Consider the following 72,089-nt stretch of genomic DNA (forward strand, 5'->3'; position numbering starts at 1 on the left):
CATTCCCTCCTGATGGAGGTCTCATATAACAAACACTGTCAGATCTCATTCAATCTTCATGATGGAAGGTCTCATATCAACAACACTGTCAGATCTCATTCATTCCCTCTGATGGTGGTCTGATATAACAAACACTGTCAGATCTCATTCATCCCTCATGATGGAGTCTCATATCAACAAACACTGTCAGATCTCATTCAATCCCTCATGATGAGGTCTATATCAAACAAACACTGTCAGTATCTCATTCCTCATGATGTGGTCTCATACAACAATACTGTCAGATCTCAATCACCCTCATGATGGAGGTCTCATAGCAACAAACACTGTCAGATCTCATGCAATCCCTCATGATGGAGTTCATATAACAAACACTGTCAGATCTCATTCATTCCCTCATGATGGAGGTCCTCATATCAACAAACACTGTCCGATTCTCATTCAATCCCTCATGAGGAGGTCTCATATCAACAAACACTGTCAGATCTCATTCCTCATGATGGAGGTCTCATATAACAAAACACTGTCAGATCTCATTCCTCATGATGGAGGTCTCATATCAACAAACACTGTCAGATCTCATTCATCCCTCATGATGGGTTCTCATATAACAAACCACTGTCAGATCTCATTCAATCCTCATGATGGAGGTCTCATATCAACAAACACTGTCAGATCTCATTCATTCCCTCTGATGGAGGTCCATATAACAAACACTGTCAGATCTCAATTCAATCCTTCATGATGGAAGTCTCATATCAACAAACACTGTCAATCTCATTCAATCCCTCATGATGGAGGTCTCATTTAACAAACACGTCAGATCTCATTCATTCCTCATGATGGAGGTCTCATATAACAAACACTGTCAGATCTCATTCAATCCTCATGATGGAGGTCTCATATCAACAAACACCGTCAGATCTCATGCATTCACTCATGATGGAGGTCTCATATCAACAAACACTGTCAGATCTCATTCAATCCCTCATGATGGAGGTCTCATATAACAAACACTGTCAGATCTCATTCAATCCCTCATGATGGAGGTCTCATATCAACAAACACTGTCAGATCTCATTCAATCCCTCATGATGGAGGTCTGATATCAACAAACACTGTCAGATCTCATTCCTCATGATGGTGGTCTCATATCAACAAATACTGTCAGATATCATTCATTCCTCATGATGGAGGTCTCATAACAACAAACACTGTCAGATCTCATTCCTCATGATGGAGGTCTCATATCAACAAACACTGTCAGATCTCATTCAATCCCTCATGATGGAGGTCTGATATCAACAAACACTGTCAAGTCTCATTCACTCATGATGGTGGCTCATATCAACAACACCATGTCAGATCTCATTCAATCCCTCATGATGGAGGTCTCATATAACAAACACTGTCAGATCGCATTCATTCCTCTGATGAGTGTCTCATATAACAAACACTGTCAGATCTCATCATTCTTCATGATGGAGGTCTCATATAACAAACACTGTCGATCTCCTTCATTCCCTCATGATGGAGTCTGATATCAACAAACAATGTCAGATCTCATTCCTCATGATGGAGGTCTCATATCAACAAACACTGTCAGATCTCATCATCCCTCTGATGAGGTCTCATATCAACAAACACTGTCAGATCTCATGAATTCCTCATGATGGAGGTTGTCATACAACAAACACTGTCAGATCCATTCATTCCTCCGATGGAGGTCTCATATACATAACACTGTCAGATCTCATGCATTCCTCTGATGGAGGTCTCATATAACAAACACTGTCAGATCTCATTCAATCCTTCATGATGGAAGTCTCATATCAACCAAACACTGTCAGAATCTCATTCATTCCCTCCATGATGGTGGTCTGATATAACAACACACTGTCAGATCTCATTCAATCCTCATGATGGAGTGTCTCATACAACAAACACTGTCAGATCTCATTCCTCATGATGGAGGTCTCATATAACAAACACTGTCAGATCTCATTCCCTCATGATGGAGGTCTCATATCAACAAACACTGTCAGATCTCATTCAATCCCTCATGATGGAGGTCTCATATAACAAACCCTGTCAGATCTCATTCATTCCTCATGATGGAGGTCTCATATCAACAAACACTGTCAGATCTCATTCATTCCCTCATGGTGGAGGTCTCATATAACAAACACTGTCAGATCTCATTCAATCCTTCATGATGGAAGTCTCATATCAACAAACACTGTCAGATCTATTCATCCCTCATGATGGAGGTCTCATATACAAACACTGTCAGATCTCATTCAACCTTCATGATGGAAGTCTAACATCAACAAACACTGTCAGATTCATTAATCCCTCATGATGGAGGTCTCATATAACAAACACTGTCAGATCTCTTCATTCCCTCATGATGGAGGTCTCATATAACAAACCTGTCAGATCTCATTCAATCCTCATGATGGAGGTCCATATCAAAAACACTGTCAGATCTCATTCCTCATGATGGAGGTCTCATATCAACAAATACTGTCAGATATCATTCATTCCTCATGATGGAGGTCTCATATAACAACACTGTCAGATCCTCAAGTCAATCCCTCATGATGGAGGTCTCATATCAACAAACACGTCAGATCTCAGCAATCCCTCATGATGGAGGTCTCATATAACAAACACTGTCAGATCTCATTCTCTCATGATGAGGTCTCATATAACAAACACTGTCAGATCTCATTCCTCTGATGGAGGTCATATCAACAAACACTGTCAGATCTCATTCAATCCCTCATGATGGAGGTCTCATATAACAAACCTGTCAGATCTCATTATTCATCATGATGGAGGTCTCATATCAACAAACACTGTCAGATCTCATTCATTCCCTCATGGTGGAGGTCTCATATAACAAACACTGTCAGATCTCATTCAATCCTTCATGATGGAAGTCTCATATCAACAAACACTGTCAGATCTCATTCAATCCCTCATGATGGAGGGTGCTCATTTAACAAACACTGTCAGATCTCATTCATCCCTCATGATGGAAGTCTCATATAACAAACACTGTCAGATCTCATTCAATCCTCATGATGGAGGTCTCATATAACAAACACTGTCAGATCCAGTCATTCCCTCCATGATGGAGGTCTCATATAACAAACACTGTCAGATCTCATTCAATCCCTCATGATGGAGGTCTCATATCAACAAACACTGTCAGATCTCATTCCCTCATGATGGAGGTCTCATATCAACAAATACTGTCAGATATCATTCATTCCTCATGATGGAGGTCTCATATAACAAACACTGTCAGATCTCACTCCATGAGGGTCTCATATCAAACAAACACTGTCAATCTCATGCAATCCCTCATGATGGAGGTCTCATATAACAAACACTGTCAGATCTCATTCATTCCTTCATGATGGAGGCCTCATATAACAAACACTGTCAGATCTCCTTCATTCCCTCATGATGGAGGTCTGATATCAACAAACAATGTCAGATCTCATTCCTCATGATGGAGGTCTCATATCAACAAACACTGTCAGATCTCATTCATTTCCTCATGATGGAGGTCTCATATAACAAACACTGTCAGATCTCATGCATTCCCTCCTGATGGAGGTCTCATATAACAAACACTGTCAGATCTATTCAATCCTTCATGATGGAAGTCTCATATCAACAAACACTGTCAGATCTCATTCATTCCCTCCTGATGGTGGTCTGATATAACAAACACTGTCAGATCTCAATCAATCCCTCATGATGGAGGTCTCATATAACAAACACTGTCAGATCTCATTCATTCCCTCCTGATGGAGGTCTCATATAACATACACTGTCAGATCTCATTCAATCCTTCATGATGGAAGTCTCATATCAACAAACACTGTCAGATCTCCTTCATTCCCTAATGATGGAGGTCTCATATAACAAACCTGTCAGATCTCATTCAATCCCTCATGATGGAGGTCTCATATCAACAAACACTGTCAGATCTCATTCATTCCCTCCTGATGGAGGTCTCATAACAACAAACACTGTCAGATCTCATTCAAATCCATCATGATGGAGGTCTCATATCAACAAACACTATCAGATCTCATTCATTCCCTCCTGATGGAGGTCTCATAACAACAAACACTGTCAGATCTCATTCAATCCCTCATGATGGAGGTCTCATATAACAAACACTGTCAGATCTCATTCATTCCCTCCTGATGGAGGTCTCATAACAACAAACACTGTCAGATCTCATTCAATCCATCATGATGGAGGTCTCATATCAACAAACACTGTCAGATCTCATTCAAACCCTCATGATGGAGGTCTCATATAACAAACACTGTCAGATCTCATTCAATCCTTCATGATGGAAGTCTCATATCAACAAACACTGTCAGATCTCATTCAATCCTCATGACGGAGGTCTCATATAACAAACACTGTCAGATCTCATTCAATCCCTCATGATGGAGGTCTCATATCAACAAACACTGTCAGAATCTCATTCAATCCCTCATGATGGAGGTCTCATTTAACAAACACTGTCAATCTCATTCAATCCCTCATGACGGAGGTCTCATTTAACAAACACTGTCAGATCTCATTCATTCCCTCATGATGGAGGTCTAATATAACAAACACTGTCAGATCTCATTCAATCCCTCATGATGAGGTCTCACATAACAACACTGTCAGATCTCATTCAATCCCTCCTGATGGAGGTCTGATATCAACAACACTGTCAGATCTCATTCATTCATCATGATTGGGTCTGATATCAACAACACTGTCAATCTCATTCCTCATGATGAGGTCTCATATCACAACACTGTCAGATCTCATTCCTCATGATGGAGGTCTCATATCAACAAACACTTCAGATCGCATTCTCTCCGATGAGGTCTATATCAACAACACTGTCAGATCTCATTCAAACCTCATGATGGAGGTCTCATATAACAAACACTGTCGATCTCTTCAATCCATCATGATGGAGGTCTCATATCAACAAACACTGTCAGATCTCATTCAAACCCTCATGATGGAGGTCTCATATAACAAACACTGTCAGATCTCATTCAATCCTTCATGATGGAAGTCTCATATCAACAAACACTGTCAGATCTCATTCAATCCCTCATGACGGAGGTCTCATTTAACAAACACTGTCAGATCTCATTCACCTCATGATGGAGGTCTCATATAACAAACACTGTCAGATCTCATTCATCCTCATGATGGAGGTCTCATATCAACAAACACTGTCAGATCTCATTCAATCCCTCATGATGGAGGTCTTCATTAACAAAACACTGTCAGATCTCATTCAATCCCTCATGACGGAGGTCTCATTTAACAAACACTGTCAGATCTCATTCATTCCCTCATGATGGAGGTCTCATATAACAAACACTGTCAGATCTCATCAATCTCCTCATGATGGAGGGTCTCACATACAAAACACTGTCAGATCTCATTCAAATCCTCCTGAGGAGGTTCTGATATCAAAAAACACTTGTCAGATCTCATTCATCCTCATGATGGAGGTCTGATATCAACAAACACTGTCAGATCTCATTCCTCATGATGGAGGTCTCATATCAACAAACACTGTCAGATCTCATTCAGCTCATGATGGAGGGTCTCATATCAACAAACCATGTCAGATCGCATTCCTCCGATGGAGGTCTCATATCAACAAACACTGTCAGATCTCATTCAATCCCTCATGATGGAGGTACTACATATAACAAACACTGTCAGATCTCATTCCTCATGATGGAGGTACTCATATAACAAACACTGTCAGATCTCATCAATCCCTCATGATGGAGGTCTCATATACAACACTGCCAGATCTCATTCAATCCCTCATGATGGAGGTCTCATATCAACAAACAACTGTCAGGATCTCATTCAATCCCTCATGATGGAGGTCTCATAACAACAAACACTGTCAGATCTCATTCAATCCCTCATGATGGAGGTCTCATATCACACAAACACTGTCAGATCTCATTCATCCATCAGATGGAGGTCTACATATCAAACTAAAAACAACACCTGTCAGAATCTCATTCAAACCCTCATGATGGGGTTCTCATATAAACAAACACTGTCAGACTCATTCAATCCTTCATGATGGAAGTCTCATATCAACAAACACTGTCGAGATCTCATTCAATCCCTCATGACGTGAGGTCTCATTTACAAACACTTGTCAGATCTATTCATTCCCTCGATGTGGAGGTCCTCATATACCAAACACTGTCAGATCTCATTCAATCCCTCATGTATGGAGGCTCACATACAAATCACGTAGATCTCATTCAACCCTCTGATGGAGGTCTGATATCAACAACATGTCAGATCTCATTCATTCCTCATGATGGAGGTCTGATCTCAACAAACACTTCAGATCTCATTCCTCATGATATGATGGAGGTCTCATTATCAACAAACACTGTCAGATCTCATTCCTCATGATGGAGGTCTCATATCAACAAACACTGTCAGATCGCATTCCTCCTGATGGAGGTCTCATATCAACAAACACTGTCAGATCTCATTCAATCCATCATGATGGAGGTCTCATATCAACAAACACTGTCAGATCTCATTCAAACCCTCATGATGGAGGTCTCATATAACAAACACTGTCAGATCTCATTCAATCCATCATGATGGAGGTCTCATATCAACAAACACTGTCAGATCTCATTCAAACCCTCATGATGGAGGTCTCATATAACAAACACTGTCAGATCTCATTCAATCCTTCATGATGGAAGTCTCATATCAACAAACACTGTCAGATCTCATTCCTCATGACGGAGGTCTCATTTAACAAACACTGTCAGATCTCATTCATTCCCTCATGATGGAGGTCTCATATAACAAACACTGTCAGATCTCATTCAATCCCTCATGATGGAGGTCTCATATCAACAAACACTGTCAGATCTCATTCAATCCCTCATGATGGAGGTCTCATTTAACAAACACTGTCAGATCTCATTCAATCCCTCATGACGGAGGTCTCATTTAACAAACACTGTCAGATCTCATTCATTCCCTCATGATGGAGGTCTCATATAACAAACACTGTCAGATCTCATTCAATCCCTCATGATGGAGGTCTCACATAACAAACACTGTCAGATCTCATTCAATCCCTCCTGATGGAGGTCTGATATCAACAAACACTGTCAGATCTCATTCATTCCTCATGATGGAGGTCTGATATCAACAAACACTGTCAGATCTCATTCCTCATGATGGAGGTCTCATATCAACAAACACTGTCAGATCTCATTCCTCATGATGGAGGTCTCATATCAACAAACACTGTCAGATCGCATTCCTCCTGATGGAGGTCTCATATCAACAAACACTGTCAGATCTCATTCAATCCCTCATGATGGAGGTCTCATATAACAAACACTGTCAGATCTCATTCCTCATGATGGAGGTCTCATATAACAAACACTGTCAGATCTCATTCAATCCCTCATGATGGAGGTCTCATATAACAAACACTGTCAGATCTCATTCAATCCCTCATGATGGAGGTCCCATATCAACAAACACTGTCAGATCTCATTCAATCCCTCATGATGGAGGTCTCATATCAACAAACACTGTCAGATCTCATTCAATCCCTCATGATGGAGGTCTCATATAACAAACACTATCAGATCTCATTCAATCCCTCATGATGGAGGTCTCATATCAACAAACACTGTCAGATCTCATTCAATCCCTCATGATGGAGGTCTCATATCAACAAACACTGTCAGATCTCATTCAATCCCTCATGATGGAGGTCTGATATCAACAAACATGTATCCAATAAATAAAGATCCTGATCCGATCCCAACTGCTGTTTCTAGTGTATCAGTCCCGTCAGTCCACGAGCTTGTTTGTGTGTTTAGAAATCGCCCAGCTCTGTTATTATTTGCTCCACAACAAATCATTAATTTAGCCATTACAGAGCTGTCACTCACAGCACATGTGCATATTTACACCCCGCCTTGAGCAGTGTGGCTGGCTAATGCCTTTGGTTTGAAAGTCAAACAGTGAAGTGCTTTAGGAAGATAGATATTAATAGATATTATTATGAGGTAGTGAGGGAAAAAACTGAAAAAGAGCATGACAAACAAAACAAGTTCCCCCACTGTTCTGTGTTATCCTCTGATGAGAATGTGAAGGATTAGGTCTCTGGGGGGAATGACTCCCATCTTTAAAACAGTTTATATCCAATAATAAATGATCTCCATCAATCTGGTCCTCCACAGTCTGATGGCACTGGGGGGACAAACTCGATTTCTGTAATAAATATTTATCTTTCTTTCTCTACCCCCTCATCTGTTGCCACTTGTCCCCTTCTTTTTTCCAGGAAGCAGCAGGCTTTTAAATATATTGGGTCAACTCTTTCTCAGGTCCCTCGTGAGTTGGGAGCTGGAAATCGTATTACCCAACAGGCTCGGTGTCAGACTTGCATTGTTCTTTTTTAACCACTGAAATTCCATTTGGGTGGAAATAACGGCTGATTAAATTTGCACACACATATTACACACACACACACACACACACACACACACACACACACACACACACACACACACACACACACACACACACACACACACACACACACACACACACACACACACACACACACACACACACACACACACACACACACACACACACACAACATTAACAGTTCAGAGGTTGAGTCACTGACTAACGGTGCCTAAAAGGAATGACGGTGTGTTCGTTATGGTACACGGGCACGTTCTTTATTAAAACACTACAAAGCCAGGGGCCTCCCGAGTGGCGCAACGGTCTAGAGGCGTCACTACAGACCCAGGTTCCATCCCGGGCTGTGTTGCAGCCAGCAGCGACCGGGAGACCCATGAGGTGGTGCACAATTGGCCCAGCCTAGGGGATGGTTTGGCCGTCTGGGATGTCCTTGTCCCATTGCTCTCTAGCGACTCCTTGTGTCGGGCCGGGCGCACACACGCTGACTTCGGTCGCCAGCTTTCCTCCGACACATTGGTCCGGCTGGCTTCCGGGTTAAGCGAGCAGTGTGTCAAGAAGCAGTGCGGCTTGGCGGGGTCCTGTTTCGGAGGACGCAAGGCTCTCGACCTTCGCCTCTCCGAGTCCGTATGGGAGTTGCAGCGATGGATGGGACAAGACTGTAACTACCAATTGGATATCACAAAATTGGGGAGAAAAAGGGGCAAAAACTACGACAAAATGTTTTAAATATTAATAAAACATAAAAAAACACCAGAAAGCCACTAGTCAACAGGCATCACAAAGCAAGCTTTTATTTCTTTCCCTTGTCGAGGCATGCTATAACCTCCAATGAAACACTGAGTGGACTAGTTTCTTGAATGTAGTCTTGGTTGATTACAGTAGTTAGTGTCTGTACTGTGTACCTGATGCAGGTGTAGGAGTGCGACAGACTGACTGTGTGAGCTGATACAGTACCATAGTGATCCTGTAGGGATCTTCCAAACTGGAACATAAATCCCCATTGATCGAGTTCAGTCAGGTCCAATTACAATGGTGTTTGTAGAGCAGGCCATCACTCTGTTATCATGCCTGGACTGAAAGTGACAAATCTCATCCTGTCTGGGTTATGTCCCGTGAGGTCACTCCAACTCATGGTTTCTACTCAAATCAACATGTTTTGAGGTAGAATATGAGTCTGTTCCTGCATGTTCTTGCCTGTGTCTTTGTGTGTGTGTCTGTTCGTACGTGTCCAAAAACACGATGCAGTCATATTTCACCAACGATCCCAGACAAATACACACAATGACGTCTTGGAGGTCCTAAGCCATACACAGTGTGGGACATGGCGTGCTGCTGTGATGGGGAACCTAGTGGTAGCCAATAATAGCTGTGTAGCCTTGTCCTGTATTGTAGAAGCTAAGAGCAGCCCGACCCAGCAGGCGGAGATGAAAGGGAAAGGCATCTGCTGTAGCCATCAGCATTAAGGTCTGATTTACACCCTCCTGGCCCGCTGCCTGTCCTCTCCACTCCATAGAGACACCACCAGCACCGCTGCCACAGCACCGGATCACAGGACTTCACAAAATAACATTTGGTTTCCTTAACCTCTCTAATGCATGCAATTACATGGATCCTTAGGGTTACAGATACACAAGCAGGGCAGAGTCCGAGCTACATGCGGAACAGAACAGGGCTTCTGGTCGGGTTGGGTTCAGACTAACACAATGATGAGAGAGCGAGAAAGAGAGATAGATAAGAGAGAGAGAGAGAGAAAAAAAAGGGAGAAAAGAGAGAGAAAGAGAGAGAGAGTCTGGAGAGCATCCTGCTTCTATGGGTCAGTAGGGACACAGTAAACCAAACACACTAGAACATCAAGTGTAAATCTCACACAGACTAGCGATGTCATGTAGAAGGAGTGGTGTGCATGCTCTAGTACCTCTCAGGTAGTAGGAGTCACCGGACTGCAGTGGGAGGGTCAATCCAGGGGTGTGGACGTCCCAGGCCAACTTTAAACCAATCCTCCAGCAGCCCTTCTCTGTAGGACCCTCCTCCGAGCTCACACCTGCTAAACACAAACAACCCCACCACTTAGGTTAGTCAGATCAGAACCAAATATACAATAGGAGACAGGGCATATTGTTACATTATCTCTCAGTACAACTTGTGTCTTCATCACAGTTTCTGTACAAGAGGACAGCCTTTTTAATAAAAGTATTTGATGTTAGGTAGCTAGTGTGTATAGGGGCAGCAGACAGACAGGGTAGTGGGGACTATTCTCCTCCCATAGCCAGTCTCTGAGCCTCTCACCCAGCCTCTCCCTGTCTGTCCTCCATCCGAGGCATGGTGAGAAAACGAGATCTACCCAGCCCCTGTTAGGTCCACACCCTTCAGCATAAATCAATACTAAAGTCTTCCTGGGCCTCTCTCAGCCCCACGGCAAATCAGGCCTTTTCCTTTGCTCAGCAGAGGACAAATAGTAACTTAATTTCCAGCCAGTGCTTTCTGATAGAGCCGTTAATGACACTGCTCCTAAAGGACCCAGGATGGGAATGGTGTTGGAGCTGGAGTAAAGAGCATTTCCAGCCGGAAAACACTCTGCCGCCAAGCCAGATACCTCCGGATGAGAGCAGCTGGGTGACTCTAAATAAAACCATTCTGAAACACCAGAGCCTTGGGAAAAAGAGACAAATACTAGACTTCTCCCAGACCTGACATGAAAACTAAGCGTGTCAAAAGAAAGACAGGTGTCATGCAAATAAACATGCTTAGAAGGTTACTGGTTACTGTACATACCAGACTGTGTGATGCAAAACAGCTCAATTATTGAGTTGAGAAAGAGAGAGAGAGTGGCTTTGTCTGTGGCGCAGCCGAGAACAATGGAGAAACAACATGGGCCGCCTCGTAAAAAAACAACATTCCGCATGGTAACAATTCCATCTCTGTGGTTCTGGGAGTATTCAGAACGATCTGGCCCAAAGTGAACATAACATTTCTTGAGTAATGCACAGCGGGGTTAGCGAGCAGTGCTGCTAAACTTTGTCAGGTTTGCCTGTGAAGTCTGGTGCTGTGGGGTCAGTTTGGCCTACAAAGGAAAGGCACAGCTGCAGATAGAACAGTCTACCTAGACTACAGCCCCGGCCGGTCGGTCCTGTGCTGTTTGAAGCCAGCGTTCCCAGGGGTCAAGGGTCAGAACAAATCATCTCCACAGACTTTTACTCTACAGCAGATGGTTCTGTTTAACCAATCCCTCTGAAATGATGTTGGCCCGATGCAAAGGCGGCTGAGATATGGGTTGTGCAAGGTATTGTCATGTTAAAAGGGGATTGTACACCTTGGTAGTAAAACAGAGTAAATATTTGATTTAAAAATATGATCATGGTCGATCAATCAGAATTTTGTTAGACGATCACTGATTCAATAGCAATGAACTCCATCAAAAAAGATACACTCACATCAGCCCTATAAAATCAGGCCGAGACCCACTATGATAGAACATCTAGGCTAAACACTGCCTCAATACTGCTGTACAGTCTAGAACCAGAAATCAAAGCAGACACTCATTATTCCATATCAGATAATTACACATTGATCATTTCTGGAGGAAATGACTTAGATCAGATCGTTGAGCGATAAGGCTGGGCGAGTTGTTGGAGTTTTGTAGTGTGCCGTTCAGCATGTGTTTAGCCCCTGAATGTGTCCCAGAGAGTGTGTGTTGATGATCTTCCCTCACCCCCTGGCCCTGCTAGCGATAAGGCATCCCAGCCTGTCAGAACAGAACAGAGGCAGTCTGTGATGACATTTGATAATGCCCTGACACTATCAGGCTGATAGATCTGATGGCTGGCTCACTGGAGGCCGTGTCTGAGATAAATGCTGTAAAGCTGTTGGAAGTGAGCTGCTGTAGGGCCACATACACAACGTTAACTGTTAGCTGCATCTGATAGAGATAGTAGCTCAAAATGACATCACAGTGGAGAAGAAAATCGCTACTTCTAAGGGGTTGTGGGTGGAGTGATAAAAATGGGATAACAAGTGAGACTGAAGGGTGTTTTTGAGGAAGTTTGGGTCTAGTTTGACGGGGATCCACCACTACTGACAGTGATATACAACAACTATACAGTATGACCTTTGACCCTCACCTTTGTCGTCGTCATGACAGCTGTAGCTGTAGACGGCCACAGGTGATAGGCTGACCAGGTTCTCATCATGGTGCCAGCCCACAGCCATCTTACCCATCCCATAATACGGCTCTTCTTTCAGCTGGCTCATAGCTGCTGGGTCCATGTAGTTGAGCAGGGTGACGTTGAACTGGGTCGGGCCAGGACAGGATGTCTTAGCAGGGTTGAGGTTAGAGCATCCCTGGCCACTCTGCTGGTCTTCATCCTCCTCATCTTCAATGTGGTACCCAGAGAGACTGTGTTTTAGCTCAGCCACAGGCTTCTCCTGAGGGCCTAGGCCTGTGGTCTCTGTCTCTGTGCTGCCAGCTGGCCTGTGCTTCCAGCCTGTGTGTTTTCCCTCACTGTGTTGTTTTGACCCCGCTGGACTACCCAGTTCAGTTTGTTTAGTCTTCATGTCTCCCATCTCGTCGCTGTGTCTTGACTCCCACGCTGCATCCTGTTTGGACGATGGGCCTTCCTCTTCACTGTGTTTTGACTCTATGTCCCAATCGTCGCTGTGCTTTGACTCAGTCTCTCCCTCCTCACTCTGCTTGGACTCCGAGTCTCCTCCATCGTCACTGGGTTTGGACTCCTCGCTATCTTTAGACTCCGTGTCTCCTTCTACACTGGGTTTAGACTCTATAGCACCAACCAACTCTTTCCTGCACTGCTTGAAAACATCCCCCTCCTTCCTGTCTCCGACATCAGAGCAGAAGAAGCGGTTGAGCTCCCAGAGTGCTTTGCAGGCGGCGCTGAGGTCTGGGTCGCAGCAGGTCCCTCTCTGCTCGTCTGTGTGCCAGGGGATGGTGAAGAGCCGCGTGTCCAGGTAGCGGTAGGTGGTTCCTGGCTGACCCAGCAGCACCCGGGACACGGCGGTGAAGACGTCTCGGTCCCTCACCTTCACCAGGTCCCTCAGGAAACAGCCCCTCCGCCGCAGGGTGAGCAGAGCAGCCTCCACCCGACCATGGAGCTCCTCAGGCAGGGAGCAGGACCGCCGCAGAGCCAGGCCAGAGTAGCTAGTCTCCCACTGGAACACAAACAACACAGATCAATTAGCTGTTGTTCTGCCTGCTATGAGTTAAGTGGTCTCTCTGTCTCCAGAAACAATTGATGGAGAACAAGTACACAGACCAAACAGCCAACATAAATATTGTATAACTAGCCATTGTTCCTTCTAATTCTATGGTTCTGCCTATGAGCTAAGTATCTTTCCAAGTGCTGAGTCCTCTGTGTGCAGTGGGATAGACAGAAGGCTTTGGTATGGACTAGTACCAATGGCAGAAGGTCTGGACTAGTACCAATGGCAGTGGGATGACAGAAGGTCTGGACTAGTACCAATGGCAGTGGGATGACAGAAGGTCTGGACTAGTACCAATGGCAGTGGGATGACAGAAGGTCTGGACTAGTACCAATGGCAGTGGGATGACAGAAGGTCTGGACTAGTACCAATGGCAGTGGGATGACAGAAGGTCTGGACTAGTACCAATGGCAGTGGGATGACAGAAGGTCTGGACTAGTACCAATGGCAGTGGGATGACAGAAGGTCTGGACTAGTACCAATGGCAGTGGGATGACAGAAGGTCTGGACTAGTACCAATGGCAGTGGGATGACAGAAGGTCTGGACTAGTACCAATGGCAGTGGGATGACAGAAGGTCTGGACTAGTACCAATGACAGTGGGATGACAGAATGTCTGGACTAGTACCAATAGCAGTGCGATGACAGAAGGTCTGGACTAGTACCAATGGCAGTGGGATGACAGAAGGTCTGGACTAGTACCAATGGCAGTGGGATGACAGAAGGTCTGGACTAGTACCAATGGCAGTGGGATGACAGAAGGTCTGGACTAGTACCAATGACAGTGGGATGACAGAAGGTCTGGACTAGTACCAATGGCAGTGGGATGACAGAAGGTCTGGACTAGTACCAATGGCAGTGGGATGACAGAAGGTCTGGACTAGTACCAATAGCAGTGGGATGACAGAATGTCTGGACTAGTACCAATAGCAGTGGGATGACAGAAGGTCTGGACTAGTACCAATGGCAGTGGGATGACAGAAGGTCTGGACTAGTACCAATGGCAGTGGGATGACAGAAGGTCTGGACTAGTACCAATGGCAGTGGGATGACAGAAGGTCTGGACTAGTACCAATAGCAGTGGGATGACAGAATGTCTGGACTAGTACCAATAGCAGTGGGATGACAGAAGGTCTGGACTAGTACCAATGGCAGTGGGATGACAGAAGGTCTGGACTAGTACCAATGGCAGAAGGTCAACAGTGGTCTGGACTCTGGACCAGCCTGACTGACTGACTCACCAGCTGTTGGAAGCCATGGTCTGAGGGCCCGAGGTAGGGGATACGCTGGTCTCCTAGCTCCTGCAGCAGCCTGCGCCTCTGGAGAAGAGGAGACCAGACACAGGTCAGTACACAAAGGTCAGCAAAGATGCACACGTCATGATGAATCTACAGGTAATGACATGTACGATAGAAGAGAACAGATTAATTCAGGGTTTTGGGAGTTGGCGAATGCATTAGCCTACATTTAAACTGAGACTGTGAAGCATCAGTGTCCCATTTAATTCAACCTCCCCAGATGATATCCAATGACCATCCCTTAATCCCCTAGCTTCATTGTCGTCTCACATTTTTATGATTTCTGGGTTCTGCAGTGGGGTTCCTCACAACCTTATAAAGAATGCCCTGCTGTGTTCTGCGTACTGGCTCCCTCCTATAAAGACCCAACCTGGTGGAAGGATCAAAGCCCTTTCATTGGCTCACATTCCATTCCTACCTGTAAATCCAACGGCAACCAGCGTAAAACTGCGATACCCAAATAAATTTCACAAGTGCCGAACCCTCCCCTCACCTCCTTCCCTCTCTGCCGTCTGCGTCCCTCCGTCCTTTATTCTCTCCCCACAGCCCCACAGGTGCACACACCCCACACCCCAGTCAGCCACTGGCTGGCTGAGAGCCGGCGGGCGAGAGTGCCATGTCAGTGACCCGCTCCTGCCTTTAAACCTTTAAATGTGCTGTGGACACCGGTGTGAACGCTTCGCCTCGCCCCTTGCCGCACAGCTTCCCCGCATCAGCAGTGAGCAAGCACAGAGCAGAGTGAAGGCTGTGAGGTTTAAGGACAGCAGGCCTCGTATATATTCCCAGACATTTACTACACGCGTTTCACATTTCTGCCGGCCTGAGACCTCATGCGGGACGCGGGGGAATGCGAGAGTCCCGACCGCCAAAATATGTCCTGACTTTTAGAGTGAAATAAATGAATGTCCTGTTAAGAACATTAAAGTGTACGTTAAAAAGGTTGTGTCCTGAATGACTCAAAAGAGGGCTGGATCAAGAAGAGAACAAACAGAAAAAGTATGTGCATGAATACAGAGGAAAAGGTGAAATCTCAGTATGGGAGACGGAGACGGAGAACCTATTAGCTCTATGCTGTTAGTAGATTTCCCTTCAGGGGGCTACAGCTTTATCTGCAGGCTAAACTACATCAACACCACCACCACCAACTACAACACCACCAACTACAACACCACCAACTACACCACCACCAAACACCAACTACACCACCACCAACTACACCACCACCAACTACAACACCACCAACTACAACACCACCAAACACCAACACCACCAAACACCACCAAACACCAACACCACCAAACACCAACTACACCACCACCAACTACAACACCACCAACTACACCACCACCAACTACAACACCACCAACTACAACACCACCAACTACAACACCACCAAACACCAACTACAACACCACCAACTACAACACCACCAACTACAACACCACCAAACACCAACTACAACACCACCAACTACAACACCATCCCCACCAAACACCAATAACACCACCACCAACTACAACACCATCCCCACCAACACCAACTACAACACCACCAACTACAACACCACCAAACACAAACAACACCACCAACTACAACACCACCAAACACCAACAACATCACCAACAACAACTACAACACCACCACCAACACCAATAACACCACCAACAACACCCCCACCATCAACTACAACAACACTACCAACTACACCAACACCAATAACACCACCACCATCAACTACACCAAACAACACCCCCACCATCAACTACAACACCACCAAACACCAATAACACCACCATCAACTACAACACCACTAAACACCACCCCCAACTACACCACCACCAAACACCAACACCATCAACAACACCACCAACAACAACACCACCAACATCAACTACACCAACATCAACTACACCAACACCAATAACACCACCACCAAACACCAACAACACCACCACCAACAATAACACCAACAAACACCAACACCAACAATACCACCACCAAGAACACCACCACCATCAACTACAACACCAAACACCAACAACACCACCAACTACACCAACACCAATAACACCACCACCAACAACACCACCCCCACCAACAACACAAACAGGATGCACATGGGCTTCCAGACAGGCCGGCACTCTAAGTTATTCTATTTAGAGTGGAACAAACAAAAGGAGAGGAAAACTGGTCCACAGACAGAGTGAATCTACAACACAAAACAACATACACTATTCATGGCCAGTCTGTGTTCAAAGGGCCAGGAAGAAGAGCAGAGGAGGAAAACTGACAAACATTCATTGGTGTCAAATTCCTGCAGAAGCTTCAGGATATTAAACCTGTGTGTGTGTGTGTGTGTGTGTGTGTGTGTGTGTGTGTGTGTGTGTGTGTGTGTGTGTGTGTGTGTGTGCTATCCAGCCCAGTTGTGTGTGTGTGTGTGTGTGTGTGTGTGTGTGTGTGTGTGTGTGTGTGTGTGTGTGTGTGTGTGTGTGTGTGTGTGTGTGTCCAGCGTGGGGGTGTTTCTGTGTGATGTGTGAGCATGAGTAAGGGGGCAGTGTGGTGTTTCCTGTGTGTGTAACCAGTGTGTGTTGTTCCTGTATGTATGTGTGTACAAGGCTGGTTGGTAGGCCGTTGCCAACTTGACCTTAGAGCACATTGCCCTGTGTGATGTGCATGCAGGCACACACACACCACACACACACACACACACACACACACACACACACACACACACACACACACACACACACACACACACACACACACACACACACACACACACACACACACACACACACACACACACACACACACACACAACTGGGCTGGATAGCACATTGCCTCAGCTCCAATCGCACACAACCGGGCTGTCACGCACATGTCGAATACATCAAGCCACTCAGAAATTCCACAGGAAAAAAAGACAACCCCAGCCCTCTGTAGCAGATGGGCTCTCATTTCCTCCTCTCTTCTCGTCTCTCCTCTCCTCTATCCTTCTCTCCTCCCATCTCCCTGTATATCAGAGCAGTCTCTCTGTCAAAGAGAGATGCTGCTTTTCCACCCAGCATAAGAAACCAGATTACCAATCCCATAAAAACAATGACATGGATGATTTACTGTAACTATGCCAGTCATCTGTTCTGAGTGATATATCTGATGCTGCTCCTAATCTCTCTCTGTTGACGGGATTAAAATCCCCTTGGCCAGACTGTTTATCACATAAATAGGGGGTCTGTTCTCTCAGATCTGGACACAAGAGGGAAATCAAACGGCTGGTATTTTAGATTTTTGACACTTTAATGAGTCGATTCATGTCCAGTGCTTAGATCATTATGGCTCAAAATAACGTGTCTACATCAAAATTGCTGGTGGTGGTGGAGAAGAGCGCGTTTCCTCTGAGAGGGTGGTTTGTCTGAGGACTACCCCCATGAATCCAGCATAACCCTGAGGAACCCTGGGTCCCAAATGACTGGTTTTGACTCGGGTTGCTATGCTGTAACAATCAGAACCATAGTCAGGGTGTAGGTGGAACCAGACCTCCAACCAGTAGATGGCGTTCTACTGAGAGCCCTTGGGAGTTAAAACCTTGACAGCCAACCCCAGCCCCCTTTCATCCCCACGATGACGCATTGAGAGTTAGCGGCCTAATAGAGCGCTTTGTTTAGGAAGCAAACAATTGGTACTTGTGTGACACCGATTTCTGAAAATGGTCTCATCCTGCCAAAGTGACGGTGAATCAGGTATTTTGACAAGTCTCCTGTAGAACATCAGCTTCAAACAGGGAGACAGGCGAAGACATCAAACGCGCTTCCACCCCATTTTCATTTTGGCACCCCATCGCAAAATGTGGGGAGTGGGTGTGGGGCGGCCAGTGGCAAGGAGGATGGCAGGAAGGCCAGGGAGTGCCCACTTCGGACCGGGGGAGGCGAGGGGTGAAGAGAGAGACCAAACGGATGAGGTTCACTCCTCTGTCAACAAGCCTGCTGTGAGGAGTAAGGAGCGGGTAGCCACCGGACCTCCCCCCAGCCTCCTGGACCTCCACCCCCCAGGTTCTCCACGCCCCAGCCCCCTGGACCTCCTCCCCCCAGCCCCCTGGACCTCCACCCCCCAGGTCCTCCACGCCCCAGCCCCATGGACCTCCACCCCCCAGGCACCTGGACCTTCACCCCCCAGGTCCTCCACGCCCCAGCCCCATGGACCTCCACCCCCCAGCCCCCTGGACCTCCACCCCCCAGCCCCCTGGACCTCCACCCCCCAGGTCCTCCACGCCCCAGCCCCATGGACCTCCACCCCCCAGGTCCTCCATGCCCCGGCCCCATGGACCTCCACCCCCCAGGCACCTGGACTCCCTCCGCCTCGGTGACAAACAGCACGTAGCTACCTCATACACAGGGCATGTCTCTGACTGCTTCGAACCACGGTGAGATCACACATCACCTAGGTGCCATCACACACACTTCCTTGCACACTGACACTCTCCCTCCCTCCCCCCCAGGCTACATGGTTATGTTAACTGACATTTAGGCCCCGGGACATAATAAGCACTATCCATTGAAAGAAAAGCAAAACTTTAACTGCCTTTTGACATTTTGTTTCCGACAAATCGTGGCATAATGCATTCTCAGAATCCCACACACTGGTCAGCGGTCACTGTAATGGTTATGGAGGTGGATGGGAGGTAAGTGATAAGTGACTGAACAGTGTAATAAATGGTTAACTGATTGAAACATCTGTAGAGTGACCTGAGAACCAGGCCACACAGGGCAGTAATAATGTGTAACCCCACACCCACACACTGGACCAGGAGGTGGGGATGCATATTCATCTGTCTGGTTGGAGGACTAGCTGGTTACATCCTGATCAGATGGTCACTGCTCTTTTTTTTTTTCTTTTTTTTTATCCCATTTTCTCCCCAATTTTCGTGGTATCCAATCGCTAGTAATTACTATCTTGTCTCATCGCTACAACTCCCGTACGGGCTCGGGAGAGACGAAGGTCGAAAGCCATGCGTCCTCCGAAGCACAACCCAACCAAGCCGCACTGCTTCTTAACACAGCGCGCCTCCAACCCGGAAGCCAGCCGCACCAATGTGTCGGAGGAAACACCGTGTACCTGGCCCCCTTGGTTAGCGCGCACTGCGCCCGGCCCGCCACAGGAGTCGCTGGAGCGCGATGAGACAAGGATATCCCTACCGGCCAAACCCTCCCTAACCCGGACGACGCTATGCCAATTGTGCGTCGCCCCACGGACCTCCCGGTCGCGGCCGGCTGCGACAGAGCCTGGGCGCGAACCCAGAGACTCTGGTGGCGCAGTTAGCACTGCGATGCAGTGCCCTAGACCACTGCGCCACCCGGGAGGCCCAAATATAGTTGTTCTATTGAATATGTCAAAAGGTATTGCATAGTACACAGCTCCAGCAGAATATGATGAGCCTCGATGCTCCTCCTGCCCAAGAGGAAACGCTGATCACCAACATGTATCTTCATCTGTGTCCTCCCTCAGCAGCTCAACTCACTAGTCTCTCTCACACACACACACACACACACAGTAGATATTTTCAGTACAGATCCATTCAGGTAGGTGATGAAAAATGGCCAACTAGCCCTCGTTGACGCTCTCCCTCACTAATTGTTGTTTGTGGCTGAAGGGGGACATTGTTCACTTCACTTAGCGGCAGGTCAGAGGGAGGTGGATTCATTAATATTCAAATGTGTCCATCCATCTAACTGAACACACTGGGGCCAAGTCATTTAAAGGACCAGTGTGATGCTGCATGGAGCTGGGCCCGGGCAGACCTTTCACGCCCTGTTGAGAACACGGATCTAAGAACATTACCAGCACCGCAAGCAGGGTGATCACCAAGGATCATTATTTAAACACACACAACCACACAGAAACACACACACACACACACACACAAAGCACAAAGCACACCCAAAGCACATAGTACTATAGACAATCATCCTGGTTGATGTTCAGAAATGTATACACACCCACACACACAATGACAAGTACTTTATGGAAGACAGTCAAGTAGCTTAAACAGCCATTCAATTAGCCCTCTGTGTTCTCTCTGTCTCTCTCTCACAGTGTTAAACTCAATCCGTGACACAGCCACGGGCAGGTGTAACCCTGTCAGGCGTTAGGAGAAAGCGAAAGAGAGAAAGAGAGAAAGATTAATCACCCCAAAGTATTTACACATACACCTGGGGTAAACCTAGGCACTGACATCTTGGCACATACAAGGCCTGTCCATTTAAGTGCTTTTCAATGTGTCCACGGTGTCGACATCTATTTCACACTCATCTACACCTGGAAGGAGAAAAAGATGTTTCCATGACCTTTACCCAATGTGTCAAATCTGGAGAGGAGAGAGAGTGAGGAGAACGAGAGAGAGAGAAAGAGGAGACCAGAGCAGAACAGAGCAGATATTTAAGAGCTCGGCCCTGCCTTACATAAGCAGAAAAGGGTGTTAGCCACTTTGGCTTTAATTGTTATTTTGTGGGCAGGCCATAACACTTCTATCAGGATTATGTCGATAGAGAAAGCTTTTTAGTTTTCACCTTCAAATGACAACATGGTTTCATGAGGTCAGCTGTTTTCCAGGCAGAATGGACCATTTTAACACTGACACACATTCCCTAGGTATTCAGATTCAGACACAGGCCAGTAGGTTGGGGGAGAGGTGAGGGAACGGGGGGGACGGAGGGAGGGGAAGGAGAGCATTGATTGAAAGACTGTGATTAGCAGTTTTCAGCAGGGTGCGCTGAGGACATCAAGTTGTTCTGACAGCCTTGTCGCATCCTGAGGTGCAGGCAAGGAGAAGTCAGTGCTTTAGAGAGCGCTCTCTCTCTCCGTGTCTCTCTCTCTCCGTGTCTCTCTCTATCAGTCTCTTTGCTCTCTCTGTCTCTCTCCCTCTCTAGCTAGCCAGCCACACTTCTCTGCCCCGCCACAAAATCAATATGGCTCTGCAAAGTGCAGGCGGCCCGGGGGAGACTGAGGGCTAGAAGCGGGGCCAAGGCGTCCTCCAGGCCTGTCCCACGGGCAGTGTCAAGGACAGACCCAAGCCGGGCTGGGATACCGGAGGCTGAGGCTGGGGTCTGCCATGCCCCCCTCTGCCCCCTCCCCTGTGTCCGCTGACGAGCCCATCACTCGGCATGGAGGACAGGATCGATAAGCAGGTGGAGCGTTAAATACTCTGCTCCAGAGGGTGTCCCGCTGCTGGGGCCCAGCCAGCCAGGACTCAGCCTCCTGCTCCCTCCTCCTGGAGGACGGTCTGTCTGGTCACACCTGAACTGGACGTTTTGTTCTCAGACAGAGAGACTGCAGATCTCTGACAATAAACAGTTCAATAACAGTTAGAGAAACATCTCTGCTGTGGAAGGTAGCAGCGTGGCCCACTGGTCACACAATGTAGCTCCTTAACAGGACACAGGACAACAGAAGTCAGCCACGGGGCATGGGCCTGCTCAGGGAATTGGTCAGTAAGCTACCTGAACACTCTCCTACAGTTAAGACAATACAATGTGTTCATAGCTTTATTATGGACAATATCTAAACCATAATAGAGCAAATAGCAAGACTACTTATTCTAGCTCGCTGTCAATAATTGTCCTAATTCTGATACAGTGAGTGAAACAGATGGGTGATGTTGAGAGGATTGCAGTCATTCCGAGTGTCTGTGTGTGTGAGTGACTGATCACAGTGGAAGTGGCTTGTGTTGCTAATCCAGAAAACAGTGTACGACAGAGTAAAGAGCCAGCTCTGTGTTCCATCCACAGTGTTAACAGCACAAGCTGATCAACCCCTTCAGGATGGCAGCTAGTCCCCTTCCCTGTCCTTAAGGATCGAGTCTAGATGATCTGCTGCCTGTCTGCAGCTTCACTGGGGATAAAGATGATTTACAATCCAGATGGAGACTAGGGCTAAATCAGGGTAAAACAGGGCTGATTGTGACATCTGAAATGGCATTGTATTAGCTAGAATCCATTTAGTGAAAAACAAGCATGTTTCCTTTCTATTTCCTTTACTAACCAGTATGTACAGGAACAGTATGTTACTAATATCTGAGACTAAAGGAACAGACAAGAACGCTTAGGAAGTGATTCAGTGTTGTTACTGAATCACTACAACAGAACAAATCTAACCTATGTGTCTCAACTTTACGATTAAGACTCAGATTGCTATTGAATTACCGGACAGATATTATTTGGGAATGTTTACATGGTTTTTGACTGTCTTCCTGGAATCCACCACAAGATAAATAGTCTATAATGGCATTAGACAAATCCTAAAATATATGGCAACAGAAGGCATTTTAGTTTTCTTCTCAAGCCATCCCATCCATTCCTATTCACTGTTTATTTATGTTCCTTCCTTCACTCATTGTGAACCAAGGATAATATTCTACCAAGAATTTAACATCTTAATCCTCTTTACACTCTTCCTAGTAGCCTGGATGGTGACAGATTAACAGACCGGACGTTTCCAAACCCTGAGGGGACAGTCTACTGCATGCATGGCTTTAAGTGGACTGGAGGGTTAATATGAAGCCAGTAGAAAAGAAAGCAGTGGTGGTACTGAATATTACTGACGAGCTCCAGGTGAATGGTTGGTGCTGACGAGCTCCAGGTGAATGGTTGGTGCTGACGAGCTCCAGGTGAATGGTTGGTGCTGACGAGCTCCAGGCGAATGGTTGGTGCTGACGAGCTCCAGGTGAATGGTTGGTACTGACGAGCTCCAGGTGAATGGTTGGTACTGATGAGCTCCAGGTGAATGGTTGGTACTGATGAGCTCCAGGTGAATGGTTGGTACTGATGAGCTCCAGGTGAATGGTTGGTGCTGACGAGCTCCAGGTGAATGGTTGGTGCTGACGAGCTCCAGGTGAATGGTTGGTGCTGACGAGCTCCAGGCGAATGGTTGGTACTGACGAGCTCCAGGCGAATGGTTGGTGCTGACGAGCTCCAGGTGAATGGTTGGTACTGATGAGCTCCAGTTGAATGGTTGGTACTGACGAGCTCCAGGCGAATGGTTGGTGCTGACGAGCTCCAGGCGAATGGTTGGTACTGATGAGCTCCAGTTGAATGGTTGGTACTGACGAGCTCCAGGCGAATGGTTGGTGCTGACGAGCTCCAGGCGAATGGTTGGTGCTGACGAGCTCCAGGCGAATGGTTGGTACTGATGAGCTCCAGGCGAATGGTTGGTACTGACGAGCTCCAGGCGAATGGTTGGTGCTGACGAGCACCAGGCGAATGGTTGGTGCTGACGAGCTCCAGGCGAATGGTTGGTACTAACGAGCTCCAGGTGAATGGTTGGTACTGACGAGCTCCAGGCGAATGGTTGGTGCTGACGAGCTCCAGGCGAATGGTTGGTACTGATGAGCTCCAGGCGAATGGTTGGTACTGACGAGCTCCAGGCGAATGGTTGGTACTGATGAGCTCCAGGCGAATGGTTGGTACTGATGAGCTCCAGGCGAATGGTTGGTACTGATGAGCTCCAGGCGAATGGTTGGTACTGATGAGCTCCAGGTGAATGGTTGGTACTGATGAGCTCCAGGCGAATGGTTGGTACTGATGAGCTCCAGGCGAATGGTTGGTACTGATGAGCTCCAGGCGAATGGTTGGTACTGATGAGCTCCAGGCGAATGGTTGGTACTGATGAGCTCCAGGCGAATGGTTGGTACTGATGAGCTCCAGGCGAATGGTTGGTACTGATGAGCTCCAGGCGAATGGTTGGTACTGATGAGCTCCAGGCGAATGGTTGGTACTGATGAGCTCCAGGCGAATGGTTGGTACTGATGAGCTCCAGGCGAATGGTTGGTGCTGACGAGCTCCAGGCGAATGGTTGGTGCTGACGAGCTCCAGGCGAATGGTTGGTGCTGATTTTTTTTTTCTTTTTTTACTTAACTAGGCAAGTCAGTTAAGAACAAATTCTTATTTACAATGACGGCCTGAGCTCCAGGGGCATGGTTGGTGCTGATGAGATCGTGCCAGTGTGGGTCAGACCCAACTCATTTAGCCTAGCCTGAGACAGAAAGTAAAATGGGACTCGGTCACGTACTAGAAGATCTTGGCTGTTCCCAACTTCCCCCACCACCTCCACCCACACTGGTCTGAGGGAAGAGGGAGATATCGCCGTGGTTACTGTTCACACTCCTGCTAATTATTAGAACCAATCAGAGAGGTTAACAGGGCGGAGCCTGAGGAGATCATGTTCTGGGGAATTTAACATCTGGCAGAGATGGAGGTGAATACATTTCACACTGGCCTCCTCCAATCCAAATAAAACACTCTTGACATCTGAAGTGTACTTAGCACAGAGGGGAGGGAAGGAGGGAGAGGTGGCGGCGAGCGAGCATCCCATATGGTGATGTCCAAGTGCCACCTAGTGAAAACCATGTGGCTCGTCCAGTCAAGTGACGGTCCTCCAGGCTCCAGAGGAGAGGGGGTCTGCCCCAGAAAACAGCCCAGACAGGAGGACCCATCTGGACTGAGACAGCTCTGTCACAGGCCTAGCTACCTATGGCACAGTCCAACACGGTCAACGCTAAGAAAGATCTACTGCCACCAATGCCAAAAATTAGACTAGGGACCCAATACCACTAACCTACTTTGCAAGAACGTGCAAGTCAATTGTGTAAAGCGATGATGTGGGACGTAGTTACTGTACATAGTTGACATCGTATTCTCTCTCTAGCGCACTCTCCAGCTCTCTCCAGCTCTCCATCTCCAGTAGTATGGTCATTGTTTCAGGCCCTGCTGTTGGTCCTGGCTGCTACGCTGTGTTTGTTGTGATGGAGAAACAGATGTGTCTATGGCTGTGTTTAGTAGCTAAGGGCCATCCCCTCCCACCATTAGTGGAGGTATAAATCACAGCCCTGCCCGTGCCGGGAGGTGAGAGAGATGAGAGTGGAGGTGAGCCTGAAATAATGCTGATGTCCCCCAGGGTCAGACCTCCATTATGGCCGCTTCAAAAACTATTAATCTGGCTTGTAGTCACTGGCCTAGAAATAATTACTTCATCTAACCTATGTAATACAGCATGACCAGCAGTCCAGTCAGGTCCAATTGGGTGGGGGAGAGAGGAGTGGGAGAGAGAGGTTGGGGCAGAGAGGGGAGAGAGAGGGAAGGGGGAGAGAAAGCCACAAATTACAGGCCCGTCTCTGCTGCTACTAGGTGACTGATGTACCACTCACCATCTGGATATGGCCTTTACACTAACACTGATTTAGATACACACACACACGTCTGGTGCGCCAAGGCACACACACACACAACATTTAATTTTTTTGCAATGTGGTCACAATATACTCAGCAATCCCTAAACAGGGTCTGAGTAAAATAACTTACTAAAAGATAACAGCCATTCCAACCACTAATCACTAAAGTGAAACAGCCAGGGAACGGAGTCCAGTATATTCACTCTAACCAACCAAAACAACACACCAAACGGAACCCCCGACTTCCTAAGTAGTGCACTACCTCTGACCAGAGCTCTATGGGCCCTGGTCAAAAGTAGTGCACTATAGGGTGCCATTTGGGACACAACCAGAGTGTTGTTCTATCTAGTGTGAGGTCGGACAGAAGTCCACCTCTCTAACCACTGCTCAACATTGCCACCTACAGATGTAGGAGAAACTGCTAGTCATCACCAACACCACTATGATGGTGAAATAAACCACCACAACATCCCACTACACACACACACACACACACACACACACACACACACACACACACACACACACACACCATAAAATTCAGTGCAGTCCGCCTCCATAAATGTCACAGTGAAGTATGGAATGACATGAATAAATACAACAACCATGAGTCTCCAGTCAGTCAGTGGAGGCATGGCTACATCGCTGGCTGTCACAGATGGGATCCCAGGTGGAGATTTAATTAGTTAGGGTTGAAGTCAGTCTCCCTTGTTGTCTGGGGGTCCTCGCTCGGCACGCGCTACTGTAAACATGCTCCATATCCTAATCAGGTGTCACCGCCGCGTTTGATCAGTCTGCTAAAACTTGTCACAAATCCCCAGCAGAGAGAGAGAGGAGGAGGAGGGGGGAGGAGGAGGGAGGAGGGGGGACAGAGGGAAGGAGCGGGGAGAACAAAAGGAAGGAGCTGTCAGAGGGAGAGGGGGGAGACGGAGGAGAGTTTGCCCATTAGCAGCATTCTCCATCTCTCTCCGGCTGCCCATAGTGAGGAGTCCCCTGGTGACAGACAGCTCCAGGTCTCTGCTATACAACACAGGGACTTCTCTTCACCACCGTCAGCACTATACACACTAACACACCTGATCACTAGAACAACCACATACTCCAGCTAAACACTCAAGTAGTAAACTAGTTTCTGTTGTTTACCCAAAAAACCTGAGATAAGCCTACAAGCTGCACCCCTTTTTGGTCTCTGCAAACACTTTCAATAGTGGCTCTCTTTCTTTAAAAGCACCAAATCAGAGACAGACACCTCCCCTCCTCCCCTCCAGAATGAGAGAAGACAGCAGGCAGTGGAGTTGGTATAGGAACACACACACCATTAGATACTGTTTACCTTTTATTTATGTTGATATTGAATACATTAGCCGATTGAACCTCCTAAGAACACTGCAGAGTGACAAGCCGGAATCCGTCTTTGTAACTACCATGGCAACGGAGATTACCACAAATAGAAAAAATCTAAAACCTCTGAATAGAAGGATACATAAATTAATTAAAGGACACAAAAACAAGCAGAGAATTAAAGTTCGAACATCTGTCAGAGACTTAGCTTCCCATCCTAATACCAGTGTTAGAACATTTATACCCTTGAAGTGAATGATCCCTTCTTTAATTGACAGTCAAGGAAAAGTGTTTGCAGCAGCATCCTGTAGCCGCTGATAAGAAAGCTTTCCCCCTCTCCCCCCCAAAAAACAGTTTAAAGAACCTTGGCACTAATCCCTATTGTCATCCCAGTGCAGTGGAAGGACTTACAAATAGCGATAACTCGACAGAGGCTGTCTGTTCCTGAGGAGTTAGGGACAGGGTAGCCGTCGCATGCTGGAGAATCAGTCACTTAGATTAATACAATCCATACGCGGCATCAGTCAGGCATGACACTAGACTGTCACTGCATTTACATCCCAGTCCATCCCTACCGTTCTATATGACAATGTGTTTAAGAAGGTCCACTCACATCACAAAGAGCCTCTCTCTGTGTGTGTGTGTGTGTTGGTGGATAACACTCCCAGTCATATGATGTGCTTTACTGGTGATCCTGGAAACAACAACTTTGCAAAGCTTTGTATCACAAGTTTTACTGTCACACATACAAGTAGGCCAAACACACACACACACACACACACACACACACACACACACACACACACACACACACACGTGTAGAAACAGTTGTTTATTGAGATAGGAATAGGAGTTTTTTTTGCTGAAGCTTGCTTTGAGAGCATATGCGCAGAATACAAAGAGAACTAGACTAAACTGATGAGCTACAGAAGAGGACTAATCTAACCAAAAACTCCACAGATTATCAAAAACAACAGCAACATAACTGATCAAACAACAAATAAAATGGTAAGACTATTGTGGCAGAATACAAGGCTAATAGATGGCATCTCAGCCACTGCTGAGCCTCAGTGTTTAGGCTGTACGCCTGTGTGATTCCTCCACTTCAGCAGTCCTGAGACAAATGACAGTGGCTGCCCTCAACATTACAGGGCCAGGGCACGCATGACACTAGTGCTGACAACTGAACACACACAACACACCCCTAGCTGCCTTGATAAACACACACACAGACAAACACACATTTACCCCACACACACACACACACACACACACACACACACACACACACACACACACACACACACACACACACACACACACACACACACACACACACACACACACACACACACACACACACAGCCCAAAACAGCAGTGACACAACCTCTCTCCCTCCACCTCCCACCTCCCTCTCTCTCCATCTCACAGGAGACAAGCCTGACTTCAGGCCCTTACCCAGGCAAGTGGATCTGACCTGCTGCCCCCCAGTCAGCCTCATCTGAATACACAGAGACAGGAACAGGAGAGGAAGGGAAATCTGCCTATATTATGATGGGAAGAGAGGAGAAGAAGATAGGAGAGGGGGATGAGATGCCGTCAGGGGGCTCTCTTCTTTATGCACGTATGATCATGTGGTTGACAGCACCGGTGGGAAGAATTATGGACTGTTGAACAAAAGGTTGAGGTCTGGCTGGTTGGTGATGTGATGGTACCTAGATGGAGAGGCAGGCAGGCAGCTAGGCAGTGGTGGGCCTGACAGTGGTGGACTTATGACAAGTACCACCGCGCGCACACACACGGCACCTCCTCGCCATCCGCTCGCACCAAAGTCTGTCACTCAGAATGGGCCAAGAACGCTGCACGTTAGAGTGAGCGTGGAGGGCGGAGAGAAGATTGAGGGGGGTTCTGGTCAGAGGTTAAGCGCAGAGAAGACAGCAATGAAAGGCAACTGTCATGCACCAGCGCACGCTGAGGAGCGCCTGTCTCATGGAGAACATGCAAAGAAGGAATGCTCTCTGAGTTCTGACAACACCCCTCCTCCTCACCCCTATTACCATCACTACCCCACACAGTACACACACAGAACACACACAGTACACACACAGTACACACACACAGAACTCAGCCGCTCTAAAACAGAGTGGCGGCACCACAGAAGGCAACGCCTGCCTGACAGCATGCCAATCAAACTGGTGACCCCTTCTCTAACATAGCATACGCATGACTAAAGTTAGCTGGGCCCATGAACAAAAACACAGGCTGAGAAAGAATCATTGAAAGATGAAGAGGCTACCTGGCTGGCATCAACAGGTATCATGGAATATCCAAAGAAATGATCCATCAAATGGTCTTGGCTTATTTTAAAATGAAATAATCCCTGTAATATCTGACTTCAGGCAGAGAAAGGTATTTTATGAATGGTGGTTGGTGGGTAAGGCAAGGTAGATGCATGCCATGGTAGTTGCAAAGACGGATTCCGGCTTGTCACGCAGATACTCCAGCTGGATAGGTTACACTTGGCTCCAGTGATGGGGCAGGGGGGCACTACCATCCCTCTCCCTCCTCAGTCTCCCCTGGGCAGTGTACTACAGTACTACATGCCAGGTACTTTCATTACACACGTTTATGGAAAATATCTTATGATGTACAAATTAACAGTTACAATTTACAGGGCCTTATGAAAGTGGCCTCCTGCAGTTTTTGTGAATGGAGGCTATTGAAGCAGTCATCAGAAGCAGATGTTGGCCAAGTCTAACGTTAGCTAACTGCTAGGTAGCTCAGCTTTATTGGAAAGGTGAGTCAAAGGAAAATACAAAGGAAAATAAATTCACAAATAAACAGCAACACCACCAGCCCTGTAATATAAATGGAGCAGGTGGATTCATAGGGAGAGCAGGCCTTCTGAGAGCTACAATAGGTAGGCTAGCTTTACTGCTTTAGGACCAAGAGCAAAAGAAAGTTAACCTACATGATGAACGCCAAAGACAGCCTTGAAAGAAGAGACTGCACCTTAAGTGTTGTCTAGTCACTGTCCTTGTGACAGATGGCCTTACAAGGAAAATTAGATTAAATTAGAGGACTGCTGCACCAGTCTTCTCGTCCTCTCCCATCGTTAGTCTCTGTCTCTCTCTACAGTGTGCCCCCCCCCCTCCACACATAAGTACAGATTCAAATGAAAATAATGACCTCCCTAGATTGAAGCCTTGAGTGGCTAATGAACCCCCCTGAGTCCCCTCTGTCTGAGGTGAGCGGATCATTCCCATGTTTATTTAGTACGGCCCCACCACAGCCACACACACACCACCTATTGATCAGATTGATTATTCCATGTATATCACCAGTGATAGGGCTCTGTGTGACTGATGAACTCTGGGTCACACTGAACGTAAACTCATTGACTCTGACAGCTGAGATGATCCATTGTCACAGCAGCTCGTTTGGGAAAATACGCAGACATCAGCAATAATATGCCAATGCTAATATGAACTGCTAGGTAGAGCTGATGATGACATGGGATCTGTCAACAGAGAGGGTCGCCCACAGCTCACAAGCTAACAGCCTGCTCAGAACAAAACCTGGGACTGGTTGTACATTTTACTTCTGAAACTGAGCAACTAGGTCGATTTCTGCTGACAATCCAGTTAGGTATTACTTCAAAGAAAATCCTAAATAAATGTACCATTTGTCAATAGTAATAAAGTATGAATAAAGTAACTATGTAGAAGACACTAAATCTTTGTTCATCTGCCGGATGAGTTGAACATAGCATCCCGTTATATGTTCATCCTTAGTGTTTTCAACATACACTAAAACCCAAGCCCTTTAGCCAAACCGTGTGGATGGACATGCTGTGTAAAGTGTCATCTATCATATGTCTGCTGTGATGGCTAACATCAGGTGAGGAACCTAGGCTATATCCCAGAGTGCATCCAAAATGGCACCCTATTACATACATAGCGCACTACTTTTTATCAGGGCCCTGATCAAAAGTAGTGCACTATATAGGGAATAGGGTGGCATTTGGGATACATACTTAGGCTGGGTTTTCCCTCTGGATGTTTAGTAGGATCACAGATGCTCTTAAACACATACATGTCTGTGGGCCCTGGCCCCGGCAGCTAGGGGCGGCTGTAGACATGGGACCTGAGACACCACAGAGAGAGCAGCCAGGCCGGGCTGTAAAAGTTGATATCCTCCCAGATGCAAACCAAATGTAGACATCATGAACCTTTAAATTGTCCTACATTTAAAGCAGACCACTATAAAAGGGGGTAAGGATAAGAGAAGAGACATGTATGCAGACACACATCTAGATCACGACACATGAAGAGCCATATTATATACTGCACCACTGTGTAGCTGTTGACAGGGATGTAGGACTACTTACTGAGAAACCATATTTCAGATATAAACAGTTAGGAGTGTATCTCACTCCCAGAAAATGGTATGATAGCTGGTTCCATGTCAGTGCCATTACTGCAAATAAAATGTCCTATATATTTGCTCTTTGTTGCCAAGAGATGAAAGAAACCCTGTAGCTGGCAAAAACAATGGAAAAAACAATAGCAACCCAAGTCCCTCTTCCATCACTGACACATTGCCACTGCCAGGCATGTGTCTTAAAGGCTGTAGGGTTGGGTTTACCAAGCTGATCTGTAAACAACACAAAAACAGTCCAGATATATCCAGGCTAAGCTCCAATAACTAAGACAAGGTATGAAGAGGTAAAGAAAAGGGGGGTGCTTATAGCCACAGACTAATCAACCCTCCTCATCGTTCTCATATCGGATCAATGAACTACCCGGGGCCTTGGGCCCACTGCCACACCACCGCACAGGCACTACATTACACACAAAACTTCATATTCATTCATTGATTTACTTTTCAGAATAGTATATCATTGAACTCCAATGGGACTAAAAACAGAGGCTGGGGCTGAGGTCAAGCCCACTTGCATGGACAGATGTTTGCACAATATTGATGGCCCAAGCAGAAATAAATGACTAAATATCCCGATCGATACCTAGTTTCCCTAGCCAGCAGATACATAAATACATCTTTATGGCTACAGGAATGGTCCCTAATGAAGAGTGGATAAATGCTCCCCTGAAGGTAAACTCTTTGATTAGCTGAGGCCAGAGGTGACGCCCGGTTGGGGAGGGCAGAGGCGATATGCTGACATGGAAATGCCATACCTTCTATTGCCTGAGGAGTCTAATGGTTAAGAGGGGCTAAGTTACTGAGGGGCCAACAAGGATATGACAGGTCACAAGCCTTGAGCAGGTCGTTCTGTGCTGCCTGACCTCCTTTCCATTTGTAATGGTAATAGCATGGATCAGCAGCATTCTCAATCATACTCATAGTCAATAACGCACATATTGTTTCAATTCTACATGTAGCCTAGCTCTGTTTTGACTGTGTCACTGGGCTGGAGAGGATACTGTTGAAACAAATCCTCTGCATTTCATCTCCAGCCACCTCAAGCACGAAGGCCCTAGCTGTCAGTGGTTAAGACGTATGAAAGAGGGGACATGAGACTGTAATCAGGCCAGACCATCGTCATCATCATCAGGAGCAGCAGTACTGGGCTCCAGCTCTCTGTCTCTCTCATGGTGAAGAGACAGTGGTGCTGATGACACTAGATAGAGGATCTGGATGGAGCTGCCTGCTCTTATTTACAGCACAGCTCAATTACCCAGGACAACACCAAGCAGGCTCATCACTCAGCTTTCCCTTCACTGCTCCACAGTGACCAACAGGGCCATAAAGAGGGAGGAACCAGATCATTCCCTGCTCCTTAATTAAATGAGAGCAAAGCTGTTGACTTAATTTCCCTCCTCTTCCTCACCCTCAACAAAGCAGTCCCCACCCACATTGAGCTGGCCAGCCCTCCAACCAATGAAGAACTCCCGGTCATCATCCCTGCTCGGCCCTAAATCAACAGCTGGATAAACAGCCTCCACGGTGGGTTAGTGCCGGTCCCCATGCAGTCACAAGAGGCCGAGGGCCAGGGGGCTCCAGGGGGCCGAGTCAGGAGCCAGATCGACACCTCAACAGCGATAAGTAATTCTGTGTTGGATTAGCAGCATGATGGCCTGATCAATACAGGGTGATACACTCAGGCCATTAGGAATGCAGGGAGGAAATGGCCCCCTCTGGTAATAAAGCAGGCCTTATGTCTGGCTGTTCCTTCATCAGATCTCTCCATTAGTGTAATGGTACTATTATCAGCCACAGCAAAAGACGTATTTTACCAGGGAACCTTTTTTCAGCCGGACGGACCGGGCCATGCTGGAGGGGTCTGACGGAGTCAGGGAGGGAGAGCCATGCAGTGAGGAGTGGAGAAATGTCCTCTTTCTCTCTCCATCTCCCTCCTTCCCCAGGCCCGGATGTAAATCTATCTCTCCATCTCCCTCCTTCCCCAGGCCCGGATGTAAATCTATCTCTCCATCTCCCTCCTTCCCCAGGCCCGGATGTAAATCTCCAGCAGCCTACTTCTATGTTCCCTGCCCAGCTCCTAGTGCTCCTATGTATTCCTAAGCGTGTTTTATGTCAGCTCCCAACACTATTTCTCCATTATTGGCTCATTAATAGAACTAGCAGTGTGTTAGCGGTGGGTACGAGGGGGGGAGATGGCCGCCAGAGCAGGGGAAAGGTGCTGAATGTGTTGAATGTGACACCCCTCCTGCTAAAACAACCAGAGCTGACATGACAGCACACCCGGCATTAGTCGCCATAAATCATTACCTTAACACTAATTCACCAGGTAACATTTTGTGGGGGGGATTGATTAACCATGTCTGGATGTGTGGCCACATAATCAGCTTTTACCTCTCTAGTTGTTCATTTAACAGAATTGCCAAGGGAAACACAAAACATTTGAATGAGTGTTGAGGAATGAAATACCCTAAACAGCACTAGCTGCCACAACCAGAGGAAACCAATGAGGCTGATCTGAGCGGTGTTCTGGGCTCAGCCAGGACCTCAGCACAACATCTGCTGACCCTATGTGGTCATTACTTAGCCTGACATTCCCCTGAAATATATTTCCACTTTTCCATCAACACTTTATACATGTCATCACATAGACAGCAGCTATCGTCAAAGACAACGTCAAAGACAACGTCAAGGAAGTAGGTGGAGGGTCAATTCCCTTTATATTCAGTTTACGCAGGACGTGTATATAAAAATGCATATACCTTTATTTCTAAAATAACAGACATGTTTCAAACCATGAATTTCCTTTACAATAACCGGCTGACATTAGTGAAAACACATGCTATTGATCACAGTATATTACAAGTAGGCCTATTAGTTAGGCTTTTTAGTTGATGAGACAGACAAACATGAGACAGTGCTGCTCTCAGAAACATGGGGAAGCCATTTTGTCCTGCACATTGTATTGGATGTGGTTCAATTGACAGTCTGCCTTTTTAAAACAGGTTGGGAGTTATGTTCAGTAGCCCTTCATGATAAATAGCTTGCCTTCACTAAACTAGCAAAATGACAGGGGGAAACAACTCACTGACTGAGTCTAACTACAAACACACTCACTTATGAGAATACAGTTATATCCCCATATCCCCAGTTATTACATATGATGATAAACTGAACCACTGCACTGTGTCCCTGCCCTATAACAAGCCACTGGGATTAATGCATACTCTAATTTAGAACTGTTCTGTGGTTTTCCAGCCATTTTACCATTACAATACCCCGTCCTCGTTCCTCAATCATCCTTTTATTATTTGTCTAAAAGAGGAAGCAGAACCATTAGCTAGGTCTGAGTCTGCTCTCTCTGTCTCTGTCTCCCTCTCTCTGTGTGTGTGTGTGTGTGTGTGTGTGTGTGTGTGTGTGTGTGTGTGTGTGTGTGTGTGTGTGTGTGTGTGTGTGTGTGTGTGTGTGTGTGTGTGTGTGTGTCTGCTCTATGCTGCCTACACCCACCTGGGGGCCAGCTGGAAAGCGTTCTCGCTCTCATCTGGTCATCATGGCCGCTCTCTCAGCTCTTCACAAACAGGAGGAACCACGTCCTACATAGTTTCTGTGCTGTCAGACATGATCCAAACACATGTGCCATGGCAGACTGTGGCGCGGCCAAGGCTGGGAGCTGCCGGGACTGACTGACTTGGAGAGAGCAGACCTGGGTTCAAATACTATTTGAAATTGTGCAAAAACTTTGAGTGATTGCTCTAGCCTGCCTAGAGTGCCAGATGGGTGGGGCTTGCAGTGTTAGGACTATTATATTGGTCCAGTACGCAAGTCAAGCTCAATCACAGACAAGTGTTTGAAACGATTTTGAATAGTATTTGAACGCAGGTCTAGATGAACCTGAGCAGAGCAGTCTGCATGGGACCAGCAGTAGGAGTAGCTAAGGAGGTCTGGATGAATCTGAGCAGAGCAGTCTGCATGGGACCAGCAGTAGGGGTAGCTAAGGAGGTCTGGATGAGCCTGAGCAGAGCAGTCTGCATAGGACCAGCAGTAGGGGTAGCTAGGGAGGTTTGGATGAGCCTGAGCAGAGCAGTCTGCATGGGACCAGCAGTAGGGGTAGCTAAGGAGGTCTGGATGAGCCTGAGCAGAGCAGTCTGCATGGGACCAGCAGTAGGGGTAGCTAAGGAGGTCTGGATGAGCCTGAGCAGAGCAGTCTGCATGGGACCAGCAGTAGGGGTAGCTAAGGAGGTCTGGATGAGTCTGAGCAGAGCAGTCTGCATGGGACCAGCAGTAGGGGTAGCTAGGGAGTTCTGGATGAGCCTGAGCAGAGCAGTCTGCATGGGACCAGCAGTAGGGGTAGCTAGGGAGGTCTGGATGAGCCTGAGCAGAGCAGTCTGCATGGGACCAGCAGTAGGGGTAGCTAGGGAGGTCTGGATGAGTCTGAGCAGAGCAGTCTGCATGGGACCAGCAGTAGGGGTAGCTAAGGAGGTCTGGATGAGCCTGAGCAGAGCAGTCTGCATGGGCCCAGCAGTAGGGGTAGCTAGGGAGGTCTGGATGAGCCTGAGCAGAGCAGTCTGCGTGGGACCAGCAGTAGGGGTAGCTAGGGAGGTCTGGATGAGTCTGAGCAGAGCAGTCTGCATGGGACCAGCAGTAGGGGTAGCTAAGGAGGTCTGGATGAGCCTGAGCAGAGCAGTCTGCATGGGACCAGCAGTAGGGGTAGCTAGGGAGGTCTGGATGAGCCTGAGCAGAGCAGTCTGCATGGGACCAGCAGTAGGGGTAGCTAAGGAGGTCTGGATGAGCCTGAGCAGAGCAGTCTGCATGGGACCAGCAGTAGGGGTAGCTAAGGAGGTCTGGATGAGCCTGAGCAGAGCAGTCTGCATGGGACCAGCAGTAGGGGTAGCTAGGGAGGTCTGGATGAGCCTGAGCAGAGCAGTCTGCATGGGACCAGCAGTAGGGGTAGCTAGGGAGGTCTGGATGAGTCTGAGCAGAGCAGTCTGCATGGGACTAGCAGTAGGGGTAGCTAAGGAGGTCTGGATGAGCCTGAGCAGAGCAGTCTGCATGGGACCAGCAGTAGGGGTAGCTAGGGAGGTCTGGATGAGCCTGAGCAGAGCAGTCTGCATGGGACCAGCAGTAGGGGTAGCTAGGGATGTCTGGATGAGCCTGAGCAGAGCAGTCTGCATGGGACCAGCAGTAGGGGTAGCTAGGGAGGTCTGGATGAATCTGAGCAGAGCAGTCTGCATGGGCCCAGCAGTAGGGGTAGCTAGGGATGTCTGGATGAGCCTGAGCAGAGCAGTCTGCATGGGACCAGCAGTAGGGGTAGCTAAGGAGGTCTGGAGAACAGAACAGCCTTTACTTTCCTGCTATTTCTCTCCATCTAATTACACAACCCACAAACACAGCACATCCAGACCAGAACACATCACAGCAGGCCTCTTTGGCAGTGGGGTCTGCTACCTACTATAAAGCTGGGTATGCCCAAAATGTCACACCTTTCCTTTAATCAACTATTTCATTCTCAATCATATTTTTACACAAACGCCAGTCAATGCGGTTAATATTCATTGTTTTGAACAGCATCCCAGGACAATCCAGCAGCCATCATAGTCCTTTGCGTTTCAGATGTGCCTATAATTATTACCTATTACCACTCGCACACAGCCAGAAACTGCTCTCCTCCAACTCACAGGACAGTTTAACAACACACTGCAGTCACTCACTCACGCCCCCCCCCTAATACAATTTTTGAGCAGGATTATTCTGATTTTGAGGGAGTCTGACTTGAAAACATTGAACATCTAAAATATAGGGGACTTTTACCATGCAACGTGTCTAAATCAATATTCAAGCCTTCACGGCGATCCAATCAGTTTATTGTAGCACAGTCTACACCCATGTCTAAACTGTAATACTGAAAGCAAAAACAGTGTAGGCCTATCTGTAACGATAAAGCTGTTAATAACAGCGATGCTCCATTGTAGGTGAATGAAGAGGAAACCACAAAAAAGCCAGAAATCATGCAGGCTGATGTGTAGCTACATAGACAACTGCAGCTTTCCAGCCTTCAAAATGACCCAAGCATCACCGCATTTGGAACATAACGTTCTGAGAGAACGAGTCCACTGTGTATTTGCCAGAGCTAAGGGAGAATAACGCTATGAATACCTTTCTTCTCTTCTCGCTCTCACTGCCACCCGATCGTTTCATGTTTCCTAGAGTTATGTTTACACACCCGCTTTCGCTTCAGCTCATCTTGGTAGTTGTAGTTCCAACAGATGAATTACAATAAAACTATAGCTCTATTAAATAAACAGGGCATATAAAATGAACGGGTGCCTGTAATAATAATATAGATACAAAGACGGGCTATGAAAGAATAAATTTCTGATCACAATCTAGTATTAATTTGCTTCGAATGAAAATGGAAAACTTCATATCCCGAAGCACGGAACAGAGGAAATACGTTCAAGCGTAATTTGACTCAGCCGGATGGGGATTCTTGCTGCGTAGTGCGCACAGCAGCTACAATAATACTAGATCTTCAAATCATATGGAAACCCTACCATCCTTACAATAACGTTGAGATAATTGTATAAATCTGGTAAATCTCGCAGCTGCTCTTTTGATGTCGATGAGCGCGTTTAATCTAAAATGCGAACAAGTACTTTAGCAATTGAACATGCCAAAACAATGGTTTATAACACAAAATAATACAGCACGTGGATCAAATAAAAACGACTAAAGTAGCTGAAATAATAATAAGGTAAACTTAAATTAAATGTATTTCCACTGTCACTTTTATATTTTCGAATAGGCCTAGCCAATACAATACAATGAGATTTTAGAAGAAATAGCAAAGAGTTTGGGCAGTTTGAACTTTTCTTTTTTGCTGCTTGGGTTTTTTCTTGTGTAGCCTAAATCAAAAGCAGCATTTTGTAACTCGTGTAAAAATAGCAATCATGTTTTGAACATGCTCCAAGACTCCAACACTGCCAAGACTCTTTCAACTCTTGCATCTCATATCCAGGTGCTTTACTGCGAAAAGGTATTGGCTGCCTCGACATAGACAGACACACATCACATTCTACTCACCACCAATTGTGAAGGCAAACCATAAGCATGCTGTATACAGTATGGGAGCATTTATGTATGGTATCACATGCAGACAATATTCCCTCTACCTTGGGTTCAACCAAATACCTCGTAACATACTGTGAATAGTGTTGAAATGTGCTCTGTCTGTTATTCCTATCAAAGACAGCGCATATGTGAAAGACATGCGCTGCTTCACACACACATACACACACACGGGGGGGGGGGACTGTGACTGTAAGGTTGGAAACACCAGCTTTGTATTACCATTACAGACTTTGATCAGTGTCTTCATTAGTTTCCTTTGTAATCTCTTTCCTTTTATGGTAGAGCTGAACTAAGTGAACCGGGCACACTGATTTAACACATGTTCCATTCACCTGTCTTGTAAAAAGCTCAAAAGCTCAAAAGCTCTCCTGCTTTCAAATGTGTTGGTGTCTCTGGCATCCTTTGGCAATAAGCAGAAAATGGTCCTTTTGATTCCTATTTATAACCTACATTTCCTCTCTATCCACGTTCTCTTCAGAAGAAAATCTGTTTGAAAAATATATTTGGAAACACTTTGACAAAACTGGATCCACGTGCATTTTAGAACATAAACATATGGGGGCATATAGGAGGGTTTAGGACAGAGCTAATAGAGAGAACATTTGTTATTTATGTTATAAATATCCCTTTTAACTGGTAATGTCCCAAACCCCTGTCTTTCCCCGATCAACCCAATCCATCATTTTGTTCCTCATGTCTGTTAAACTACCTTTCACATACTACCCCTGTCAATCATATCTCTGGATGAAAAACATTTCAAAGACAAGCAGAAGGGAACTCTGATTCCGCGTCTCATTTTTTCTTGTCAGATTGTGTGTGTGTGTGTGTGTGTGTGTGTGTGTGTGTGTGTGTGTGTGTGTGTGTGTGTGTGTGTGTGTGTGTGTGTGTGTGTGTGTGTGTGTGTGTGTGTCACATATTTCTCTGTCAGATTGTCTGGAACAGCACAGCGGGGGCACTGGAACTGATCCTAATGCTCAGGTCCTTCATGGTAAAACAGACCATTTACAACCTCCCAACAATAACGGTCATTTGTCATGTAGCCAATCAGGCTATTTACTCCCTACCTCTCCTCTGATGTCCATCTCACAGGGTTCACGATGGGATGGGGGGGATGTTTTCTGTTGTTGCACATTGCATCAGCTCTGGACGACCCCTTTGACAAGGCTTTTTTTGTGATATAATGAGTGTATAAAAAAGCTGGGTAGAAATCAAAGGTGAGGAAAGTGCGGTGCCAGAAATGTTAGTTGAGCACATTAAAGGAAGGAAGACAGAGACCATTGTGTGCTGTCTGTATTAAAACCAGAACTACCAACCCTAAAGCCCCTGCAGTCAGCTCTCCCTATGTCTCCCCATGCCTCAAACTATCATTGGTCTGAAAAATCACAAATATACTACAGTAGAGACAGGCTCCTTTGTGAATAATGATATGTTTCCTCTGTGGAGGTTTATATTGGGCCACCTACATGTTATCAAATTGTCCTTGGTTTGTAGAAGAAAGGCAGGGACAAAAAACGACTGGAAAAACTGCAAACAATATGCGTCCTGAGTTGTCCAGACTCCAGTACCATACGTGAACTTCACTCAAGGTACTCTTAGGCATTGCAAAAGGCATATTTCCCCACCACAACCTCCTGCCAGTAACTATCCTTATGCATATTGTGGTGCATCCAGTATCCATAAAGAAGAGAGTGGTTTTTGATTTGTATTTGTATTGAATGAGCATATGGAGCAAGTATGTGCCTTCCCTGTCAATGATAAGCCTTAGGAAACTGCTATTTGTCAGTGCTATAAAGCAGATTGCTGCCCAGTGGTTTCAATTAACATCAAAGGACTCTTCACAGGCAGTAATAGTTATATCAAAACCTGAAATGTATTATTTAGGTTCCGCGCGGGAGTCCTCCATAAGATTGTGTCCCCTTTCAAAAGAGATTTTCTTTTCTTGCTGACTTTTTACATTCCGCCCTTTTCTATTGCTTTTTTCTCCTCTTTGAAGTAACCCCACATCACCCCTAGACAATCCCTTTGTAGCACTAGGGTACCTGGCTGGCTCCGACAGGGTGGCCTATTAGTTGGGTTACGTGTGTACATGAAGAGTAGAGCGTCTGCGGCATACATTAAAAAGGGCATGTGGTATTGCGCTCGAAATTTGAAAGATCAGTAGCTAGTGTAGATAACGTGAAAGAAGATGGAGATATGGTATAGAGCGGAGGAAATATCTTCAGGCCATGTCCTCAATATAATTCATGAGTTCATCCATGTTGACTCCATCACCTTCAGCACACAGTTGACCTGTGTTGACCAATCCAGGACATGTATGAAAATTCTCATATTTCTGCTTCATATTAGAACAGTCATGTAAGAATAGGTCTCCACAGAGCCATGTGTTTAGAGAAATTAATGCATACATTTTAATACATGGCTCTGGGCCTACGTATACCTCGTCCACTATTTTACTTTGCTCTACCAATAATACCGCAGCTTCTATTTCTTATGCATATTGAAAGGGAAAGGGGATCATTAAGTTCATGCCAGTAGCTGGCATTTATCTACCCTCTTTTCTTCATCATCATATAAATGAGAATGATGCTTGAACCCCTAAAGGAAGCTGTGAGAGGTTATAACTTAAGCTTTTCTCTTTGAATGCTTCGGTGGCCCTACGTTAGCTGGTATGGTGTTAAAACCATCGCTAACCTCTTGGCCAGGGCTTAAAGTGAAGGCAGGGCCCTATAAAATTGATTCACAAAGTACATACACCATTCAATACATGTTGATTAAGCCTCTATAAATGATCACATAGTGTCCGCAGGAAAAAGCGCCATGGTTAGTGAACAGAGAGAGCGTGCAGCCCTAGTCTAAGATGTGGTACACTTCCCTGGCCGGGATCATTTCCAGACACCCGTACAGAGGAAGGGAAGCACTCTGCTATTGCTATGATTTGAATACCATAATCACTGAACAGTTTTATAGGAAACCCATTAAAAGTGAGGTTTGACATACAAAAGAGCCCCTGTTTAAATCTCCCGCACAATGTCAGGCTGAAAGACATTATAAAAATGGATATATACGGAAGCATAGCTAGCTACATCCTCTGTGTCTGTGTGTGTGGGTGTGTGTGTGTGTGTGTGTGTGTGTGTCCTTGTCTTGTGCTCTCTCATCTTGGGAGGAAATCTTTTGTGGGGGACAGAAGATGACTCCTTTTTAGGAGGGATATGTGTAGGCCTACTTTATCACTCACAGCCAACCCGGTGCCTAGGCCTAATCCTGCGTTTGTTCAGTCTGACACAAATCACTGTCTGAGATTGAGCTGAAAACCAAATGAGGTCATGAAAACCAAATGAGGTCCAATGAGGTGGACACAATGTCCCGACGTGACCCTTAACCTCACCTGTTCCTAACTGTTAATAAAGTGCCAACCTTCCTCATCATCATTCCCATTACCTGTAGAGATATAGCCTCCACGCAGATCAAACAGACCATAAGTGAACAATGGCTGAAATTGCATATTAATATGATATGTAAAAGTTCAACAGATATTGGGAGTGATCCCTTTGAAGGGGACTGTTTAACATTAGGGGATTTTTATTAGTGCTTTTCTGTCTTTAATGTGCATGTTTTCCCCCTGAGTCAGGCAGTCACTGGGACCAGGTTTGGGTCTTATTGGTGGTTCTCTATTTTAGGACATGTTGCTCAGAGTGTCTTGGTATGCTTAGAGATCAGTCGTAGCATAGGCCTACAGCAAGGTTGACTTGTAGCAAGAAGTCTTCTAATGCTGTGAATCCTTGTTTGTAGATTATGTCACAGATGTAGGATCTTAGTTTGGCCACCCTGTTGTAGGAGAACTTTCCTGCAATGCAGGACATTTAAAACTTGTAGTGTATATTTGAGGTTTTAAAAGGCTTCTGAGGTTTGTAATTTCCACTTTGAAATGTCAGACTTGATTTTCCCTTACGAAAAATGTATCAATCCCTACAAAAATGTCCATTAATTATAATCCACATCCTGTTTCTACAGGATTATTTTCCTGCTGTAATAAACTGGCTCAAATTAAGATCCTACATCTGTATTCCATATGCTCTGTAAATCCATAGATAGTGAACAGTGGGTGTGAGACTGGCATTTTTGGCTGTTGACTAGGAATCTGACTAACACACCCATTGTGTACTGAAATAATTTACAGTGAATTTTATTTATTCATATATTTTTAATCTTTCACACGTTGTCATTTGCGGAGTGTGCTTGTGGTGAAAGGTATATTTGACACTGAATCCAGAGCTTCCTACATCTACGTAGTGATCCCTCCTTCACTTTCAATCATATCCAACTGTAAGAAATTGAAGTCTGTGTTTATACATATCCAATATCTGTCACCTCTGCCCGAAGGAGTTTAGGAGTTTCTGGACAGACGAGCTGTACCCAAAAATTAGTAGGTCAAAGATCTGTTCAGTACCATATGCTGGCTCTCATACTAAGGTGATGAGTCCTGTTCCACCCTGTTCCCCCTAATTTTAACCCGGAAGTTGGTCTAACAGTATAATAGAATAATTGGTTTGTTGGGTGGAGTGGCCTGGTCTCTTTGCACTGTGTATGAAACATAAAGAGAACACTTCTCAGACCTTCCACAGCATCTGTTTAGTTGTCTGTTTGGTTTGGCTTAAGAAAGGCAGCAGCTTCTGGGTATCCTAAGCCCATTAATAGACTTTGATGTAGGATCCCAAATACGCCTTGTTCCTATTTAACTTGTGTTCCATTTGTGTGTTGTTGTTGCAGATGGATTCGAAACACTAGAAGCCACGGCAGTTCAAGGCCGACCCCGGTACTGCAGGCATTGTTAGCAGAAAATAGCATTGCCCTTTATAGTGAATGGAAAAAGGTCAATCTTTGTGGTCAATCTTCGTGTAAATAAAAAACACATTTCTAATACACCAGATGTATGTCCATGAACCGATTATTTTATAATCGCACATAGAAGAAGTTCTAAGTATAATTTAGTTGCTAATTGCAACCTGCAGTACCCCAGTCAGCCTTTAACTTGAGCTACCCAATGCTGAGCTAGCATACATTGTCACTTCTTGGAGTAGCTCCAACTGCGCATGTTATGTCTCCATGAGACGTCATCTTAACCGGCTTCATTTGGCTTCAATGTGCTGTTGAGTCTTCACATAGGAATGAATGGTGTCACATGATCAATGGCTTTGTCCGTTCATATATACAGTCATTGTCTTCAGCATCATCATCATCCTGGTCATTATCACCACCATCTCTCACTCACCACTATGAACTTCAGTGTCATTGTTTACATCATCTATAGCCTTATATGGTGATGCTGGCTTATTGATGATCTTATAGGATAAGTAAAGACTGACAGTAACTGACACATTATCTCCCATACAGTATAACAGCCTTCTCCCAGATGTTAACACAAGGCAGTTTGTTCATAATTAGCCTGGTCTGCATGAGGCAGTTCAGTGAAAGAGAAGGGACAAGACATATAAACATTATCAGGCGTATGTTTGACTGAACACTCTCAGTAATTAGAGCTATTTGTGATGACATCACCATGTCAAACAAATAGTGTGACCGCTGGAAATGTGCTGTGCAACCAATCGGAAGCCTGCCACACACCTTGAGCTAACACTCCGTACACACACACACACACTCTCTTTCTGTTCTTTTTCTGACACAAAGCAGCCAGTCTCCAGCCGGTCGTTTTGTTTGAAGCCATCAAGTGGTTTTGCAAATTATGTTGTTTTGTGCTGAAGTGCTGAAGAAGATTAATTAAAGAGTGTGTGACTGCATTAGTGTTACTGAAAACAAGCATCTCGACAACACGGCCTGCCTGCCATCTGTAAACAGCTCCGGTTTTAGACACAGGCACACACACACACACACACACACACGTGTAGATAACAAGTCAGGGAGCCAAGTCTCCCCATTTCAACATTATGTCGAAGACGGGCTCTTGGGCAGCATCCAAGGGTTTTTGCTTATTTGTCTTTTGTAAAAAAGGACAACTATCGGAGCGGTGCCAAAGCACCCCAGGGCCTTAGATATATGAAGGGCTGCTCTCCTCTCAGCTGGTACACAGATGTGTGTGCCGAGGGAGTCCGCTGTCTGAACCGAGCACAGATTAGTGATCCTTTTTTTCTATTCCTAATAAAGAAAGAGCAGTGTGTGTGTCGGTGTGTCAGTGTGCGTGCATGTGTGAGGGGAAAATAACACCACCCGCCCGCTGATCAGAAGTGACTGGGGGAGCTTGGTGGCCACATATAATGCTGCTCTTATCATAAAATAACAGCACTTTTAATTTTAATTGTGGTTTACGTCTTGGGGTTTTGCCGAGTAGTTCAAAAAAATAGAAGTGTTTTTCATATTTTTGACTTTTTCTGAATGTTTGGAGTTAGGTGCTTTAAATAGCGTTTCAATTATGGCCAACCACTTTCTTTCAGCAAATGTTTCCAGATATACAGTTTACTGTTCCAGTCTCACCAGAAAATATTAAAACAACCAATTTACTAGAGGGAGGAATGACAGCTAATGATGAAGTGGTGGCAGCGGAACCATTTCTTTTAAGTTGTTTTTGTATAGTAAAGTGCTTGTGTGTGTGTGTGTGTGTGTGTGTGTGTGTGTGTGTGTGTGTGTGTGTGTGTGTGTGTGTGTGTGTGTGTGTGTGTGTGTGTGTGTGTGTGTGTGTGTGTGTGTGTGTGTGTGTTTCTGTTTGTGTCTGTGTGTGTCTGTGTGTGTTTGCGTGTGCGTGCATGCGTGTGTGTGTGTGTGTGTGTTTGTATGTCTGTGTGTGACCTTGGCCGGTCAGACATCAAGGACAGAGTAAGGAAACAGCTGTGTGAGAGAGGTGATAACTTCATAAGCAGGGCCAGGGGTGAGCAGGGAGGTGCCAGGAGTACCCCACACAGCCAGTCTCACTTGAGTGCAGCGAGCCCTAAACACCTTCTGATTAGATATTTCCCAGAGGGTAAAGAGGACAGCTGTGTATTTCCACTGTACCCACTGTACCCACAAGCCCAGTACTAATGTCTTCTGATGTCTCCTGAAGTGGGTCATAGGCTGCATCCCAAATTACACCCTATTCCATTTATAGTGCACTACTTTTGCCCAGGGTGTATAGGGCTCTGGTCAAAAGTAGTACCCTATATAGGGAATAGGGTGTCATTTGAGACACAAGAGTATATTCATAGGTAGAATCACCACTGTGAGATGTTCTCTGGTACAGTAGGATGATGGCCTGCTATAAGATTTCCTCTGAAAGTTGAGGGGAAAAGCCATGATCAAAGGACCAGCCAATAAGATGACACGCCCTGTCTTGATAATTCACTGCTTCACTGTGAACAGAGGTATTAGTCATCTGTTTTTCACTTAGGAATCATACAATTCTCACCAGACAATAATGTTACGTGCATCAGTCTCCTTTCACACCCACATCAACAAGGACTTGGAAACATTATGAAATAGGAACATACTGTACTCTAGAACAGTGGTTCACAAACTGTGGGGCATGCCCCATGGGGTGGGGGGGCGAAGGGTTGGCGGGGGGGTTGGGGGGGCTTTCAACTTACTCTTGAAAGTTATAAAAGTTAAATGCACAAGGTGCAATTTCGAAATTGGGTAGTGCATCATCAGCTCCTCTTGTCATGTCAGTCATTGCATACCTTAGAGAGCTATTAATAACTCAGCTAACATTTTTTCAGCTAGGTTCTTTAGCCTATAGATTTTGTTGTAGTGTTTGAGTCACTTAAATATCACATGAATACACATTAGACATGGCAAAATGTATTGAATTGCAAGAAAATGAGCTCCACCAACAAGAGGGGTGTGAACAGTTTGTGTCATGAACAGTGCTTGTGCCATAGAAATAGACAGTGGTGTGCAGAAAGACATCTCGGAACGCACAACTCATCGGTCCTTGTCACGGATGGGCAATTGCAGCAGACGACCACCCCGGGTTCCACTCCTATCAGCTAAAAACAAGAAGAAGCAGCTCTAGTGGGCACTCGATCACCAATATTGGACAATTGAGGAGTGGAAAAACATTGCCTGGTCCGACGAATACCGGTTCCTGTTGCGTCATGCTGATGGCAGAGTCAGGATTTGGCGTAGGCAGCATGAGTTCATGGCCTCATCCTGCCTGGTGTCAACAGTACAGGCTGGTGGTGGTGGTGTAATGGTGTGGGGAATGTTAGGTCCCTTGATGCCAAATGAACAACGTTTGACCACCACACATTGTAGAACAAAGGCGGGTCCGACCCAGTACTAGATGGGTGTACCTAATAAACTGACAACTGAGTGTATCTTGGTAAAGTAGGTCATGTATGTCATGGTATGGAGTCTATATATTGCAACTGTAGACATAATAATCTCCTGACCAACATTCTATAGTAAACGTATGGTTATGTTTATTATAGATCTGCAGTTTTAAAAAGAGCACACCCACCGTGACCCTTTTCTGGCATCTGACCCAAGTTTCTACATTCTTTATTGTAAATCAACAAGTCATTAAAAGAGCAAGAGAAGCAGTTATTCCAAACATAGAACCACAAAAGCATCAGACAGTGATTTGAGGGGAATCCCAACGCCTTTAGCTGCTAGTAATTAGTCACAGATAGAACATAAAATGTGATTGGGGATGAGAAAATAACACATAGATTGCAGACTGTGGTTTTGAATCCCAGATTCCTCAGGGAGACAGGAGTCTGTCAGGGAAGGAAACACTTTATTTAAGGCGTTGTTTCAGTAAATTACCTCTCTGAGAAAGACAGCACAGGAGTTTTTAATTGCTCACATGAAACTAAAGAGCGAAAATGGTGGTGCTTATGTATTTAGGTAGAGACAGACGTTCACAGTTGTATTTTTAGTTCTGATATAGCTACACATGTGTTGCTATTATCGAGGTTTCTACTCTGGGCTTTTCTTGCTCTTTGGGGTCAAGACCGGATTACTATAAAAGCACATTGTGACAGCTGCTGATTTAATAAGGGCATAATTAATTTTGATTGATATACATTTTTAGCTGATCACTGATGAGTTCTTGCCAATCAGTTGTTCAGTAATATTTCTTATTGCTTCACGTTAGTACAGAAACCTTGTGAAATAGCTGACTCTCAATTTCCATTCGGTGAAACAATGATTCAGCGAACAGGTTTCTTCACCACAACACCCATGAGAATGTTTCATTTCTCCTGTTTAGTCAAAGGCCTCCCTGACAGATGTCAAATAAGACCCTGCTTATGATTTCCAATCAAATCCTTTTGTCTAATTAACATTTTTTCTATGCTAAATGGGATCACCGAAGGACAGTTGGTATGTCTGAACAACATCTGACAAATAGCTGTATCAATTCCAATTGGAATCCATTTATTTGTCATTCGATTGCTTCTCTGCATAACTGGCCCAAAGTCTCTTTCGTAATCATGGAGGGGGACATTTCATCACTCAACTCCTATCCAAAACGACTCTGCATCAGTTGTTCTTCCCTGTTTGTAAATGATGGTGATTTGTTTGTCTGTTTGTACGTTATGGTGGTCGTGCTCATCATTCAGTGGCACCAAACAGACTACAGGATTTCTGTTCCTGCTCGCCTGGTGGTGGCTCCAGGGCCCGTGCTGATGATTCTGCGGACAGCTGTATGTGTGTGTGGTGTAGAGGGTGTGGGTGGTTTAGAGGGTGTGTGTGACAACTAAACAGCCCTGTTGTGGGGACAGGCTACGTAATGTCAACAAACAGCAACAACAACAGAGTAGTGCTGCCTGCCTGCTGGTCTCTGAGCCTCAGCTATGTTGTAATTAGAATGGGATGAGAACACAAGACCAGGGGTGATGGGCTCTAACCAGAACCAAACTGTTTCTCTGTACTGAGGCACTCTGAGGATTACATGCAGTATATCAGAATGGGAATGTGGTCTCTGTGCATTCCCCCTCTGGCTGCCCTGTCATTGTATGCATCCCAAATGGCACACTATTACTTATGGGCCCTTGTAAAAAGTAGTGCACTATATAGGGAATAGGGTACCATTTGGGACACATCCTCTGTCTCTGCCTGCCACATGTCACTGCTTTCTGCCTGGTCACTAATCCACTGGTCTCAGCCTGGTCACTAATCCACTGGCCTCAGCCTGGTCACTGATCCACTGGTCTCAGCCTGGTCACTGATCCACTGGTCTCAGCCTGGTCACTGATCCACTGGCCTCAGCCTGTTCACTGATCCACTGGTCTCAGCCTGGTCACTGATCCACTGGTCTCAGCCTGGTCACTGATCCACTGGCCTCAGCCTGTTCACTGATCCACTGGTCTCAGCCTGGTCACTGGTCCACTGGTCTCAGACTGGTCACTGGTCCACTGGTCTCAGCCTGGTCACTGATCCACTGGTCTCAGCCTGGTCACTGATCCACTGGTCTCAGCCTGCCTGCTCCTCCTCCTCCTCTCAGCCTGGTCACTGGTCCACTGGTCTCAGCCTGGTCACTGGTCCCAGCCTGGTCACTGATCCACTGGTCTCAACCTGGTCACTGATCCACTGGTCTCAGCCTGCATGCTCCTCCTCCTCTCTGCCTCGTCACTGGTCCACTAGTCTCAGCCTGGTCACTGGTCCACTGGTCTCAGCCTGGTCACTGGTCCACTGGTCTCAGCCTGCCTGCTCCTCCTCCTCTCTGCCTTGTCACTGGTCACTGGACTCAGCCTGCATGCTCCTCCTCCTCTCTGCCTGGTCATCTGATCTGCTTTAATCTGGAGTCCAGATGTGTCCTGTCCTTCTCTTTAGTCACCCTGCTCAACCACTGCTTAGCTGGCCCTGCGTGTGGAAGTGTGTGTGTTGGTGTATGTGTGTGCATGTTTTTATGTACATGTGTTTGGGAGGAAGAAAGGAAGGGAGTGTATGTGTGTATGTGTGTGAGTATGTGTGTGTCCTTTTTCAAACCACATTATCTGCCAGTCTATGCTGCCTCCCACTGGTTGGGTGTGATATTACTAGACATGTGTGTATTGGGTTGTAAAACTAACAACCCAGTGGAACATCTTGGCCAGGGTTTTAGGAATACTTTCCCTGGATGCTCTAACAACAACGGAGACTCCATTGACACTCAATACAGAAAAACCTAGAAGATATACAATTACAAGGACTTTGGATGTGAATATTTTTTCACTCATCTGCTCTGGTCGATGTGTCCCTAGTCACAGGCGATGACAAACCTTTCAATAAGTGAGTGTTCAGTTATGGGCTCCACCACCACCGCCACCACCTCCAGCTATGAGAGTCTGCGTCCCAAATGCCACCCTATTCCCTATATAGTGCACTACTTTTGACCAGGGAATAGGGTGCCATTTGGGACGCAGACAAACACTGCAACGGAGACATCTCTTGTAAACAGCAGACCATAATCATATGTAGCCTAAACTGAGACACGATTAATGGAAATCCCCCTGCCAGAAAACACAAGAAATGCCTATGTTTTGGAAAGTGATCAAGATGGGTTTGTGTCTATGTGGAGTCTGGATATATATTGCACTAGCTAACTGCCCAATTATGTATAGATGCACAGACCGGTTTCATCTCATTTGCAGAGTTGCTCAAGTTTCAATGAAACCATGCTCTGTTTTACCCCTGTAAAGCTGGGAATTATAGTGACCTGTTAATTGTCCTCCTATACTCCTTTTTCCTCCCAGCACATCATGGATCTGACCTCTGTGTAACATCTTGATGATAGATATCAAATTTAACAGTTTCATTGGCTGCTATAAAACAAAACAAAGCCCTGCTTTGTTTTTCAGACACCCCGGCCAAATAAGGGAGAATGCTGCCAGATCAGCCAGCATTGTGGGCTGTGCTTGCTGTGACTCTGGGCTACGCTCCCCACAGGCAGGGAGGATGGAGGGATCCAGTTCAGCTCTGGGAGCCTTACTCCTCTTCTCTTCTCCTCCCCTTGTCTCCCCCATCCAGCTCCCCTCCACCCCTCCCCATGTCCCCCTGTTCCACAGCCTCCCCAGGGGGTGGGTCAGCTGGGGAGGCATCCCCTCCCCAGCCCTAGAGAGAGGAGGGGGGCTTACTATGTGGACAGAATGGTTTTGTCAGCAGCCTGTTGCTTAGGTTTGTTTGGAGCTCGCGGTCCCTGCTGTAATATGTAACCAAATTCCTTCTCCCGGTCCCACAATCGGAGTGTGCTGCCAGATTCCCTGGCAAAAAGGCCCTGAGTTAGGGCCAGACCTCCTGCTCATCCCACAAACCCTTTCATGTTCCCAAACCACAGCCTGAGCGAGGCGCCTCGGTTTCAACAGCAGCAGACCAGCATATGTTTGCCTAATTCCTGAGACATGATGACAGTGGTCTCCCAGCCACGAAAAGACGGCTTCAGTGTTTTTTTTTTTTTTTTTACCATTGAATTATTATTTTCTGTTGTTGATGACTTCCAATAGTCACTCAACGCCACATGTTTTCTCATTGCATATGTTTTTATATGCCGACCCCACTCTTACCCCACACCCCCACATCCCCACCCTCCCTCAACATACCCACAATGCCTAGCCCCATGACCCGAGACCAGGGGAGTGGAAAAACCAGAGCCCAGTGGGTAAGGCTTTTCATTGGCCAATGGGAGATGGAATTATCGTTGGATATTACCCACAGGCCACTGCAGGGTGCTAGACAGGCTCAGTCTGCTGAGAGGTCGACACGGTTAGCCTTCCTGACACAGGTCCCACTATATTGCCCATAACCACCCCTGATTGTACAGACAGGGTGTCAGTCAGAGGAACTGTACCAAAAACATCACGCCATGATGCCTACAGTATATGACCTCTAGTTCACACTTGACTACCGCTTCCTACAAGACTGTACAGTATCCTGGTATAGGCTTTTGTCTACTTCCCAAATGGCTCCCTATTCCCTTTATAATGCATTACTTTTGACCAGTGCTCATAGGGCTCTGGTCAAAAGTAGTGCACCATATAGGGAAGCACCATAGTGAATAGAGTTCCATTTGGGATGCACATTTGTCTTTGGCATTCCAATGATAGTGTGAAGACCACAGCAGCCAGTGTTAAGTAGTCTTCTCTGGTCGACGTTGTTCATTGTGTGTCCACAATCTAGTGAGCCTTCTAATATAAACCTCAAGGTCAGTAAGTCGGCAACCTATCTATTAGCTAGCTAGGCAGAACGACTCAGTCGGTAAGCTTGGTGGAGTCAGAGTAGAGATACTATTCAGCCAAGAGAAATAAGCAACAGAGTACATAGAAAATAATCTGAATTTAGTCGCACATCATGGTTTGCTTTGAAGGGGAAGGTATTGATATATTTCTGCTGCTTTATTCCAGGTATCAGAAGCCCTGTGTGCTCTCCCCCTTCGGGCTGGTGTTTGGGAGTTAAGACTCTTTGGCTGGCGTGGACTGCCTGTGGCTGTCATTGCATGTGTTTAGTTTCACCACCAGTTCCTATGGCTTATACTGCACCCCTGCTAGTCTCTGAGATGGCGTGTGACACACACTTATCCAAGGCAAATCTGCTCGTCCCGCTCTGCCAACTCAAACAGCCCTCTGTATATTACTGACGTCCAACCCAATATCTTTGGACTTTTAAAGGCGTGTTCTTTCTTGCTTTTTCATGTACAAATCTGACCATAGTTTCAAATACTCAATCATTAAATCCTCAGTGCTGCTTGCTGAAACATTCAGAGTTTATTTTATTCCTGGATGTACAGACAGCCGCAATACATTTTTAGAAGCTGTGGCAGGAGCCATGTGTATTTTAACACGCTGGCCATATGCGGAACACTGACCCCTTCCATAAACACAATTGTCTGTCTGCTGCGGCCTGCACACCATAGGTCCACTTCACCAGTCTAACTGGAGGGCTGGGGGTTTGTGTGTGTGCGTGTGTGTTTGTGTTACGCTGTAGCACTTTCTCTTTGTGAAGAGGTGGGCAGCACCTTCTCTTTGTGGAGAGGTGGGCAGCACCTTCTCTTTGTGGAGAGGTGGGCAGCACCTTCTCTTTGTGGAGAGGTGGGCAGCACCTTCTCTTTGTGAAGAGGTGGGCAGCACCTTCTCTTTGTGAAGAGGTGGGCAGCACCTTCTCTTTGTGGAGAGGTGGGCAGCACCTTCTCTTTGTGGAGAGGAGGGCAGCCCTTTCCCTTTGTGGAGAGGTGGGCAGCCCTTTCCCTTTGTGGAGAGGTGGGCAGCCCTTTCCCTTTGTGGAGAGTTGGACAGCACTTTCTCTTTGTGGAGACGTGGGCAGCACTTTCCCTTTGTGGAGAGGTGGGCAGCCCTTTCCCTTTGTGGAGAGGTGGACAGCACTTTTTCTTTGTGGAGAGGTGGGCAGCACTTTCCCTTTGTGGAGAGGAGGGCAGCCCTTTCCCTTTGTGGAGAGGTGGGCAGCCCTTTCCCTTTGTGGAGAGGTGGGCAGCCCTTTCCCTTTGTGGAGAGGTGGGCAGCCCTTTCCCTTTGTGGAGAGGTGGGCAGCACTTTCCCTTTGTGGAGAGGTGGGCAGCACTTTCCCTTTGTGGAGAGGTGGACAGCACTTTCTCTTTGTGGAGAGGAGGGCAGCACTTTCCCTTTGTGGAGAGGTGGGCAGCCCTTTCCCTTTGCGGAGAGGTGGGCAGCCCTTTCCCTTTGTTGAGAGGTTTACAGCACTTTCTCTTTGTGGAGAGGTGGACAGCACTTTCCCTTTGTGGAGAGGTGGGCAGCACTTTCCCTTTGTGGAGAGGTGGGCAGCACTTTCTCTTTGTGGAGAGGTGGGCAGCACTTTCCCTTTGTGGAGAGGTGGGCATCCCTTTCCCTTTGTGGAGAGGTGGGCAGCCCTTTCCCTTTGTGGAGAGATGGACAGCACTTTCTCTTTGTGGAGAGGTGGACAGCCCTTTCCCTTTGTGGAGAGATGGGCAGCCCTTTCCCTTTGTGGGGAGGTGGGCAGCCCTTTCCCTTTGTGGAGAGGTGGACAGCACTTTCTCTTTGTGGAGAGGTGGACAGCACTTTCCCTTTGTGGAGAGGTGGACAGCACTTTCTCTTTGTGGAGAGGTGGGCAGCACTTTCCCTTTGTGGAGAGGTGGGCAGCACTTTCTCTTTGTGGATAGGTGGACAGCCCTTTCCTTTTGTAAAGAGGTGGACAGCACTTTCTCTTTGTGGAGAAGTGGACAGCACTTTCCCTTTGTGGAGAGGTGGACAGCACTTTCTCTTTGTGGAGAGGTGGACAGCCCTTTCCCTTTGTGGAGAGATGGGCAGCCCTTTCCCTTTGTGGGGAGGTGGGCAGCCCTTTCCCTTTGTGGAGAGGTGGACAGCACTTTCTCTTTGTGGAGAGGTGGACAGCACTTTCCCTTTGTGGAGAGGTGGACAGCACTTTCTCTTTGTGGAGAGGTGGGCAGCACTTTCCCTTTGTGGAGAGGTGGGCAGCACATTCTCTTTGTGGATAGGTGGACAGCCCTTTCCTTTTGTAAAGAGGTGGACAGCACTTTCTCTTTGTGGAGAGGTGGACAGCACTTTCCCTTTGTGGAGAGGTGGACAGCACTTTCTCTTTGTGGAGAGGAGGGCAGCCCTTTCCTTTTGTAAAGAGGTGGACAGCACTTTCTCTTTGTGGAGAGGTGGACAGCACTTTCCCTTTGTGGAGAGGTGGGCCGCACTTTCCCTTTGCGGAGAGGTGGGCAGCACTTTCTCTTTGTGGAGAGGTGGACAGCCCTTTCCTTTTGTAAAGAGGTGGACAGCACTTTCTCTTTGTGGAGAGGTGGACAGCACTTTCCCTTTGTGGAGAGGTGGACAGCACTTTCTCTTTGTGGAGAGGAGGGCAGCCCTTTCCTTTTGTAAAGAGGTGGACAGCACTTTCTCTTTGTGGAGAGGTGGACAGCACTTTCCCTTTGTGGAGAGGAGGGCAGCCCTTTCTCTTTGTGGAGAGGTGGGCCGCACTTTCCCTTTGCGGAGAGGTGGGCAGCACTTTCTCTTTGTGGAGAGATGGACAGCACTTTCTCTTTGTGGAGAGGTGGGCAGCACTTTCTCTTTGTGGAGAGGTGGACAGCACTTTCTCTTTGTGGAGAGGTGGACAGCCCTTTCCCTTTGTGGAGAGATGGGCAGCCCTTTCCCTTTGTGGAGAGGTGGACAGCACTTTCCCTTTGTGGAGAGGTGGGCAGCCCTTTCCCTTTGTGGAGAGGTGGGCAGCCCTTTCCCTTTGTTGAGATGTTTACAGCACTTTCTCTTTGTGGAGAGGTGGACAGCACTTTCCCTTTGTGGATAGGTGGGCAGCACTTTCCCTTTGTGGAGAGGTGGGCAGCACTTTCTCTTTGTGGAGAGGTGGGCAGCACTTTCCCTTTGTGGAGAGGTGGGCATCCCTTTCCCTTTGTGGAGAGGTGGACAGCACTTTCTCTTTGTGGAGAGGTGGACAGCCCTTTCCCTTTGTGGAGAGATGGGCAGCCCTTTCCCTTTGTGGGGAGGTGGGCAGCCCTTTCCCTTTGTGGAGAGGTGGACAGCACTTTCTCTTTGTGGAGAGGTGGGCAGCACTTTCCCTTTGTGGAGAGGTGGGCAGCACTTTCTCTTTGTGGATAGGTGGACAGCCCTTTCCTTTTGTAAAGAGGTGGACAGCACTTTCTCTTTGTGGAGAGGTGGACAGCACTTTCCCTTTGTGGAGAGGTGGACAGCACTTTCTCTTTGTGGAGAGGTGGACAGCACTTTCCCTTTGTGGAGAGGTGGACAGCACTTTCTCTTTGTGGAGAGGTGGGCAGCACTTTCCCTTTGTGGAGAGGTGGGCAGCACTTTCTCTTTGTGGATAGGTGGACAGCCCTTTCCTTTTGTAAAGAGGTGGACAGCACTTTCTCTTTGTGGAGAGGTGGACAGCACTTTCCCTTTGTGGAGAGGTGGACAGCACTTTCTCTTTGTGGAGAGGAGGGCAGCCCTTTCCTTTTGTAAAGAGGTGGACAGCACTTTCTCTTTGTGGAGAGGTGGACAGCACTTTCCCTTTGTGGAGAGGTGGGCCGCACTTTCCCTTTGCGGAGAGGTGGGCAGCACTTTCTCTTTGTGGAGAGGTGGACAGCCCTTTCCTTTTGTAAAGAGGTGGACAGCACTTTCTCTTTGTGGAGAGGTGGACAGCACTTTCCCTTTGTGGAGAGGTGGACAGCACTTTCTCTTTGTGGAGAGGTGTGCAGCCCTTTCCTTTTGTAAAGAGGTGGACAGCACTTTCTCTTTGTGGAGAGGTGGACAGCACTTTCCCTTTGTGGAGAGGTGGACAGCACTTTCTCTTTGTGGAGAGGTGGGCCGCACTTTCCCTTTGCGGTGAGGTGGGCAGCACTTTCTCTTTGTGGAGAGATGGACAGCACTTTCTCTTTGTGGAGAGGTGGGCAGCACTTTCTCTTTGTGGAGAGGTGGACAGCACTTTCTCTTTGTGGAGAGGAGGGCAGCCCTTTCCTTTTGTAAAGAGGTGGACAGCACTTTCTCTTTGTGGAGAGGTGGACAGCACTTTCCCTTTGTGGAGAGGTGGACAGCACTTTCTCTTTGTGGAGAGGTGGGCCGCACTTTCCCTTTGCGGAGAGGTGGGCAGCACTTTCTCTTTGTGGAGAGATGGACAGCACTTTCTCTTTGTGGAGAGGTGGGCAGCACTTTCTCTTTGTGGAGAGGTGGACAGCACGTTCTCTTTGTGGAGAGGTGGGCAGCACTTTCTCTTTGTGGAGAGGTGGACAGCACTTTCTCTTTGTGGAGAGGTGGGCAGCACTTTCTCTTTGTGGAGAGATGGACAGCATTTTCCCTTTGCGGAGAGGTGGGCAGCATTTTCTCTTTGTGGAGAGATGGATAGCATTTTCTCTTTGTGGAGAGGTGGACAGCATTTTCTCTTTGTGGAGAGATGGATAGCACTTTCTCTTTGTGGAGAGGTGGGCAGCCCTTTCCCTTTGTGGAGAGATGGGCAGCCCTTTCCCTTTGTGGAGAGGTGGACAGCACTTTCCCTTTGTGGAGAGGTGGGCAGCCCTTTCCCTTTGTGGAGAGGTGGGCAGCCCTTTCCCTTTGTTGAGAGGTTTACAGCACTTTCTCTTTGTGGAGAGGTGGACAGCACTTTCCCTTTGTGGATAGGTGGGCAGCACTTTCCCTTTGTGGAGAGGTGGGCAGCACTTACTCTTTGTGGAAAGGTGGGCAGCACTTTCCCTTTGTGGAGAGGTGGGCATCCCTTTCCCTTTGTGGAGAGGTGGGCAGCCCTTTCCCTTTGTGGAGAGGTGGACAGCACTTTCTCTTTGTGGAGAGGTGGACAGCCCTTTCCCTTTGTGGAGAGATGGGCAGCCCTTTCCCTTTGTGGGGAGGTGGGCAGCCCTTTCCCTTTGTGGAGAGGTGGACAGCACTTTCTCTTTGTGGAGAGGTGGGCAGCACTTTCCCTTTGTGGAGAGGTGGGCAGCACTTTCTCTTTGTGGATAGGTGGACAGCCCTTTCCTTTTGTAAAGAGGTGGACAGCACTTTCTCTTTGTGGAGAGGTGGACAGCACTTTCCCTTTGTGGAGAGGTGGACAGCACTTTCTCTTTGTGGAGAGGAGGGCAGCCCTTTCCTTTTTTAAAGAGGTGGACAGCACTTTCTCTTTGTGGAGAGGTGGACAGCACTTTCCCTTTGTGGAGAGGTGGGCCGCACTTTCCCTTTGCGGAGAGGTGGGCAGCACTTTCTCTTTGTGGAGAGGTGGACAGCCCTTTCCTTTTGTAAAGAGGTGGACAGCACTTTCTCTTTGTGGAGAGGTGGACAGCACTTTCCCTTTGTGGAGAGGTGGACAGCACTTTCTCTTTGTGGAGAGGAGGGCAGCCCTTTCCTTTTGTAAAGAGGTGGACAGCACTTTCTCTTTGTGGAGAGGTGGACAGCACTTTCCCTTTGTGGAGAGGTGGACAGCACTTTCTCTTTGTGGAGAGGTGGGCCGCACTTTCCCTTTGCGGAGAGGTGGGCAGCACTTTCTCTTTGTGGAGAGATGGACAGCACTTTCTCTTTGTGGAGAGGTGGGCAGCACTTTCTCTTTGTGGAGAGGTGGACAGCACGTTCTCTTTGTGGAGAGGTGGGCAGCACTTTCTCTTTGTGGAGAGGTGGACAGCACTTTCTCTTTGTGGAGAGGTGGGCAGCACTTTCTCTTTGTGGAGAGATGGACAGCATTTTCCCTTTGCGGAGAGGTGGGCAGCATTTTCTCTTTGTGGAGAGATGGATAGCATTTTCTCTTTGTGGAGAGGTGGGCAGCACTTTCTCTTTGTGGAGAGGTGGGCAGCCCTTTCCCTTTGTGGAGAGGTGCTCATTCCTCTAGCAGTAAAGGGAGGTAGAGCTGTAACCAGGTGTTGTTGAGCACAGTGCTCATTCCTCTAGCAGTAAAGGGAGGTAGAGCTGCAACCAGGCGTTGTTGAGCACAGTGCTAATTCCTCTAGCAGTAAAGGGAGGCAGAGCTGTAACCAGGTGTTGTTGAGCACAGTGCTCATTCCTCTAGCAGTAAAGGGAGGCAGAGCTGTAACCAGGTGTTGTTGAGCACAGTGCTAATTCCTCTAGCAGTAAAGGGAGGCAGAGCTGTAACCAGGTGTTGTTGAGCACAGTGCTAATTCCTCTAGCAGTAAAGGGAGGCAGAGCTGTAACCAGGTGTTGTTGAGCACAGTGCTCATTCCTCTAGCAGTAAAGGGAGGCAGAGCTGTAACCAGGTGTTGTTGAGCACAGTGCTAATTCCTCTAGCAGTAAAGGGAGGCAGAGCTGTAACCAGGTGTTGTTGAGCACAGTGCTAATTCCTCTAGCAGTAAAGGGAGGCAGAGCTGTAACCAGGTGTTGTTGAGCACAGTGCTAATTCCTCTAGCAGTAAAGGGAGGCAGAGCTGTAACCAGGTGTTGTTGAGCACAGTGCGTATTCCTCTAGCAGTAAAGGGAGGCAGAGCTGTAACCAGGTGTTGTTGAGCACAGTGCGTATTCCTCTAGCAGTAAAGGGAGGCAGAGCTGTAACCAGGTGTTGTTGAGCACAGTGCTCATTCCTCTAGCAGTAAAGGGAGGCAGAGCTGTAACCAGGTGTTGTTGAGCACAGTGCGTATTCCTCTAGCAGTAAAGGGAGGCAGAGCTGTAACCAGGTGTTGTTGAGCACAGTGCTAATTCCTCTAGCAGTAAAGGGAGGCAGAGCTGTAACCAGGTGTTGTTGAGCACAGTGCTAATTCCTCTAGCAGTAAAGGGAGGCAGAGCTGTAACCAGGTGTTGTTGAGCACAGTGTGTATTCCTCTAGCAGTAAAGGGAGGCAGAGCTGTAACCAGGTGTTGTTGAGCACAGTGCTCATTCCTCTAGCAGTAAAGGGAGGCAGAGCTGTAACCAGGTGTTGTTGAGCACAGTGCTAATTCCTCTAGCAGTAAAGGGAGGCAGAGCTGTAACCAGGTGTTGTTGAGCACAGTGCGTATTCCTCTAGCAGTAAAGGGAGGTAGAGCTGTAACCAGGTGTTGTTGAGCACAGTGCTAATTCCTCTAGCAGTAAAGGGAGGCAGAGCTGTAACCAGGTGTTGTTGAGCACAGTGCGTATTCCTCTAGCAGTAAAGGGAGGTAGAGCTGTAACCAGGTGTTGTTGAGCACAGTGCTAATTCCTCTAGCAGTAAAGGGAGGTAGAGCTGTAACCAGGTGTTGTTGAGCACAGTGCGTATTCCTCTAGCAGTAAAGGGAGGTAGAGCTGTAACCAGGTGTTGTTGAGCACAGTGCTAATTCCTCTAGCAGTAAAGGGAGGTAGAGCTGTAACCAGGTGTTGTTGAGCACAGTACTAATTCCTCTAGCAGTAAAGGGAGGCAGAGCTGTAACCAGGTGTTGTTGAGCACAGTGCTAATTCCTCTAGCAGTAAAGGGAGGTAGAGCTGTAACCAGGTGTTGTTGAGCACAGTGCTCATTCCTCTAGCAGTAAAGGGAGGTAGAGCTGTAACCAGTCATTGTTGAGCACAGTGCTAATTCCTCTAGCAGTAAAGGGAGGCAGAGCTGTAACCAGTCATTGTTGAGCACAGTGCTAATTCCTCTAGCAGTAAAGGGAGGTAGAGCTGTAAGCATTGCAGGATGCTGCATTAGCCTCTGTCATTAAGAGTGGAGTGCACAACTTTGTTCATGGTGGGAATGGCTTGTCTCATTTTTGAAGGTCACTTTACCCGCAGGTTTTGATATCCGTTCATCGTAATCCATTACACCTTATATTATAGCACAACAAATTGCTTAATATTATTTTAGAAATATACTTTTCTTTCTTCAAACATGCATACAACATTGTGTAAAAGAATAATACAGTTCTAACATGTTGAATTACCCAGAAATAAAAACAGTGGCACTATTAAGTATTAGTAACTTCCAAAAACGTAATAATCCTATATCAGCACAACACAGATAAATGAAGTGTTTTTTACTCAAAGAGCAGTATGTCTACTACTTTATTATTTCAAGTAAAGATGTGAAACATAATAGAATCAAGTAAGAACAACTTATTTATTCAAGTTTAGATTGGCTTTAAAATATTAAATCATAACTTGCAAAAACTCAATAACTTTAGATTAGCCGAACACAAGTAAATAAAGTTATATTTACTTAATAACCTAATATTTGTTATCAGTACTCAAAAACATTAAGTGATAAGAAATCTTATTGACATCTGAGTTAGTACCACTTTTATGATTTGAGTTCTACTGACCGTTGGAGATGTTTGAGTAGTTACTTTTTACAGTTTGTGGGTGGCCAGAGTTGAAAGGCGGCCGGTCAGTCTGAAAGGGGCCAAAGGGCCAGGGGCCAAGGGGTCTGGTCAGTGGAGTGTCCCCACTGGGCTGCTCTACCTGTGGGTATCAGGTGTTGTGGGGGTCTGGAGGTTGGGGTCTGGAGGCTGGGCAGGCCTGGGGGGTAGGAGGGTAATGACGCATGCATGTGAGGGGAGGCTCTGAGGGTAATGAGGTTCGGAGGATGCCGCCATCTCTGCGGGTGGTCCTCCACTTCTCTCTGACACTGATCCCCCTACCTCTCTGTCTCTCTGTTTGCGTGTGCTCACGCGAAACGCCTTGCGTCCACGTCCCCTCCCTCTCCTCCAGCCAGGGACAATTGGATAGGCTCAAGTGGGGCCTTGGAGTGGCGCCCGCCCTGGTTGGCTATCGCCCTCCCGCCTTCCACACGACCTAGCCAAGCAGACTCGCGGAGTCCTGGACCACTCAGGGCTTTTCATCACATTACATCAGATCAAAAGCAATAAGCTAATTACAAAGGACTGTGGGCACACAAGCAGTAAATACAGAAACAACATAATTGATTTAATCCCCTCAGAGGCTAAGTGAAAAAATGTCGATGTCAAAAATTACAGCCCTGTTTTCCGGAGCAACAGCGACAATCGGATGGAATAAAAGATCACATGGAGTTCATTCATGTGAGTCATGCGATGTGATGATGCTCGGCACAAAATGGAAGAAGACGAGAGACATTTAATCACAGGCTTTGGCTTGGTGTTACACTGCGCTGAGGACACATCTAGAGTTACTTGTTTATTTGTTCATCTGGGGGGGGTTCACAGAGGGATGAGATTTTTGTGTGTACGAATTTCTCTGTTTCTTCAATCATTCATTGCGGCGGTTGGAGAAACAAATATTTTATGCATGCAGCAATATGCATCTTAAAAGCAGAAGCATTAGGAAAGATACTGAAAATGCAAAAGGTTTCGTACAAAGATGACTTATTCATGATGTTCTGAGAAAAGCAGCAGCGTGTTTTCGAGCAAATCCATGTTATCATTGAAGAACCTCTCTCGTCTCTCAGTCCCATAATTCCTTTCTCCACCTGAGAACAGGGTCTGTAATGACAGCTGGAGGTGGGGCTGCTATAACGCTGTTATACCCCTAACCTACACTTAGATAAAAGGGTTCCAAAAGGGTTCTTTGGCTGTCCCTACAGGAAAACCCTTTTTGGTTCCAGGTAGATCCCTTTTGGGTTCCATGTAGAGCCCTCTGTGTAAAAACCCAAAAAGTTTCTATTTGGAACCAAAAGGGTTATACCTGGAACCAAAAATAGTTATTCAAATGGCTCTCCTATGAGGACAGCGGAATAACCCTTTTAGGTTCTAGATAGCACCTGTTTTTCTAAGAGTGAACAAGGAGGGTTTTCTCTCTCAAGAAAGTTCTGCTGTAATAAGGCAATAAGTAATACAGCAATTCAAGCAGTCGGGTCTCCCTGGATCATAACCTGACCTAAGACATGAATGCCTTTTTAATCAGACAGGAGTGACCTGAGGTGGCTGACACACCCTCAGCCGATTGTCATGACATCCAATCCCACTTCAGACGACATGGTACAGCTAACTTGTCCTAGTATTTATCCATCTCTCATCACGAGGTACGCTGCGGACATATCATGGGGAAATATATGTGTATGAGGAATTGGAATTGAGGCCCTCAGAAACCACTCTCCTCAGGTTATTGTCTTAAGCTGTGCCCTTCACAGAATATTCAAAGAGCACATGTTATGATTATTTGTGGTCGCAGTGGTTCCCTGTTTGCATACAGTGCAGTTTCTGTGTCTCTGTGTGTGCGTGCATGTGTGCGTTTGCGTGCGATCTGTGCGATGTTGGCTTGCCCCCTATTGTCTGTAGCTCTGTCTCTGTGGTGGCAGCCCTCTCACTGACCTGTCATATGCCACATATTGCTCCCATCCAGCAGCAGTGTTTTTCTGGAATATGTAGGATAAGGCCTCATCTTGAACTTCACCCCAAACCCATCTGAGAAAGCAGTGTTTGTTGTGCAAGTAAGCCATCTAATGGACAACAATAGAGCATGGTATAATTCACCAATACTCTCCCATGAGCTCCAGAGATATGAGGGCATGTGTGTTTGTCTACCAGTTGTCAGCTTGTTTTTATCTAAGATTCATGATGTGGTTAGTTCAGTGACATTTGGCTAAGTCTCCCCAATATCATTTTTTCCAATCTGACCACAGACAATACTACAACAGTGTGCTGAGTTCTAACTTTTCAAGTTGACAGTCTCAGTAGGGATTAGTACTCTGGAGTAGTGTAAATAGAGTGGGGTGTCTGTCCTGTACTCAGTGTCCTCACTCCTCAGCAGAGCTAACTGGCCCTTGTTACAGCCTCATTTCTCCTGTGTAAATAACCTCAAACGGGTTATTCTCCACACTTCATCTGGCTCTGATTAATGTTTTACGGCATTGAATTAAATGTGCCTGGGACTCAAACCGTGCATGTATAGGGCCCGGCTTCGCTAGAGAGAGAGCTGTAGCTGCTCATGGGAACATTCTATCTTTCTTAACATGTCATCCACATAGTCCTATAACTGCTTCCATGTGTCATTGTTCAGTATGTGCGAGCGAGGTGGCAACAGATAATAACACAAATGAAACACATGGCAGTTGGGGAAAACTGTGCATGAGGCTGGAGAGAGACAGGCAGGGGTAGCATGGTGAGCTTACTGTACAACAGTCTCATTTGTAGCACTGTGACTGTACACACAAAGAGCATTTGACTGACTGGGTGACACTGGCCTTGACCGGATTGTTCTAGTTCTAGTTCTTGTAATCAGAATTTCATATCCACCTATCATATCAGTGTTACTTTATAACAGGGAGCTCAGCATAGCACCCAGTAGCAGGTGGCTAATGTCATCATTCTGGTTATTCAACACTGGAGTCCATTATAGTCGCTGAGCCGTGAGAAGACGGGGGAAGGTTTTTTTTAATGGAATCTTTCATTTCAGAGCTCTCTTTCACAGATATCCCACAGCACTGGAGATTGTGTAACAGAAAATAGGAATCAAGCTCTTTTGAAAGCACATTAAGCAGAAAGCAATTAACTAACACACAGTAGTTAGTTCCTGTATTAATACTTCAACAGCTGGAGCAGATTGGTTCGTCATTTTATCCCCTCTCCAGCTGTTACTTTACTGACAAGAACATTAAAGAGGATTTGTCCGTTAATAAAGTAGAGCCATATATAGATACCTCTCTTAGAATGGAACCCTGAGGGAGACTAGATTTACATATGGAAAACTAAACTCAGGGAAACGAGAATGGACAGACATCTTTGAAACACCCTGCCAGTCAGGCGTCTTTTCAGCACGGCGATCTGATGGGAGCGGTTTCAAAGGACTTTTTTCTTGTGTAGCAGAATGTTGTCGTTGGTGTACATTTCAAAGTGCTTTATTGGCGCTCTCCGCAGATGTGCTGCCTTCTCTCTCAGAGGAACATTTGTTATGTTGTGAATTGGGGACTAAAGGGTAGGCCCGGGAATGTTTGATGACCGCTCGCTTCGCCTTCTACAATCTGGCTAGACTGAATCCAATCAGACTGCGTTGTTCTGAGCTGTTGACTATCTCTGTTCTATTTTATAAAGCCGGAAGGCAAAAACGAAGGCAAAAAAATCGAATTGAAGTTGTGTTTTTTCGTCTTCTAAAATGTATTTGGGCATTAGTTTTCCATATTTAAGGGATAATGTGTCTTCTATTTGTAGTTTTTGTAAACCAAATGTATTTTGTAATTGGATCAGCCCGATGCTAGTGCCAGTGCCAGTGCCTGCCCTCTGGGGTCTTAGCCGACTGTCAAAACAAACATACCAAGAACAACTTGAGAGAATCTGCCACTGGTGCCACATCCGTCCCGTCTTAAACCAGCTTAGACCACCAGACATGTACTTATGCGCCCAGGCAGTTGCCACACCGTGCCACATGCCTGCTTGATTAAGTGAGTGTTGGGTACGGCTCACTGACTGACAAGCCCTGGGCTGCTGGGATGGGGAAGAGAAGCGAAGATAACTCTCTCTCACTGGTGTTCAGTGGGCCCTCTAGGATGTCAGGCCCATGTCTGCCAGTTTAAAGAGGTAAACCAGGACAGATTGGAAGCAGGTGGTTGCATCTTCTGAAGGGGCAGCAGAGTCTTTTAGTCCCTGATCCAGTCATTGATCTCTGTTTGATGTGAGAGCCTAGATATAGATAAATTGAGTATATCTACACATCTATAATTATGAATATCTCCATGCATTACAAAACTAAAAAGATTGAGGATATCTAAAAAAAGAAAATACCTGAAGCACAGTATACTGTAGGGCAGGGGTTCTTAAACTTTTTCAGCCTGGGACCCAAATTAGAAATTCTGTGTTTTCCTGGGACCCAAGCTTAGGAAAATATGCAACTATACGTAAATATCAGAACATTTCATTGCCCCTAAACAAAATGCAATAGACAAAAACAAATAACAATGAAATACCCATAAATATATTTTCATGTTAATTTTTCACCATTAAAAACACTCTTACATACCTGTCTAGGTTGAAACTGTTGCTGTTAAAATACAATAAATAATTTCATTCTGAACTGGAATAAACGGATTGATCACATCACACAGATGTATAACAGATCACTGTCACCGTGTGTAAGAGGGGAAGTCAGGTGCAGGAGAGTAGCGTGATGTAAACAGGCGCACTTTATTAAAGTTCCAAAGCGAGAGTACAACAAATAAAATGCGCTCAAAAACACGGAACATAACAAAAGTAAAGCGCGTAAAAGAGACCACAGCAACATGAAACAATTACACACAAAACATGATGGGAAACAGGGGGTTAAATACAAGTAGCTTAATTGTGGAAATGAAAACCAGGTGTGTATGGAAACAAGACAAGACAAATGGATAATTGAAAAATGGAGCGGCGATGGCTAGAAAGCTGGTGACGTCGATCGCCGAACGCCGCCCGAACAAGGAGAGGAGCCGACTTCGGCGGAAGTCGTGACAGTACCCCCCCTTGACGCGCGGCTCCAGCGGCGCACCGACACCGGCCTCGAGGACGACCCGGAGGACGAGGCGCAGGGCGATCCGGCCGGCGACGGTGAAACTCCCGCAGCAGTTCAGGATCCAAAACATCTGCAACCGGAACCCAGCACCTCTCCTCCGGCCGGTACCCCTCCCACTCCACGAGATACTGAAGGCCCCCCACCCGACGCCTCGAATCCAGGATGGAACGAACGATGTATGCCGGGGCCCCCTCGATGTCCAAAGGGGGCGGAGGGACCTCCCGCACCTCAGATTCCTGGAGCGGACCAGCCACTACCGGCCTGAGGAGAGACACATGGAACGAGGGGTTAATACGATAATCAGATGGAAGCTGTAATCTATAACATACCTCGTTCACCCTCCTCAGGACTTTAAATGGCCCCATAAACCGCGGACCCAGCTTCCTGCAGGGCAGGCGGAGTGGCAGGTTACGGGTCGAGAGCCAGACCCGGTCTCACTGCGGTGACGGTCCGTGCTGGCTTTCTGGCGACGCGCGGCTCGCTGGAGATGGACACGGGCGGCCTCCCATTTCTCCTCCGCGTGCCTAAACCAGTCGTCCACCGCAGGAGTCTCGGTCTGACCCTGATGCCACGGTGCCAGAACCGGCTGGTACCCCAATACGCACTGAAAGGGGGAGAGGTTCGTGGAGGAGTGGTGAAGCGAGTTCTGTGCCATCTCGGCCCAGGGCACAAACGCTGCCCACTCCCCCGGGCCGGTCCTGGCAATAGGACCGCAGAAACCTGCCCACATCCTGGTTGACTCTCTCTACCTGCCCGTTACTCTCAGGGTGAAAACCTAAGGTAAGGCTAATCGAGACCCCCAGACGTTCCATGAACGCCTTCCAAACTCTCGACGTGAACTGGGGACCCCGATCCGACACTATATCCTCAGGCACCCAGTAGTGCCGGAAGACGTGTGTAAACAGGGCCTCCGCAGTCTGTAGGGCCATAGGGAGACCAGGCAGAGGGAGGAGACGACAGGACTTAGAAAAACAATCCACAACGACCAGGATCGTGGTATTTCCCTGTGAGGGAGGAAGATCCGTTAGGAAATCCACTGACAGATGTGACCAAGGTCATTGTGGAACGGGTAAGGGATGTAACTTACCTCTGGGCAGGTGTCTCGGAGCCTTACATTGGGCACACACCGAGCAGGAGGAGACATAAACCCTCACGTCCTTAGCCAAAGTGGTCCACCAGTACTTCCCAGTCAGACAGCACACCGTCCGACCAATCCCCGGATGACCAGAGGAGGGAGACGTGTGGGCCCAAGAGATCAACTGGTCACGGACAGCAGACAGAACATACACACGCCCAACGGGACACTGGAGGGGAGTGGGCTCTGTACCCAACGCCTGCTCAATGGCCGCATCCAGATCCCACACGACCGTCGCTACCAGGCAGGAGGCCGGGAGTATGGGAGTCTGATCCATGGGCCGCTCCTTTGTGTCATACAGCCGGGACAGTGCGTCTGCCTTCTTATTCTGGGAACCTGGTCTGTAGGATAGGGTAAACACAAAACGGGTAAAGAACATGGCCCACCTTGCCTAACGAGGATTCAGTCTCCTCGCTGCCCGGATGTACTCCAGGTTGCGGTGGTCAGTCCAGATGAGAAAAGGGTGTTTAGCCCCCTCAAGCCAATGTCTCCACGCTTTCAACGCTTTAACCACAGCCAACAACTCCCGGTCCCCCACATCATAGTTACGCTCCGCTGGGCTGAGCTTCTTCGAGAAGAAAACACAGGGGCGGAGTTTCGGTGGCGTGCCCGAGCGCTGTGAGAGCACGGCTCCTATCCCAGCCTCGGACGTGTCCACCTCCACTATGAATGCCAAAGAGGGATCCGGATGGGCCAGCACTGGAGCCGAAGTAAACAGAGCTCTTAGTTGCCCAAAAGCACTGTCCGCCTCAGCCGACCACCGCAACTTTACAGGACCCCCCTTCAGCAGTGAGGTAATGGGCGCAGCAACCTGGCCAAAACCCCGGATAAATCTCCGGTAGTAATTGGCAAACCCTAAAAATCGCTGCCCCTCCTTTACCGTGGTGGGAGTCGGCCAATTACGCACGGCTGCAATGCGGTCACTCTCCATCTCCACCCCTGATGTGGAAATAAGATACCCTAGGAAGGAGACGGCCTGCTGAAAGAACAGGCATTTCTCAGCCTTGACGTACAGGTCATGCTCCAACAGTCGTCCAAGTACCTTGCGCACCAAGGACACATGCTCGGCGCGTGTAGCGGAGTAAATCAAAATGTCATCGATATACACCACTACACCCTGCCCGTGCAGGTCCCTGAAAATCTCGTCTACAAAGGATTGGAAAACTGATGGAGCATTCATCAACCCGTGCGGCATGACGAGGTACTCATAATTCCCTGAGGTGGTACTGAACGCTGTTTTCCACTCGTCTCCCTCCCGGATACACACCAGGTTGTACGCACTATTGAGATCCAGTTTTGTGAAGAAGCGCGCCCCATGCATTGACTCAATCGCCGTGGCGATAAGAGGTCGCCGTGGTAACTGTACTCACCGTGATTTGATTGAGACCTCTATAGTCAATGCACGGGCGTAAACCTCCATCCTTCTTCTTCACAAAAAAGAAACTTGAGGAGGCGGGTGAAGTAGAGGGCCGAATGTACCCGACGCAGGGATTCAGAGACATATGTATCCATAGACACCGTCTTCGCTTGCGACAGGGGATACACGTGACTCCTGGGAAGCGCAGCGTCTGCCAGGAGATTTATCGCACAATCCTCCCGTCGATGAGGTGGTAATTGAGTCGCCTTCTTTTTACAGAAGGGGAGAGCCAAATCGGCATATTCTGGGGGGATGTGCACGGTGGAGACCTGATCTGGACTTTCCACAGTGGTAGCACCAACGGAAACCCCTACACACCTCCCTGAGCACTCTCGCGACCACCCCGTGAGAGCCTTCTGTTGCCAGGAAACAGTTATGGTTATGCAGAGCCAACCAAGGAAGGCCTAGTACCACAGGAAACGCAGGAGAGTCAATGAGAAAGAGACTGATTCTCTCGTCATGATTCCCCTGCATAACCATGGCCAAGGAGATGGTGGCCTCCTTGATTAGCCCGGGCCCTAATAGTCGACTATCTAGAGCGTGTACCGGGAAGGGTCTAACTATAGGAAAAATAGGGATCCTAACCTAATGGCTAATGCTCTGTCGATAAAATTCCCAGCTGCGCCTGAATCGACAAGCTCCTTCCAATCATTTCTACAGTAAAATGTACAGTAGGCCTGATAATTTTTCATCTTCAACTGTACTGTTACTTAGGGTTGCACTCTCAGTAGCTAGTTAGCTTGCTTTGGCTAACGTTGGCTATTAGCTGTGTAACGTTACAAGGCCAGAGGATTATTTGAAAGAGAAACTCACATCTACTACTATGAGAGATAGTACTCCCATATTTCTGCTTATCATCACCTGTTATAAAATGACAATGCCTTGCTAGTTGACTTACTTTTCCACTTTCGAAGCACTGTTTCCTGAAGCATTCTACCCTGTTCTGAAAGAACTCCCTGGGTTTACCATCATGCTGTGCCTGGATGTTTGGTCAAGACGTGTCGTTTTATTCATTTGTTCGTTTCAAGAGACACATTACTAAGCACTTCCCCACACAAAACACATTGTGGGCGCTCCTCGTTATTTCTCAAAGTTTGTATGAAAGAGACAAAAAGTCATCACTGTATTTGCGTTTCATGACGATTGAGCTCAGTCAGAACTTGTGGCTAACATGAGTCCATTTCATTGCAGTGGTGAGTGATGGCGAGTGGAAATAACAAGTCAGTGGCTTGAACGACAGCGCTGCAGCGTGTGGGTCGCGGAACGATCTTCAAGAAAACTGCAGAAAAAAGATCCGGTAAACAGCGAAGCACATGGGCATCTCCCTCTACAACCTCTCCCCAAACTGAGCAGAGACCGCTGATAAGCAGAGAACGCTGATAAGCAGAGAACTCACTGAACCGAGAACGCAGTTGCACGCAGTCGCCCGTCTATTCGGGGCCCGCTGCAAGGGTCCCCAGTCTGGGGTCGGCGGTAAGGGTCCCCGCTCCAGATGCGCCACCTAAGTGGGCCAAGACTAAGGTGGGTCGGGGTCCACGTCCCGCACCAGAGCCGCCACCGCGGTGAAATGCCCACCCAGACACTCCCCTATAGGTTCAGGTTTTGCGGCCGGAGTCCGCACCTTTGGGGGGGGTACTGTCACGTCCTGACCTTAGAGATCCTTTTTATGTCTCTGTTTTGGTTGGTCAGGGCGTGAGTTTGGGTGGGCATTCTATGTCTGGTGTTCTATGTTGTCCTTGGGTTGTATTTCTGTGTGTTTGGCCTGATATGGTTCTCAATCAGAGGCAGCTGTCATTCATTGTCTCTGATTGAGAATCATATTTAGGTAGCCTGTTCCCACCTGTGTTTGTGGGTGGTTGTTTCCGGTTTAGTGTTTGTTTTCACCTTTCTGGACTGTTTGTTTGTCGTGTTTGTTGTTTTTGTTTAGTGTTGCGTATTTAATTAAAGAATATGAACACTTACCACGCTGCACCTTGGTCCTCTTCTTCTCCTCCAGACGACAAGCGTTACAGAGCTCTTTTCCTCTCAGTTAATCCAGATGCGTATGAATGAAAGCCTTACAGATCTAATTACTTCGTCAGATGGAACTTACATATTTTAAACACCTTTAAAAATCACTGCAGCATTTAGTCCCATTATATTCAAATCAAGTTTATTTGTCACGCGCGCCGAATACAACAGGTATTACAGTGAAATGCTTACTTACAGGCTCTAACCAATTGTGCAAAAAAAGGTATTAGGTGAACAATAGGTAAGTAAAGAAATAAAAACAAAAGTAAAAAGACATTGAAAAATAACAGTAGCGAGGCTATATACAGTAGCCCGGTTAGTCGGGCTGATTTAAGTAGTATGTACATGTAGATATGGTTAAAGTGATATTACTATTCAATGTTATAAGCAGGAAAAAACAAATGCTTTTCACAACGCCATCCCACCCTATGCCATATTTGTTTTGTTGCTTGGATACTTATTGTTAAAAAGAGATGGAGCGGTTTGAGAGGGGGGTAGGAGAGAAAATAAAATGCATCACAGTTTGCAGCCGAAAAATAAGTGGCAAACATTATGAGAGTGAAAACCATTAAAACAAAACTCTTAATTTATGGTTCTGGTCTGTTTGTCATTTGGCTTGGCTACTGCACTGTTGCGTAAGCCCATGAGAGTGGAATAATTACAGTATATTCATGGACACAGCTAGATGGGATTTATAATGGGCTGGTGGAAGAGAGGGAGGAGAAGGCTGAGGAACAACTGTGGCCCTTTGCTGCAGCCAGCGCCATGGCTCTCTCTCTCTCTGCTCTGGTCCAGATGTGATGTGAGGATGGGACCACGGCCCTACATGGTTCTATTTTATCACAGTGGGAGAGGGAGGGACTAGGGAGAGGAGAGGGAGAGGACAGGAGGAGAGGGAGAGGACAGGAGGAGAGGGAGAGGACAGGAGGAGAGGGATAGGGAGAGGAAGAGGACAGGAGGAGAGGGAGAGGGATAGGGAGAGGGAGAGGAAGAGGACAGGAGGAGAGGGAGAGGGATAGGGAGAGAGAGAGGAAGAGGACAGGAGGAGAGGGAGAAGGATAGGGAGAGAGAGAGGAAGAGGACAGGAGGAGAGGGAGAGGGATATGGAGAGGGATAGGGAGAGGACAGGAGGAGAGGACAAGAGGAGAGGGAGAGTGATAGGGAGAGGAGAGGAAGAGGACAGGGGGAGAGGGAGAGGGATAGGGAGAGAGAGAGAGGAAGAGGACAGGAGGAGAGGGAGAGGGATAGGAAGAGAGAGAGGAAGAGGACAGGAGGAGAGGGAGAGGGATAGGGAGAGAGAGAGGAAGAGGACAGGAGGAGAGGGAGAGGGATAGGGAGAGGACAAGAGGAGAGGGAGAGGGATAGGGAGAGAGAGAGGAAGAGGACAGGAGGAGAGGGAGAGGGAGAGGAGAGGGAGAGGACAAGAGGAGAGGGAGAAGGAGAGGAAGAGGACAGGAGGAGAGGGAGAGGGAGAGAGAGAGGAAGAGGACCGGAGGAGAGGGAGAGGGAAAGGGAGAGAGAGAGGAAGAGGACAGGAGGAGAGGGAGAGGACAGGAGGAGAGGGATAGGGAGAGGAAGAGGACAGGAGGAGAGGGAGAGGGATAGGGA

At 47.0% G+C, this 72,089-nt stretch overlaps 1 protein-coding gene across 1 annotated transcript; it reads right to left on the bottom strand.

Moving 5' to 3' along the window:
• Positions 1-10,033: 10,033 nt before the first annotated feature.
• LOC120024790 (alpha-ketoglutarate-dependent dioxygenase FTO-like) lies at positions 10,034-38,267 on the bottom strand. Its single transcript, XM_038969076.1, has 5 exons — positions 38,226-38,267; positions 15,017-15,094; positions 12,681-13,725; positions 10,478-10,603; positions 10,034-10,092 (listed from the first exon to the last, which is right to left on the bottom strand). The coding sequence occupies exons 1-5, from the start codon at positions 38,265-38,267 to the stop codon at positions 10,034-10,036; spliced, it is 1,350 nt and encodes a 449-aa protein (XP_038825004.1).
• Between the last annotated feature and the right edge of the window lie 33,822 nt (positions 38,268-72,089).

Source organism: Salvelinus namaycush, chromosome 30 (genome assembly GCF_016432855.1).
Source record: "Salvelinus namaycush isolate Seneca chromosome 30, SaNama_1.0, whole genome shotgun sequence".
Taxonomy (NCBI): domain Eukaryota; kingdom Metazoa; phylum Chordata; class Actinopteri; order Salmoniformes; family Salmonidae; genus Salvelinus; species Salvelinus namaycush.

Bases quoted from the DNA above. Each gene is read 5' to 3' on its own strand.
- LOC120024790 (XM_038969076.1), bottom strand. From the start codon at position 38,267: ATGAAACGATCGGGTGGCAGTGAGAGCGAGAAGAGAAGAAAG. The intron at 13,726-15,016 runs GTGAGTCAGTCA...TTTGTGTTCCAG, and splicing joins ACCATGGCTTCCAACAGCTG to TGGGAGACTAGCTACTCTGG. The intron at 10,093-10,477 runs GTACTAGAGCAT...GTGCTGTGGCAG, and splicing joins TGACTCCTACTACCTGAGAG to CGGTGCTGGTGGTGTCTCTA.